A 72,089-nucleotide genomic window follows, 5' to 3' on the forward strand; every position below is an offset into this window, starting at 1 on the left:
TGAATCAGAAGACTGACAATACCTTCCAATGTCCTGCATTTGTTGTAATTTAAAAACTAGCATCTGCTCCTGTGCATCAGCTGGTTGAGCTTGGTTACTGTGAAATCCATTCCCAAAAGAATGATTTCCTCTGCAGACAAAATTAGATGTGCAAGCTTGCAGAGCTGAGGGCAGATTCTAGCCTAAAATTAATATAGCAGGGCTGTGACTGTCATTCTGTGGGGCGTTTTGAACAGCCTGCCAGGCTTCTCCTGGGGTGCACTTATCTATATTAAATATTCCCTACACAATTATACTGATAGAACTGTGGAGACAGAGGCTTAGGCGTTTTGTGCTGGAGCCAGGTTTCCAGTGTAAGTCCTCTAAGTCCTGGTTCTATGCTCTTTTGATAATTCTTAAATTTTTCTACTAAAGTAACTCAAATGGCAGATAAGAGTTAATATGCTAAAGGCATGAAATGAGGAGGAGAATACAGGTTAAAATTGTGGCAATTTTTAAGTGTCTTATTTATATTCAACCTTCTAGTACATCAACAATTTTCACATAAAAATTGCTGGGTTTACACCATCACATTTTTAAGCCAAATTAGGTCTTTAAGAAAATGAACTCTGTTTATGCTTTACATGAGTTTTCCCAAGTCTGTCTTCAGCTGTGCCTTGTCCACAATTTGAGAAACACTGTATTGTTTTCTTCCCAGCCATGTTAAAAGACACTGTGAATGTTTGTGAGAGATTAATGTTTGTGGATGATGTTATCACTCCTAAATAGATTGTAAACCTGTATGCAGAAAGGTATGTGTATATGTATTGGGTCTGACATTTCATTACAAATAACTATTTCTCAATATGTTGAGATTCTCTTTAAGGTTTATAGCCATAAAACTGATAGCTTCCTGAGAAGTGCATGTACAACTTGCCTGTACCCATTTTAGGAAAAAGAAAATCCAAGACTTTAAAGAAGAAAGGGCTTCATAGTTTTCAAGTCAGAGGAATCATAACAAATGATGTTGTATCAAATTTATAAAGATTTACAATTTTATGTTTTCCCACATTTTACTTATCTTACTCCCATGACGGTTTTATAAGAAAGGAAGAATTAGAGTAGTGTAATTTCTTTACAAATGAGTATATCCAGGAATACAATTTCACAAGCGAATCTGGAGCCAGGGCTTCCTGTCTCCCAATTTACTCATGGCCTCCTCACTAGGAAAGATAAAGGAGACCAAAACTACAACCAGTACAGAAATGAATCTGTATTAGTCCGTTTTCACATTGCTATAAGGAACTGCTGGAGACTAGGTAATTTATAAAGAAAAGAAGTTTAATTGACAATTGACTCACAGTTCTGCATGACTGGGGAAGCCTCAGGAAACTTGCAATCACGGCAGAAGGGAAAGCAGGCACATCTTACATGGCAGGAGGTGTGAGACAGAGCAGGAAAAACTACCATTTATAAAATCATCAGATCTTGTGAGAATTCACTCACTATCACAAGAACAGCATGGAGGAAACCGCCCCCATAATCCAGTCACCTCCCTCTCTTGACACTTAGGGATTACAGGTCCCTCTGTCAACACATGGATGTGGACACAGGGCTAAACCATATGAGTCCTTGACATGTAGTGTAGTAAATGGTCATATTTGGCTGATTCTGTGAAGTTAAACATTGCTCCATTTGTTTATTGGCTACTGGACATTCTGTTTTCAGTGTGAATTCCTGCTTATATCCTTTGCCTGGTTTTCTATTAGGCTTCTTGTCCTTCACTTATTAATTTGTGGGGTTTTTTAAAGTATGGATATCAATCCTTTTGTGTTTCAATTATCCTTTTCTGATTTGTAGCTTGCCTTTAGCTTCTGTATGATGCCTTTTATTGTGAAGTTTTTTAATGTGGCTAAATTTATGACTCATTTTCTTTAAAAATTATGCTCACTTGAAGTCATCAAGTCCTCTATATTCTCCTATTTTTATATTATAATCATTTCAGAATAATTACATATAGCAAAATGAACAGGTATTAAGTATATAATTCAATGAGTTTTGATAAATATATTCACTCAAATAACTAGTACACTTATCAAGATAAAGAGTAGCAGTGCAAAATATGGGTTATGGGGCAAATCCAGCCCATAGTTTAGTATTGTTTATGAGCTAATATCACTTTTTACATTTTTAAATGGCTGAAAAAAATTAAAATAAGATTATATAAAATTCAAATTTTAATATTTATAAATAAAATTGTATTGTACAAGGCCACATTCATTCATTACAATATAATTGTTGAGTAGTTGCAATGGAAACCTTATGGTCTGTGGATTCTAAAATATTTGTTATCTGGTTCTTTAGAGAAACATGTCAGTCTCTGATACAGGCCATTTCTATCACCTGAGAAAGTCCTTTTGTGTTTATATCCAGTATGAGTACTTACTTTTTCCAAAGAAACAATCACCATTATGAATTTTATCTTCACAGGTTTGTAGTGCCTATTCTTGCACTTGAAATAAATTGATTCATATTGTGAGTACTCTTGTGTTTGTAGTTTCTCGAACTGGACATATTATTAAATGATATTCATCTGTTTTGTTGCATGCCTCAATAGATTATCCCTTTTTATTACTAAGTGGTGTTCCATTATACATACATTCCATAATTTGCTTCTCTGTTTATCAGATGATGGACATTTCTTGATTTTTCTGCTATTATCAATAAAGATTTAATAGACATTCTAGTATATTTTTGTTTCTGCACTGTTTTGACATTTTACACTACAACGTGTAATATCTGAGAGATGCCATTTCTCTGAATCCTCTCCAATACTTAGTATTTTAATCTTTTAAATTTTAATCCCTCTAGTGGTGTGTAATGGTATCTCTTTGTGGTTTTAATTTGAATTCTCCTGATGACTATTAATATTGAAATTGCTTAATGTATTTGTAAGCCTTAGTATACAGTTTATGTAAAGTTTCTTTTACTCATTTTTTAATAATTGGTTGTAGGAATTATTTATAAAAGTTGGATATAAGTCATCTGTTGGACACATTTGTTTTGTGTTTATGTATGTGTGTGTACATTATTTTTTTCCAGGCTGTGTGTGCACTTTCTTTTTTTTCTAAAACAATGTCTTTTAATAATAAAAAATTAAAATTTTGATGGAGTCTCATTTATCATTTTTCTTGGTATTCTATGTAAGAAATGTTTGACTACCTCCCAGTCACAAAGATAGGTCTTATGTTCCCTTCTGTAACCAATTTCTAGTTAGTGCGTGTGTATGGTATGAGGAATTGAATCAGGTTCAGCTTTTGGAAACAGATATCTAGTCAATCAGAACAATCTCTTGAACAGATTTGCTTTTCCTTGTTGATTTCCATCAGTGCATATGCATGAAAATAATAAAGATAAACAAATAGAATATAGGGTACAAAATAGGTCCCTAAATAGATGGTCAACTGATCTCAACAAAGGAAAATGTCAAGGAAAGTTGGTAGTGCTATGATGCATGCAAATCATGGTGAATCTAAAAATAATTATGCTGAATTAAAGACATCAAGCAAGAGTACATAATGTATGGCCTTATAAACACAAAATTCTTGGAAACGCTAGCTAATGTACAGTGACAAAAGTGGATTCATGATTGCCTAGGGAACGGTGGAAAAAACTTGAGGGAAGGATTACAAAGGAGTATGAGAGAAGTTTGTATAAAGTTCAAAAAAAAAAAAAAGAAAATGACCAATTGTACAAGTCAATATAGTAGGTACTTCTTGAAGATGGGTATTGACTTGGGAAGTGCATAAGGGGGCCTCCGGGAGTGATGCTAGCATTCTATATCTTTACCTGGAGAGTCACTAAACAGATATAAACATCATTAGCAATTAAAAGAACTATACTCTTGGTGCATTTTCTGTGTATACATATATAAAATTCATTGAAATGCAGTGGAGGAATGTCTTTAAAATGCTTGGAGTAGAAGATGAAGCCCTTTGAACCCCTGTATTCAACACAGACACACAAAAATAATGTTAAAACACCCCTAAAACATTATCCTCATTTATTTGTATGCTACATACTTGTTTCAATGTGAAAGGAAAAGAAAGAATGTCTGTTAAAGCACTACGGATTTTTTATTCAAGTGTGTCATACGTATCGTATCATTTGTCATGCCTGTCTTCTTAATATATAATTTGCATATTGTCCCTACCAGTACTATTTCACAAAATTATTTTAATGGCTGTTCTTTAGTCTACTGTATATCTATACCATATTTATTCTACTGGACATCTGAATCTTACTCAAACGTGTAACTTTGAAGAACATTTAACTCAATTCATTATTTTGTTATTGTCAATATATTTATAGCTCTGCCTTTGACAACGTTACTTTTATTTCTTAAGTATACATGCCTAGATGTTGAATAACTTGGTAAAAGGTTGTATGGAATTATTTGGCATATATTATTTAATATATATTATCAAACTGTCTTACAGAAATTAATACAGGTATTTATATATATTATCATTCTTGTTTACCTCACCTTTAAGATTAAAATATTATTTACCATTTCACAGGTAAATAAGCATATGACTTATTATTTTATTTGAATTTTTTAATGTGGTTGACCAAGTTTAATAGCTACTATATATATATATATAAAATGAACATTGCATATATAATATTCACAGTGAATGACTTCTGCATACTTTTCTATGGGATATGAATATTTTTTGTATCAACTTGTAATCACCATTTATGTATTTTTATTTTGGTCAGCTAAAATTCTTTTTCTCTTCTCCATTGATTCTTCTTTTCCCTTCTGTAGTAAGACCAAAACATCCTAATAAGTGTGCTGATGAGGGGTTTTTCCAGCACAAAAAGGATTTTGTGTCACTTTTCTTAAGACTTACTTCGAATTTCCCAATTATAATTTTGAATCTTCTGTATTTCTTGATTCTACTTTTCTCTAAAATAGCCTCGCCTTTTTTTTCCTCTTAACTGATTGTTATTTGTTTTTCTAAATCCCAGGGTATATGTAGGAAGAATGTGGGAGTTATATCTTCCCTGTGAGGAAGGTTTTACAACATTAGGCAACTCCATTGCAATAGATAGTGAAAACACATGGTCAGAGGTCCCTTAGTGTAGAACTGTGGTGTTAAAGTAGATAAATAAATACAAAAAACAAACAAACAAAAAAAACTCAGGTCCATAAGGAACAACAAAGAAATGGAAATAAAGAGATTTTTAATATACTGAGTAGAAAAAAATAGTAAAAGCGTTTTGAGTAAGACCTGCTGACTAGAATTGCTATTCTTGTTCTTAACTTTTTCTTTTCTTTTCTTTTCCCTTGTGTATTTGTCTAATTCCCTGAAGAATTAATAGATATCCGGGATCAGGCTAACATTCCTCTTAGCATTCACATCAGTGGACAACTCAGTGCCTCCCACATAGCAAGTATTCAACAAGCAAACATGAGATATTAGGAAGAGAGGACTAACACTGGAGAAAATCCGAATTTTCATGTCTTCTCTATCACAATTGGTAAGAAAAATTAAAACTACCTAGACCTCGGTTTTCCTATCAAAAGATAAGAATGTCAATACCTGCTTTACAAATTATTTTATTTCATTTAGAAGGCTGAATCAATCATAGATGGGAAAGTAATTTTAAAATCTAGATATTATGTATGTTACAACAGAATAACATGAAAAATAGAAAAAAAAGAATGCATGTTCACTGGAACTATTCATTTTTCCCATCTATAAATCCCCCAAATCAGGACTCATTTTCCTACTAAGACCTTCCTCAATGCTTTCTTCACATCCTTGTTCCTCAGACTGTATATTAAAGGGTTCAGCATGGGGATCACTGTGGTGTAGAATACAGAGGACACCTTCTCCTGGTCCAGGGAGTTACTTGAAGGGGGCTTGAAATACATGAAGGTAATGGACCCAAAGAAGATCCCCACAGCCATGAGATGAGAGCTGCATGTTCCAAAAGCTTTGGACCGGCCCTCTGAGGAGCGGATGTGAAGGATGCTGTAGAATATGAAGGCATAGGAGATAGCAACAGCTAGGGTGGGCACCAAGGTGTTAAACCCCGCAATGATAAAAAGCAGAAGCTCATTGAGGTATGTGTTGGAGCAGGAGAGATTGAGGAGGGGAAGAACATCACAGAAGTAATGGTTGATAATGTGGGATTTGCAAAAGGACAGTTTCATCATGGCACTTGTATGAGCCAAGGCAGAGAGAAAGCCCAGGAAGAAGGCAGCCAGCACTAGCGGTGAGCAGACCCATGAGGACATGATCACGTTATAAAGCAGTGGGCTACAGATGGCAACGTAGCGATCATACGCCATGGCAGTCAGGAGGTAACCCTCAGCCACCACAAAGACCACAAAGAAAAAGAGCTGGACCATGCACTCAGAGTAAAGGATTGTGTTCTTTCCTAGGAAGTTCACCAGCATTTTGGGAGTAATGACAGAGGAATAGCAGAAATCAACGAAGGACAAGCTACTGAGGAAATAGTACATGGGGGTGTGAAGCAGAGGGCTGACGGCAATCAGGAGAACCATGCCCAGGTTGCCCACTACTGTGACCAAATAGATACCCAAGAACAGGAGGAAGAGGGGCAGCTGGATCTCTGCTTGCTGTGTTAAACCAGCTAAGACAAACTGAGTTGCTGTAGAATAATTTTCCACAGTCATTCTTCTTTAGGCATTTCTGTGAAAACAGAAAGCGTGAATTACATTAACATGGGCCCTCACTGTTCTTCCAAACAAAACCAAACTGCATAAGCGAGGTTGACAGCAGCTAACAGACTGAGTCATCGTTTTCATTGTTTCTAACCTTGATACCTCTGCCTTGTCTCCCTAAAGTTCCCTGGGCCTCCTCCAAGTTGGTCCAGAATTTAAGTTACAAAAAAGTACTTCCTGACTGACTCAGTAACCTTTGCCTCCTGAATTTGGTAGGAAAAAAAGCAAATGTTTACTTTATGGGGAGAATTTCTGATAGCCAGTTTGTGACAGTTAAACAGGAGAAGAGATTGAAGCGAGATTCAATCACTTTTTCAATTTCCCCAGTTTTCTCCTACTCGAAGACCTGCACATATTTCTCACAGTATCTGAAAACAAGGAGAGGATGAAGCCTCAGCCTCAGAGAATTGAAAATGTCTATTACTTCCAACTGGAGTGAGGGTGGGCATGGGGTTGGGTGTAAGGCATCTACTCATTGTGCTGAATAAAAATATCTCCAGGGTAATAATACTGCAGAAGTAGGAGTCTCCACATAACACCTCTGGCCCTCTGCTAAGCTGGAGAAGGGTGGGGGAGGCAAAAGCTTCATCATTGGAATCACTGATGAAGGACAATCTCTTGTAACCCAGGTGTTCATCTATAAAGTTCACAAAGAGAGTCTTATTGGACCTCAACTATTGCCAAAAGAGTAGGCTGGCTGGAATCTTAGCAGTGAACTACTTCCCCCTTAGTTATGAGATCCGCACCCCCCACAGAATGCCCTTACCGTGGCAGGAAAAGGTGCTTCTGAAGATGTCTGAGAAGAATGTTGCTACAAGTATAAATCTTGAACTTTCCAAAGCTTGGTACCCTTGGTGGTTTGAGCCCTGCATATAAAGAAATAAAAGAGAATGCTGTACTTTTCCCAGAAGAAATACTAGAATCTAGTTGGTCCACCCTTTTCAATATGAACTGGCTCCCTGGTGGAGCCATTTCAAAGAAGTTTGTGTGTTGTCAGGTGCCAGTTATTCATTTAAGGCTCTAAACAATCCAGCTAGAAAGAAACCAGCTCAATTTTGTGAGTTCAGCACTTCCAATATCTATTTGATAACAAAAATATTGAATGAGCTGACTGAGGTGAACTTATAGTCTACTCAGCAATGAATGGAAAGGTTTGGGTATCAAAGTAGGTGTATTTCAAGGTTTGACTTTACCGCAGACCAGTCTGTAACACTGGACAAGTCATTTCATGTAAACTTCATTGTTTCAATCTTTGAAGTGGGATACCTGTTTCAAAGGTAAAATGATCAATGTAAAGATTCATTATCTAAAAACACTTGTCAACATTTCATGTGGCACATATTTTTAAATGCAGTTGAACAGAGAAAAGTACATAACATCAGGAGATGAAAAGACACTACCTTTGTATGAAGAAAAGAGAGACACAGGTGTTTGTTTGTCCTAGGTCCTTCACTTTGGTAAGAATAATAAAAATGTTTTAAACATTTGGTGCTGGTTAGGTTTTAAAACGTTTGTTTTCAGATTTGGAAATTTTGAGAGGGATTTAAAGTGTTGGGCCTTTTTTGAAGGAGTTGGGGGCATTGAAGTGTTTTCATCCCCAAGAGACAAGCGCTTACGAGGCCAGGAAGAAACACAGCAGAGCTATGCAAGCTGAACGGACTCTTGATCCATCTCCTGGTGACCTGAGAACATTTCTTTCCCTTTCTTTTCTTTTCTTTTCTTTTTTTTTTTTGGAGACAGTTTTGCTCTGTTGCCAAGGTTGGAGAGCAATCGTGCGATCTCGGCTCATTGCAACCTCTGCCTCCCAGGTTCAAGCAATTCTTCTGCCTCAACCTCCTGAGTAGCTGGGATTAAAGACATGCACCATCAAGCCCAGCTGATTTTTGTGTAAAGACGGGATTTCACCATGGAGGTGAAATCAGGAGGTGAGACCAGGAGGCTGGTCTCAAACTCCTGACCTCAGGTCACCTCAGCCTCCCAAAGTGCTGGGAGAACATTTCTTTAAGATGGATAAGAAGGTAGGAATTTATGTTTAATACTCTGTCCAGAATGAATACTCTACCTGGGATTGTATCTTTATCTCTTAGAAATTGGAGCCAGGCGCGGTGGCTCATGCCTGTAATCCCAGCACTTTGGGAGGCTGAGGTGAGCAGATCACCTGAAATCAGGAGTTCAAGACTAGCCTTGCCAACATGGTGAAACCCTGTCTCTACTAAAAACACAAAAATTAGCTGGGTGTGGTGGTAAGCATCTGCAATCCTAGCTACTCGGGAGGCTGAGGCAGCAGAATCACTTGAACTCGGGAGGCAGAGGCTGCAGTGAGCCGAGATCGCACCACTACACTCCCGCTTGGGCAACACAGCGAGACTCCATCTCGAAAATAAAAAAAAAAGAAAGAAAGAAAGAAAGAAAAAGAAAGAGAGAGAGAAAGAGAGAAAGAAAGAAAGAAAGAAAAAGAAAAAGAAAGAAAGAGAGAGAGAAGGAAGGAAGGAAGGAAGGAGGGAAGGGATGAAGGGAGAGAGAGAGAGAGAAAGAAAGAAAGAAAGAAAGAAAGAAAGAAAGAAAGAAAGAAAGAAAGAAAGAAAGAAAGAAAGAAAAAGAAAGAGAGAGAGAGAAAGAAAGGAAGGAAGGAAGGAAGGAAGGAAGAAAGAAAGAAAGAAAGAAAGAGAAAGAAAAAAGAAAGAAAGAAAGAAAGAAAGAAAGAAAGAAAGAAAGAAAGAAAGAAAAAGAAAGAGAGAGAGAGAAAGAAAGGAAGGAAGGAAGGAAGGAAGGAAGGAAGAAAGAAAGAAAGAAAGAAAGAGAAAGAAAAAAGAAAGAAAGAAAGAAAGAAAGAAAGAAAGAAAGAAAGAAAGAAAGAAAGAAAGAAAGAAAGGTGTATGTGTAGGCTGGTGTGCAAGAAGACAAGTAACACTAATAAATACATAAACCAGAAAAATTTCAGGTAAGCAAACACTTCACAGTCGTATGGAAATTCCAGCAAGGCTCTCTGCCAGAACTGGTTGAACTTAGATTAGGAATCGTTCCTGCAGATTGTGTGACCCAGATTATAAAGAGGTGATAAGGCAAGATTAATAGAAGAGGAGAAGTGAGGACATAACCTAGAGGAGAGAATGGTGGGGCAGATGCTCCTCGGTAAACAGAAAATGTTGCACAAACGTCAGCATGGTTGCTAATCGCCAACTGTCCTTGCATTAGATATGATATAATTGTCACAAAGGACATGGGACACTTACCTTGGTCCTGCACAGAGACAGAATTTCTTAGGAATTGTTCACTTTGCTGAAGTCACAGATCCCTGTAATAGCCAACAAGGAACAAAGTCTCTCCTACTACCTTATACACACATTTATATGCCAAGGGCTGAATTATTTGGTTGGCTAAAAGTAAAACATCAAAATGTATTAGATTGTACAAACAACTCTTGGACCCTGAAGCAGACCATGATATCCAGCTTCCTCAATCTTAAAAGCAAGAGGGCAGCATGATATGCAGCTTTCATCTGAGGTTTAGTGAGCTTAGGGATATCATTATGAATACAAAACACACCCAAACACACACAAATCCCCCAAGACCTATTGAGCCCAGAGATTACTGGTGTGCTCAGCATTTAATAACCCTCTGCAGAAATGATCACATCATGTCCTGGGCCCCCCATTGCCATTTATCCCAAGAGTGTTGGAGGTCCTAAAAGAAGTTTATTTTATTTTTAGTGTTACCAATAAGGATTCTGTAACACAGAGGAATTAGATCAATGATTCCCAAAATTGATTCCGAAGTCAGTTGCTGGTTCTTGACTAAAAGTTCATCAATGAGTAAAAGTTGTTTTAAACTGAAGAAAAACAAAGACAACATAGAATTTTTTTTCTAAAACTAAACTTATTCAATGTAAAGGCCGTCCTTTTCTGAGGTTGTCTATTTTACCTCTTTAAATGTTTTGGGATTTGAAATTTTCTTTCATTTTATTATGTGGTTCTGACAGTAGATAATAGTTATGTCCTTTGGTTGCTTGCTTGTTTATTTTTACATTGTGTTTGAATGCCTTTACTTGGAAAACCAAATTTTTGGCAACCCTATTGTGGTCTCTCATTGCAATTATATTGTCTTGGGGCTGGGTGCGGTGGCTCATGCCTGTAATCCCAGCACTTTGCGAGGCTGAGGCAGGTGGACCACTTGAGGTCAGGAGTTCGAGACTAGCCTGGCCAACATGGTGAAAACCCGTCTCTACTGAAAATACAAAAATTAGCCTGGCGTGTTTGCGCATGCCTGTAATCTCAGCTACTCCAGAGGCAGGAGAATCACTTGATCCTGGGAGGCGGAGGTTGCAGTGAGTGAGATTGTGCCACTGCACTCCAGCCTGGGTGAAAGAGCAAGACTCCACCTCAAAAAAAATAAAAGAAATTGTACTGTCTTGGGAAAGCCAAATTCTGACAACTATAAAGTTGGTTATCATAGATAATCAACGTAGAATGACCTGCTTCTCCTTCCTGTGAAAGAGTTCAGATCAGAAATCTAAGATCCTGAGAAATACTTTCCATGGAATCTTTTCAACTGAACCAATTTTTAATTACCAGAATTTAGTAATTATTCAGCCTCTGTTCCTGTACTATTTCCTGTGACTGCAGTTTATGTCACTCAATGGCTTAAGCAGCTTTAACGTATTCCACCCTGTCCAGGGTACCTCCCATTCCAGATCACATGAGTTCCATGCTATCCTGATGTAGAGCCACTGTCAAAGGGGATGTAGCTCTTAAGAGCCACCTCAACTTTTTGCATTGGTCCTGCCAGAAATATACAGGATTTCCCCAGTGACTCACTTCTTTAGGGAAATCAGCTATAAAGCATCCAAAGATCTCTAGTGATGTTTACACATAAAAATTACGTTAATACAGTTGATTCAGAACTGAATTTACTCAGTAGCTTGTTTTAGTTTCAAATCTGCCCCAATTCTATTATCATAAATTATAACAACTACTCCTTTTTATAGTATCATAATTAGTAATACTGCTTATAGATGCTCACTGTGTGGCAGACATTGAACTAGACACTTCATATATTTATTATGCTCATTTAATTAAAATAAATATATATCTCTAAGGAAGTCATTGAGATTCTAAGACTTAGATTCCTGATCAATAATCAGAACTAAGTAAATCATTTTTCAAATTTCTTAGTGCCAGAACTTTTATGATGAGAAAATCTTATACCAGAAGCAGAAGGGTATTTTCTGTAGTTCAACTATTCTTTGATTCAGAATTCATGGTAAACATTTTTTAAATTTCATACCAATAACTGTTTATGATGAAAAGATAGAAATAATCCTGGGTTGGCATTTAGGAGACTCAGACTTTTATCTTGGTTTTATACTTACTATCTGTGGAAAAGGCAATTTAAACTTACTAAACTTTAGTTTTCTCATCTGTAAAATATTCCTCATTTGCCTCACAGGGAAGTCATAAAGTAATATATATTACAAAATGCAATTTGAAATTGGGCGTGGTGGCTCACACCTGTAATCCCAGCACTTTGGGAGGCCAAGGTAGGCGGATCTCCTAAGGTCAGGAGTTTGAGACCAGCCTGACTAATACGGTAAAACCCCATCTCTACTAAAAATACAAAGACTAGCCAGGCATGTCTAATTCATTTTTGTGTCTCTGCCAATCACAGTCCCCATTACTATATCTACTCGAAAAGGCCTAATTAAATTTCCTCTCTTTTTTAATCAACATTTAGCATTGTTTGACATAATCAGTATTAATGTATACCAAAAAGTAAATGAATGTACTAATGAACAATGTTTTGTGTAAGTTCTTTTATGTATCTTTCAAAGTCCTCCTATATATTCTTCATTGAATCTCACACTACCCCTCACCTATTTCTTTCTCCCAAAAACAATCTCATCTTGCAACCACTCTGTGTTCATTCCCACAACGTGATCTAATAAATGTTCTTTCCCCTCATCTAAAATAAACGTCTCTCTTCAGTCTGCTTAGCTCAAGTTTCCCTGCCTCCAATACTCAGCTCTGTCTTAACATGTTCATGAACTCCCTACTTCCTTCAGTGCATACTGAACAGATTTATGTAAATTAGAATTCAACTCTCAATTTTACAGTGTATGTTGTCAATTATTGTTTATTCTTTTGTAAAATGTTCTGACTACAGAGTTCTTGAAGGCATGAACCAAACCAAACTATAGTGACAGAGAAGAAGGTCAGTTGTTACTTTGGGATAGGGCTAGAGGAAGGGATGGATTACCAAAAGGCACAGGAACATTGGGAGTAAGGGAAATGTTTATTATACTGAATGTGGTGGTAATTCACAGGTGCATACATATATCAACCTGACTAAATTGGAAATTTTAAATATGTATGGTTTTTTACTTAAATTATACCTCCAAAAAGTTGTTTTAAAAAAGCTGTTGGGGCCAGATGCGGTGGCTCACGCCTGTAATCCCAGCACTTTGGGAGGCCGAGGCGGGCGGATCACGAGGTCAGGAGATCAAGACCATCCTGGCTAACACGGTGAAACCCCCTCTCTACTAAAAATACAAAAAATTAGCCGGGCGTGGTGGCGGGCGCCTGTAGTCCCAGCTACTCGGGAGGCTGAGGCCGGAGAATGGCATGAACTCAGGAGGCGGAGCTTGCAGTGAGTCGAGATGGCGCCACTGCACTCCAGCCTGGGCGACAGAGACAGGCTCCGTCTAAAAAAACAAAAACAAAAACAAAAAGCCGTTGGAAGGCAAAATTTGAGAAGGCTACATGGCATAGAATCTTTGTAAGTTGAAGAATAGCCTTTGGAAACATCAGTGTTTATCTACTGACTACAAGGTAATCAGTAGGCAGTTGCTGAATGATGTTACTATATCTCATCAAGTGTGCTACTGAAGGAGATGAATGATCTATTTCGTAACCACCTTTGGTGCTTTAATTGTTCTACAGAGTCCACATTACTAACCATTACTTCTGTGACTGTTTTTCCCTATTGGAATTCTTCTGTTCCAGTACTTACGTTAATAAATTACTGATCCCATGTTTCACTGCACTTGAAGTTCTTATCCTAACACTAAACTAGTCCTTAATCATTATAATTGCTGGTATATCTCCTCATGAAATCCACTGATGAAAAATTTAAAGACTTCGGCATCCATAATTCTGAGATGAGGTTAATATCAATGCACCTAGGAAAATGCACAAATAAAAAAAAATACTGTCAATTATCAGCTTATAGCAAAGAGGGTAAAATATTATGAGAAAAATATATTTATTGCTACCAAGTAGCATATGACTATATAAATATTTTTGGCTCAATCAGTCAATATTGCCAACAATACTATGAATCAATACCTATTCTTGAAATTTACTTTCAAAATATATGAAGAGATATCATATCATATATTTCTATGGGTATAGAATATTAGAAAATTTTAATATTGATTGAAGGGTTTTGAGACTTTGAATTTTACATTCCAGAAAAGCTCCCCATCTAGAAGTGGAATATGAAAGAAAATAGAAAGATATATAGTCAGAAAGATTGAAAAGAAGAGAGGGAACTCTGGAAAACCTTTTCATTGATTTAAGATTTAGTAATTTTTTAACTTCAGTAAATTAGAGGACAAATGTACTTCGCTCTATCAAAAATTAAATTCATTTCTTCTTTGAAGGTATATTATGTTTTAAGTTTTGAATAAAAAGCATTTAGTACACGTCTACCCCTTCATTGAGAATCCCAGGGAAGTATCAAGGGAAGAGTTTTTGTCCATAATGTACAAGGTGAAAGAAACTGTAAAGAAAATTTCTTTGCATTTAAATTACTCTAGTATTTCATGAACAGATCCCTTTTAGTTAAACTCTGTAATTCTCTCTTTCCAAGGCAAAGGTAGCAGGTTTGTAGCCTAACAAATAAGCAGGGTGATGTGATGGGAAAGATGGAAATTAGAATCAAGCTGACCTAGACTTAAATTCAAGTTCTGCCACTTAAAAACTACTCAGCCTTGACCATTCCACTTAAACTCTCTGATGACAAAGTTTTTATTGGTAAACTTAGGATAATGATACCACCTTCTAGGTAACTGTTGTAAAGATTATATGCAAATATATACAAACAACTGCACAAGATATAGCAGGTAAAAAGTGCTCAACAAGGAGAAGTTGATATGGTTAGAATATTCCAGCATGTGGAGTGAGTTACAGTTTGTCCTGAGGAAATGTGGGCCACCAAAATTGTTCTGAGAAACAAGGATACAAGAGGAAAATATGACAATGATTTGTTTAAATTAAATTATGTAGGCAGGGAAAGTGTAGTGAAAATTGTATTTTTTACCTTGACAATCAAGGTTTTTGGTTATGATAATAAAATAAATGGTAACAATGCCAGAATGTATGTATGCCTACCTTAAGATGTATAATTGTAGGCATCATTTCCTGCTGTTTGTGACTTTAAATAAAGATTACACAGTGGTTTCTTTTTTTTCTTAAGACGGAGTCTCGCTCTGTCGCCCAGGCTGGAGTGCAGTGGTGCGATCTCGGCTCACTGCAAGCTCCGCCTCCCGGATTCACGCCATTCTCCAGCCTCAGCCTCCCGAGTAGAGCAGCGGGGACTACAGGCGCCCGCCGCCTCGCCGGGCTAACTTTTCGTATTTTTAGTAGAGACGGGGTTTCACCGTGTTAGCCAGGATGGTCTCTATCTCCGGACCTCGTGATCTGCCCGCTTCGGCCTCCCAAAGTGCTGGGATTACAGGCCTGAGCCAGGGTGCCCGCTTTTAACTAAGGCCTTAATAACACTTACATTAGACAAAATCTCATTTTAAAAAAGTATTGACTGCCAGCTAAAAACCATGAGGGTGAAAGTGATTAAACAATTAGTTTTCTTTTGTGTTTTTAATTTTTAATTTTCAGGGATACATAGTAGGTGTACATATTTATGGGGTACATGAGATATTTTGATACAGGAATATGATGCATAGTAATTACATCACAGTAAATGGGGTATCCATCCTCTTATGTGTTTATTCTTTGTATTACAAATAATCCTATTATATTATTTTAGTTATTTTTAGTGTACAATAAGCTATTTTTGACTGTAGTCACCCTGTTGTGCTATCAAATACTAGATCTTATTCATTCTGTCTGTAATACTTAACCATCTCCACTTCCTTCTTTCCCCAACCTTCCAGTCCCACCCCCTCACTGCAATCCCTGCACCCCTGCCCTCCCCCGCCCCTCCCCGCAACACACACACACTTCTCAATACCCTTCTCAGCCTCTGGTAACCATCCTTCTATTCTTCATCTCCATGAGTTCAAGTGTTTTAATTTTTAGCACCCACAAATAAGTGAGAACATGTGAAGCTTGTCCTTCTGTGCCTGGCTTATTTTACTTAACATAATGACCTCCAGTTCCATCTATGTTGTTGCAAATGACAAGATCTATTTTTTTATGGATGAATAGTACTCCATTTTACTCACTCGTCTATTGATGGACACTTGGCTTGCTTTCAAATCTTGGCTATTGTGAATAAAGCTGCAATAAACATGGGAGTGCAGATATCTTCAATATGCTGATTTTCTTTCTTTTGGGTATACATCTTAGCAGTGGGATTGCTGGATCATATGGTAGCTCTATTTGTAGTTTTCTGAGGAACCTCCAAACTATTCTCCATAACATAGTGGTTGTACTAATTTATATTCTCAGAGTACCAGTAGTGTACCAGGTTTCTCTTTTCTCCACATCCTCGCCAGCATTTGTTATTGCCTGTCTTTTGGTTAAAAGCCATTTTAACTGGGGCGAGAGAGCTGGAACAGACGAAGGATGTCACAGAAGCAGTGGTTGATGGTGTTTGCCTCACAGAAGGTCAGTTTCAGCATGCACCTGGTATAGACCACGGCCCCAGAAAAGGGCCAGAAGTAAGAATCAAGCATATGGCTGGAACACATTTTAGGGGGCATAGCAATGTTATACAGAAGTGGGTTACAGATGGCCATGGCCACTAGTGATCAGAGACCACTGACATCAGAACATAGCATTCAGAAATAATAAATAAATAAATAAATAACAGGGGAAAAAAGCTGAGACATGCACCCTGCGTAGGAAATAATATTCTTCTCTGTTACGAAGTTCATCAGCATTTTTGGAATAAACACAGAAGAATAACAGTGGTCTATAAAAGCTAAACTAAAAAGAAAAAAGTACATGGGTGCATGAAAGTATGAACTGAACACAATTAGAGTTACCAAGCCCAAATTCCCCTACCCAGTGACCACACCCATTACTAGAAACAGGAAGAACAGGGGCAGTTGGAAATCTGTCTGGTCTCAACCCCACCATAATTAATTCAGCCACAATAGAACTATTTCCAGGAGCCATTCTTCTCTATGGAAATCTGTGAACAGTGGAGAAAAGTGTTGTATTAGAGGACAACCCAGCTCTTCCCACAGTATTTTCTCCCATAACATAGGATATTGCTGGGATGGGTTGAAACTAGCTCAACCTAGATCCACAAAATCTGCCTTTACCACTATCATGATACTTGGGTGACACTGATTTAGCCTTTTTAGAGCTTTACTAAACTAAATAGAGCAAATAGCAGTGCCACTTTAGCCTACAGCCAGTGCTGCCATATGCAAACATGATTGCTGAAACACCAAGGGATAAGGGAGAAGAGTGGACCAGGACAGAGTTCACATTCTCTCATCTCATCATTTTTTCATTCACTTGCGTTCTCCCTTCTCTCATCAATAAAATTAGAGGCAGAGGCCATAGGACATATTCATTGTCATCTCTCCCTACATCTAAGATTGGCCATGTGACATAGCCACATGATTAAAGGGAGAAGGGAAGCCATCTACTAGCTTCTGGAAAGGATTCACTTCATGATAGATATAAAGAGAGGTATGTAAGGAGAACTCTATTTCTTGTTGCCTTGTTTCCATCTTTGGATACAGTTGTGTTTAGATGTCATTCATGGAGCTATGAAAGCCATTTTGTGATTGTGAAGTGATAAGCCTGAGGTCTAAGACTAGCAGACTGAAGACAGTGGCATGAAAAGCCCTGGTTGTTGATGAGAATGCTTAGTTGCTGAACCAATCCTAGGACACTCTCCCTCCAGATTTACTGTTACATGAGGAAAAAATAGTTCCTAATTAAAATAGGTTTTTATTTGAACATTCTATAACTTGCTGCTAGAAACTTTCCAACTGATATCAACTGAAGGCTACGTTCTTCAGATTTTTTTTAAAAAATGCATTATTTTAAGAAATGAACACCTTAGAGATTATTTTCCTTTCAATAAATATTGAAGAGTAAAACTAATTTAGTATGATGAGTAGAAGAGTTGTACAGTTTTAGATATTAACTTTAAATACAATCTTTGGTTCTTCTATTAGTGTTCCTTATTATACCTTTGGGATCCTTTTTTAGCTTTTATTTTAGGTTCAGGGCTGCATGTAAATGTTGGTTATATAGATAAACTCATGTCATGGGGGTTTTGTTGTGCAGATTATTTCATCATGCAGCTGTTAAGCCTAGTACCCAATAGTTATATTTTCTGCTCCTCTCCCTCCTCAAAATCATGCAATTACATGGAAATTAAACAACATGCTCCCTGATGACTTTTGGGTAAATAATGAAATTAAGACGGAAACCACTGTGGTCTTAAAATGTAAACGTTTTCCAACTTTTCCTGTATTTTTAATTGTGAGAGGACTAAGAGTTTTAAAAAATACTAAAAGTGCTAAAAACACTTAAACCAATTAGAATAGTCCATTCATGACGTCTTATCAGCTACATGTTGAGCATCTCAGATCTGAAAATTCAACTTTTCAAAAGCTTCAAAATCTAAAACTTGTTTTACTTTCTTTAAACTTTTTTGTATTTTTCCATAAATTATTGGGGTACAGGTGGTTTTTGGTCACATGAATAAGTTCTTTAGTGGCAATTTGTGAGATTTTGATTCACCCATCACCTGAGAAGTATACACTGCATCCTATTTGTAATCTTTTATCCCTCACCCCTCTCCCATCCATCCCCCCAAGTCCCCAAAGTCCATTGTGACAGAGCAGGAGCACCATCAACTCAGACAGTCACTTTAAGTTCTAGCTCCCTTTCTAGCCTCATTGATTTCAAAGAAATCACTTCTCTTCTAACTATAAGAAGCCAGAAAGAGCAGACAGTTAAACACAGATAAGATAGCTTGGGCACAGAGGGAGGTGGGAGGAAAGTCTTTTGGGTAACTGCCAAACTTCAATAGGCCCCAGTAAAACAGTGGGCCTTAATAAGCACATTCCTTTCCCTTCAGGTGCACTAAGATAGGAAAGCTAAAAGCAGACTCATGGGGTATGCCTGCAGCTGCAGAAAGATGTATAGGGACGGTCACACAACTCTCCCTTGCAGATTAGCACAACAAAGAAACACAGAAGCAGTCCAAGCCTCTGGTAAACTCTCCCACCCTGAATCCTTAAAAGCTCTTTGTTAGAGAGTGTGGCTCTGACCTAACTCAGCCAGAAGCCCCTCTCAGGTTTGTTTTCTAAAATAAAACTGTCGTTGTTGACTGTTGAGCCACACTTTGTATTTCTTTCCTCTTTCTTTAATTCTTACACATTGCATCATTCTTTACCTTTGCATCCTCAAAGCTTAGCTCCCACATATCAATGAGAATATACAATGTTTGGTTTTCCATTCCCGAGTTACTTCACTTAGAATAATAGTCTCCAATCTCATCCAGGTTGCTGCAAATGCCATTAATTCATTCCATTTTATGGCTGAGTAGTATTCTATTGTATAAATATACCACAGTTTCTTTATCCACTCAGAGATTGATGGGCATATGAGTTGGTTCCACAATTTTGCAATTGTGAATTGTGCTGTTGTAAACATGCATGTGCAAGTATCTTTTTTGTATAATGATTTTTTTCATCTGGGTAGACACCCAGTAGTGGGATTGCTGGATCAAATAGTGGTTCTACTTTTAGTTCTTTAAGGAATCTCCACATTGTTTCCCATAGTGATTGTACTAGTTTACATTTCCACCAGCAATGTAGAAGTGTTCCCTGTTCACTGCATGGAACTTCCTCCAAGACAGAGCATATGATAGGTCATAAAACAAGCATCAATAAGTTTAAGAAAATTGAAATTATATCAAGCATTCTCTCAGACCACAGCAGAATAAAACTGGAAATCAACTCCAAAAGGAAGCTTCAAAACAAAGCAAATACATAGAAATTAAATAACGTGCTCCTGAGTGAGCATTGAGTCAAAAACAAAATCAACATAGAAATTAAAGAATTCTTCAAACATTGAATAACACTAATGACACAACCTATCAAAACCTCTGGGATACAACAAAAGTGGTGCTAAGAGGAAAGTTCATATCCCTAAATGCCTACATCAAAAAGACTCAAAAAGCACAAACTAACATTCTAAGGTCACACCTCAAGGAACTACAGAAACAAGAACAAACCAAACCCTAACCTAACAGAAGAAGGGAAGTAACCAAGATCAGAGCAGAACTAAATGAAATTGAAACAACAACAACAAAAAAGATAAATGAAACAAAATACTGGTTCTCTGAAACTTTTTGAGCACCAACACAATGCTCAGAGAAAATTTTCACTGGAGCATTTGGATTTTAAATTTTCAGACGTGGCATGCTCTACCCCTAAGTATGTAAAGCAAATATTCCAAAATCTGAAAAGATAAGAAATCCACAACATTTTGGGTTCCAACCATTTTAGATAAGGGATATTTAACCTGTATAACCAGGACAGAATCGTCATTCCCTCCTCTCATCATTGCTCCATTCACTTGCGTTTTCACTTCACCAGGAAAATTAGAGGCAGAGGCTTCAGCAACCTGGGTGCTGGCTTCTAATACAGATTAGACCCAGGTGGGATGGGAGAAAAGACCACTGTTTCTAATCCACAAAGGACCAGCATCTAGGAAATGTTAAATTAGTGCACATGTCATAGAATAAAAGACCTACATCTAGCACGAGGAGAGTTCTGTTTATGGAGAGAAATAGTGGTAACTGAGGTACCACTCTCCCAAAGGCCCCTAATGTCTATGAATCTTCTCTGATCCTCCACCATTTTTATTTGAGTGTCAGAAATGCACAAAATTGGAAAGAAAATGGTGTATCTAAGTCTTAGATTACCACTTAAAATGAGGAGGACCTATGCTAAGAGAAATACACAAGACACACAGAGAGAAGCACTGCATGATCTCACCTATACATGGAATCTAAAATAGTCAAATTAATAGGAGCAGAGAGTAGGGTATTTATGAGTTTCCAGGGGCTGGTGGGAGGGGAAATTTTGCTAGATCTTAAAATTCGCTACATATTTCAGAATATAATCCATGGCAAAACAGAGGGAACACTGGATCTTCAGGAGAAAGCCCTACAAATTTCAATTGCCGTAAAGAGTAAGAATTTTCTTCTGTACCAAAATGAATACAGTGTGAAAAATTAAGCTAATGCTCCCTATGAATTGAGGCATGTAGTTATGTGGCTGAAGTAGGTCCATATCACAGCGTGGACATTTTCTCGTGGAAATTAATGTTAGAGTAGTAACATAGGTAAATAGCACCCTCTGATGGGAACTGTTGACTTAGACAAGATTTGTACTAAATAAAAGAAAAAAGATGTTCTAAGGAATAATCCAAATGAAGACTCTTAAGTAGGGTAGAGCATTGAATTTTGACTCAAAACTCAATTAAGATTCTTGGAATATAGGTCTAATTTTAACAACTGAAGAAAATATTATAAAATGCAATCTGGTGGAAGAAAAGTTTGATAACTATTTTGTACTCTCCTTTCACTTCCCCTTCTGTCACCATGAAAAGTATTTGAGCTCATGAGTTTTAGAAGCTAAGGCAGTTCTTTCAGTGTTTCAAGAAAAGAAAGCACTGAAAAACTCTTTCTCTTTCCTCCCCACCTTCACTCTTCCTGTTCTGGATGATAACAAATGATGAATATAGTCATCTGAAAGCATTTTACCACCACCTCTACCTTTATTTTTTTCTGTTAACCAACGGGAATAATAGCCCTTAAAGAAGAGATGCCAAATTAGCTGAGCATGGTGGCAAGTGCCTGTAATCTCAGCTACTCAGGAGTCTGAGGCAGGAGAATTGCATGAACCCAAGAGGCAGAGGTTGCAGTGAGCTGAGATCACACCATTGCACTCCAGCCTGGATGACAGGGCAAGACTCCATCTAAAAAAAAAAACAACAACAACAACAAAAAAAGATGCCAGTGTAGTAAGAAGCTCATGTAAATAACAATGGAAAGAAATTAAAGAATTAGAGAATAGACACAAATTCACTGTACTTACTAGATTACATATGCATGCACGCAAGCACACATACACATAATTTATGGTCCTTTATTTTTGACAGGGATGCCTAGACAATTAAATGGAGAGAGAGCAGTCTTTTCAACAAATGGTGCTGAAATAACTGGATTTCATATTCAAAATAATAAATTGGACACCTACACTATAAAAATTAACTGAAAGTATAATCATGCATCTAAATTGAAGAAGCAATATTATAAAACACGTTGTGCACATGTGCCCTAGAACATAAAGTATAATAAAAAATAAATAAATAAAACCATCAGAAGAAAACATCAGAAAAGACATCATCAAGAGAGTTAAGAGACAATCCACAGAAATGTTTTCAAATCATATATCTGATAGGATCTAGTATCCTGAACACACTGAGTATTGTAACAGCATAAACATATTAAAAGACAACCCAATTTTAAAATAAGGACAGGATTTGATAAAACATTTGTTCAAAAATATATTTAAAAAAACAAATAAACACAGAAAAAGATGCTCAATATCATTGGTAATGAGAGAAATGTGAATCGAAACCACAATAAAATATTACCACACACAAACACTAGGATAATTATAATTATTTAAAAAAAGATAAGCATTGGTGAGATGAGGTTGTAAAAGAAGTTGTCACTGGTGGGAATATCAAATAACGCAGCCACTTTGAAAACCAGTCTAGCAGTACCACAAACCTTAAAAATAGAATTACCATAAAACCCAGTGCTTTCTCTCCTAAGTATGTGCCTAAGAGAAATGAAAACCTATGTCCACATGAAAACTTGTACATGAATGTTCATTAGCACCATTACTCATAATAGCCGAGAACTAGAAAAATCCAAATATCCATTAACTGATGAATGGGTAAACAAAATGTGGCATATTCATACAATGAAATATTATATGATAAAATAAAGGAATGAAGCACATTTATAAGTGACAACATGGATGAGCCATGAAAACGTTATGCCAAGTGAGGAAAGCCAGTCACGAAAAACACATGCTATGTTACTCCATGGATATAAAATGTCCATAGCTGCAAATCCACAGACAAAACATCCCTAGAAAGTAAATGGGTAGTTGTCTAGGGTCGGGAGTGGAAGATAGGAGGACAGTGGCTAAACGGCTTGGGGTTTCCTCTGGAGGTGACATGAAGGCTCTTAAATTGATTATGGTTATGGTTGCACAGTTCTGTGAGTAAAGCCAAAACCATTGCATTGCACACTTTAAATGTGTGAATTACATGGTATGTTAGTTTTATCTAAATAAAGCTGTTTCCAGAAAAAAAGAGTAAACTTTACATACATGAAAACATGAAATAAAACAGCAATCAGATAATATTTTTAAGTGAATGAAAATGTAAATACAACATATGAAAATACATGAAACATAGTTAAATACAATGCTTACATGGCAATTTATGGCACCCAACTGCATATGTTGGAAAAGAAGAGAGGTTTCAAGTTAGACATAAACTTCTATCTCATAAAATGTCAAGAAAAAAACATTTTAAATTCAAAATAAGCAGAAAATAAAAGAGTAAAGATAATGGTTGAAAAAGTGGGAAACAGAAGAAGAATATATAAATAAGCTCATTTGAAAGCCATGTTTTTTACATGAATAAAAGTGATATTCCTCTAACTAGACAGTTTGGGCAGAAAAGGAAAAGATAAAAATTAGCAATATCAGATACATCAGAGAATGTGGCTACAGAGCCTACACACATTAAAGGAAAATAAGAGAATATTATGAACCAATTTACAGTTATTTAATTTGCAAACCAATGAAATAGACCAATTATTGAAAGATATAAATTGCCATCATTGGGCAAATGAACTTATATAATATGAAAAAATATGTATGCCCTCATTCTGATACCCTTAAGCTAAGCACAATGATATATGATATACTACAAATGTATATAATGGGATTGTATATTGACTTTTATCCTCCTGTAGACACTGGAGGAAATCCCTCATCTCGTACTTACTACATGAGAATACTCTCTGCCCTGGTTTGCACTGGATTCTTCTGTATGTCTTATACTACTTCTGCCGTTCCTCTTCTGTATAAACCATTCCGTATTAACAAGCTGTTCCCATAATTCGAGCCTTTATTCTCAATCTCTGTTTATGGATTAGTTAATTGCTCCCTTTAAGCAGAGCTTGGGCTTTATAAACTTATTGTATTATGAAATATAGCATAAATATATATATATAGATGATATAGATGTAAAAGTGTACAAAGTACATACTTCAACCAATTTTTAGAAAATGAGCAGCTTTTAACCATCATACAGATCTATAAATAAAAAATCGCCAGCACCCCAGGGCCCTCCATGTGCCCCTTCTTGATGGTAGCTCCATCCATTTTTAACCTTCCCCATCCTGACTGTGTGGCAGTCACTCTATGGCTTTGCTTTATAACTTTATAACTAACTAGAGCATCTTTGTCATCTGTATCCTGCTGAGAGAAGGACAAAGAGAAGGTGGAAATGGCACACATTGGCCTTGAAACAGTGTGCATCACGTCTGGAACTCAGTTGCATGCAAGAGCACACTGCAAGAAAGACTGGGAAATGTATGTTTTGCAGGAAGAGTGAACAGCAGTAATCTCTGCCACACTGGTATATAATCATATAACTATCCTTATATCAGTGTCTGCCAATTATCATTAATGTGAGATTAAATAAGACATTAAGTGTAAAAACTTACTGCTCACCCTGGAACTTAGTAAGCACTAATAAGAATCATGATTTATCTAGGTCATTCTTATTTTTTTATTTATTGTATAGGCCAGAAGAAAATAAGAACACACTCACATATTCTAAATTGAATCACAGAACTATGAAATATGAAATATGAAGAATACTCATAAGACTTTTTTGCTTATTTGAGTATTTTGCTTTTATTTGTATTTCAAGACTACTAAAAATAATATCCATAATTAACTGATGTTTAAAGTAGAAAAATTTTGTATAACTAAAAAGAAAATAAAACCCTGATCAATTTAGAATCCAACACCCAAGTCCTGATCCCAGCTCTACCACCTGTATGTTGTGATTTGTAACAAGCCACGAACATCTCTATGCACCAGACCCATCATCCATGGCACTGGATCTAGGATTCCCTCCCTCATTTACCTCCCACTTCTCCCTGAGGAGCACAGAGACTGACAGATGGGACAGTGTAGAGGAAACTGTGTACAACTCTCCTCCAAAGAGAAACTACAACACCTGGACATGTCTCGATACTGATGTTTGCAGTGGGTTAATTCAACTCTACGGCAGAAGGATTTTAAACAGTGCAAGTGATTCCACCAGCCTCGCCCTCACTGAGGAAGATTAAGTCTCTGCCCTCAGATGTAACATTTCATGACAATGAGTGACAACTTAATGTTTAAAGGTATTTCTTGGCAGGGCGTGGGGGCTCACGCCTGTAATCCCAGCACTTTGACTGGCAGATCATGAGGTCAGGAGTTTGAGACCAGCCTGGACAACATGGTGAAACCCCGTTTCTACTAAAAATACAAAAATTAGCCAGGCGTGGTGGCACACGCCTGTAATCCCAGCTACTTGGGAGGCTGAGGCAGGAGAATCACTTGAACCTGGGAGGAAGAGGTTGCAGTGAGCCAAGATCACCACTGCACCCCAACCTGGGTGACAGAGCAAGACTCCGTCTCAGAAAAAAAAAAGAAGAAAGTATTTCTTTTGCACAACAAAGCCCTGCAGATAAACTACATACTTGATCTGGTGCAAAGCTTAATTAACATTGAGTGACATGTCCCAACGCTACAGAGAAAAACCGACTGTGCCAGATTTATGGGATTTCTCAGTTTTAGATTAGAACATATTTTTAAGTTTATCTTTTCTGAAAATAGAACTGATTTCATCTGCATTTTGAGGATCTTCACATGAAAGATCAGTGACCCAGTTTAATCCACCTCTTTGGCCACTTTAAACAGTGATAAAATACATAAAGTATGGACACACCTCTGAAATGTCCACAGAATACCAAATAGCACAGATACTATTTACTTATTTAAATACTTTTTTTAACTAAGGAAAATAATTTTATCAAAAGGGACAGCAAATAAAAAAAATGATGAAAGGAAACCTCCAAGCAACTTCAACTATTTTATAAGAGTAGAATTTGTTAAGGGTTAAATCAGGCATGTTGATACTAGGGTCAGCAATCAGGAATGAGTGGCCATCTCAAACCATAAGTCAAAAATTCAGCAATGCTGAACATCAAAAACCAACAACAAGCCGATGAACAAGTTAAGCTAAATTTTTTAGTACCAAAATATTGAATGGAGATTAGAAAAATGGAAAAATAGTAAATATGATTATAGTTATGTTAGAAAATAGTTGTTGATTTCCATATCAGACTGATGATTTTTGAGTAGTCATATTTTTGTCTGATTGCCCAAAGGAAAAATAATCTACCCTCCTATTTCAGAAAAGACTGATATGATTTGTTAAATTTGGTAAATCAGCTTTTTTTCAAATTATCGTCTCTCTCTCAGCTACAGTTTGAGGTTTTCATAGCTTAAAATCCATATGGAAGGAACACATGAAAACCAAGAAAAGCAAGTGTGATTTGGCTGTTCCTAGGACTCCCAGACCTCTGGGATTAATATCAAGCAATTTCAGCTTTTACCGCACTAAGATAAATCTTATGATCTCCACAATTCGCTAGAGCCTCCAAGGAGAGGAGAATTCTAAGTAAGGGATTTCACTTTCCATCATTTTACTTTCTAAATTCTGTCTTCCTAAGTAGAATTTCAAACACCACTCACTATTTTTTTTAATCAAGAAGTTACTGTTCCTTCTCTACCTGATTCTCCACAAATGTGGCAACAGCTTTTCCACTTGCATTCCCCAAATAATAATACCATGTGCATATTATAATAGTTATTGACGCTTAATTGAGAGTACAAGATACAGTGCTCCACAGAGCACAGAGAATATAAATTCAGATCACTCACAAAAATTAGAAATAGTAAAAAAATTACACAACATTAAATGAAAGTGGTATCTGCAGTCTTGCTGACCATTCTCTACACAGCGACTTCATTTATCAGCCGTGGGTCTCTTGGGGTCCTTTTCACTCCCATGCCTAGATCTCTGAAATAAATCATCCTCATAACATTTCAAAGTCATTTTTTTTATTTGCTGAAAAGCTCACCTCTCTGTTTGACTTTATACTAGCTTAAAAGATGTCCTCTTTCCCAACAATAAGAACCATCAAACTGTTTTCCTAAACAAACATCAAAGAAGCGATACCCATTCTGTTAGAAATTTATGTAAAATTCTGGAACAAAGCACAGTCAATTTCCAAATTAGAAATGTTTTCTTATATTCCATGTTAACTGAAAAAAAATAGTAAAACAGAAACAAAATACACTAAGAAGAGCAGTGGACTTGAAATCAGAAGGCAAAATGTTTAGTCTAGACTTTTTCATTAAGAAGTTGTGTGACTTTAAGTAAATCATTACCGTGAAGATCTTCACTTTCCCACCCATGTAATAAATAAATGTTCTTCTTTTATGTGCTGGTTTGTGTGTAGAAATAAATAAGAAAACTATTTGACCAAAAAAAAAAAAAAAAAAAAACACGCTTAATCTATGCTGTTTAAAGCTGCAAAGTAGGTTATACTTACTAGTCCTTAAGAAACTTTCCATCTCTAGCTTTTAAAGGAGACATATGTTTGCCCAGAAGAGGGTGGAAAGATGGTAGCAGAAACAGACTGTCTGATTTCCACCTCCAGTGGCAAACGGTGAATAACAATTTCCACCCCTCTGACAACACAGTGATTCGAAAGTGTTAATTTGCTTGATCATTTGCAGACCATTTATCTTTTCCTAGAGGAAAGAGTAATGTTAAAAATGACAATATAAAAATATAGATTTCTTCCCTAATGCTACTACTATACAAGAAAAAATGTGAGGAGAAAAGAATTATACAAATAACGAGGAAAGGAGAAAAACATGCTCTATGAAAAGGGGAAACAAATTATTGAGAGAAGACTCCAATTTTCTTCACTGTAGTAAGAAATAATTAAGGTAAGAAGAGTACTATTAAAAGATCCTAAATAACAACAGAAGCTCCCTGTCCTAAAACTACATGCACAGAAAGATACTGTTTCTAGTCAAAACTTTTTCCTACTAGGGTTTTTTCTCAGGGAAAGTTGAACATTTTATTCATCAAACTGTAGATTAAGGGGTTCATCAAAGGAGTTGTATTGGTGTAAAAGACAGAAGAAATCTTTCCCTCATCCATGGACCCAACAGAAGATAAAAGTTTGAGACACACAAATGCACACGATCCAAACTACGGAGAAACAGCAATTAGGTAGGAACTGAAGGGTTCAAAGCTTTGGACCTGCCCTTCTTGGAGCTGATGTGGAGGATGATAGAGAGGCTGCAACCACAAGAGATAAATGTGGCCGGACGCGGTGGCTCACGCCTGTAATCCCAGCACTTTGGGAGGCCAAGGTGGGTGGATCACGAGGTCAGGAGATCGAGACCATCCTGGCTCACACGGTGAAACCCCGTCTCTACTAAAAAAATACAAAAAAACTAGCCGGGCGAGGTGGCGGGCGCCTGTAGTCCCAGCTACTCGGGAGGCTGAGGCAGGAGAATGGCGTCAACCCGGGAGGCGGAGCTTGCAGTGAGCCGAGATCACGCCACTGCACTCCAGAGCCTGGGCGACAGAACGAGACTCCATCTCGAAAAATCAAAAAAATTTTAAAAATAAAATAAAAAAAGAGATAAATGTGGTGACAATGGAAAATGATGGCTACTGCAATGGAAGCCACCAGCTCTTTGATGTAGGTGCCAGTGCGGGAGAGCTGGAGCAGAGGGAGGATGTCACACAAATAGGGATGGATGGTGTTTGCATCACAGAAGGTCAGTCTCAGCATGCATCCAGTGTGGGCCATGGCACTAGAAAAGGCCAGCAAGTAGAAACCAAGCATAAGGTGATAGTACACTTTAGGGGACTTGGCAATACTATACAAAAGTGGGTTATAGATGGCTACATGGTGATCACGGTGACATAGTGATCATAGGTGAGCATAGGTGATCACATAGTGATCATAGGTGAGCACATAGCATTCAGAAATATCAAAAAGAAAAAATAAGAAAAGCTGGGACATGCACCCCATGTAGGAGATAATATCCTTCTCTGTTATGAAGTCCATCAGCATTCTGGGTGTAAACGCAGAAGAATAACAGAGGTCTATGAAGGACAAGTTAAAGAGGAAAAAGTACTTGGGGGTGTGAAGGTATGAATTGAGCACAATGAGAGTTACCAAGCCCAAATTTCCCAACACAGTGACCATACACATTACTAGAAACCGGAAGAACAGAGGGAGTTGGAGATCTGGCTGCTCTGTTAACCCCAGCAAAATGATTTGAGTCATGAAAGAGTCATTTCCAGGAACGATTCTTCTCTAAGGGTATCTGCGGACACAGGATAAAAAAGCTTCCATTCAAGAGTAACACAGTTCTTCCCACAATTTCTCCTCCCATAAGAGTAGAGTATATGCTGGGATTATTTGAGACTAGCCTAATATGGACTCACATAATCTGCCTTTACCGCTGTCATGATACTGAATGACACTGACTTCTCCTTTATCAAGTTGTAGGTAGCCAAATACAGCAGAGAGTAGCATCACTTTAGCCTAATAGCATGAAGGCCAGTGCTACCACATGCAAACATGACTGCTGAAAGACAAAGGGATAAGGGAGAAGGGTGGACCAGGGCAGAATGATTTATCCCTCATTTCTTCATTTCTTCATTCACTTGAGTCCTCTCATCACCAATAAGCTTAAAGGCGGAGGCCATGGCAACCTAGTGCTGGCCTCTAATGTAGATTCGACTCAGGTGGTGCATAGAAACAAAGAACATTGCTTCTAATCCAAAAGCAAGGGACCAAAGTCTAGGAGAGGCCATGTGACTGCCCCACGTCACAGAATCAACATCCTACATCTAGAACAAGGAGAGTTCTGTCTATGGAGAGGGAACTTACTGGTTAGACACTTCGACCACTGGGTTCACTGGTGTCTCTGAACGTTATCTGCTCCTTTGAACAGATTTTTCCACTGGTTTCACCTGATTATCAGGACAGCATTGAATGGGAATGTAAATACCATATCTTCGAGCCCTGAACTTCCATCTCAAAACAAGGAAGACACGAATGTACATGGAATTCAGAAACACCCTCCTTAGGCCAGAAATCCTTAGTGTTTTCTTATCCGTATTTGCCACCGTCGTCCTGGAAGGGCAATTTCAAGCTCTGAGGCTTTAGTTTCTTTAATTCTAAGATACAGACCAGAATTAAATTTCATTGTGTCCTAAAATTATTCTGAATTATACATTATTATTTTTAGTATAAATTTGATTCCTCTCTAGCAGCAGACAAAAAAAAGTCTTTGTTATTATCCTTTCTGTCACGTGGTAGGACATAATAGATTTAATGTCAATTTAATGATATAATGTACCTTGGTATATATAGTGTTGAAGCGTCCTCAGCCACTTCCCTAGGGAATATGGTTCAGGTTTAAGCAAGATGAAGGCTTTGTATTTATACCCTGGACTATGATTTATCTTTTGTTCCTTAGAGACTCAATATTTTACTCAAGTTTTCCTTCTCCCAAAGGACTGTACATCCCCTAAGGCAGAGTGAAAATAAACTCCCATCTCCCCATAACCTTCACATCTGATGGGAATTCTATTTCATTAGTTCGTTCTTTTTTTTTGCCCATCCTGAATGGAAAGTTTTCACAGGATCTGCCTGCAACCTTCCTTATTTCTTTCTCTTTTTTTTTTTTTTCAGACAGGAGTGTCACTGTATCCCCAAGACTGGAGTGCAGTGACACCATCACCGCTCACTGCAGCATCGACCTCCCAGATGCCAGTGATCCTCCCACCTTAGCCTCTCGAGTAGTTAGGACTCCAGGGACGTGCCACTATGCCCGGTTAATTTGGTTATTTTTTGTAGAGATGGAGGAGGTCTCCCTATGTTGTTCAGGTTGGTCTTGAACTCCCGGCCTCAAGCAATACTCCCACCAGGGCCTCCCAAAGTGCTGGGATTATAGGCCTGAGTCACCACATTCAGTCTTCCTTATTTCTTTATCAGAAATTTTTCTAGGTGGCTTAGTCTGATCAGGCCGCTATGACAAAACATCATCAACTTGGTGGCTTAGGAAAAACAGAAATTTATTTCTCACAGCTCTGTAGGCTGAAGGCCAAGATCAAGGCCCCAGTGTTCAGTGTGAGGTGAGGCCCTGCTTCTAGGTAGACAGCTGCCTTCCTACTCTAACTACACATGGCAGAAAGGGCAAAGGCTACCTCTGGACATCTTTCACAAGGATGCTAATTCTGTTCAAGAGGGCTCTGTCTCCATGATCATCTACAAAAGACCTCACCTCCTAATACTGTTGCTTTGAGGGTGAGATATTTAATGCATGAATTTAGGGGAGACCTACATTCAAACTACAGCACAAAGATGGCAGTAACTCACTTCAGTTGTCTTGGATGGGATATCTTTTAAAAAAATTAATATCTTAATTCCCTTTTAAAGTTTTTACATCTAAACACCTACTAGAAATTTCTACACGAGTGTCCTGCTGAGTCCTAAATGTAACATTTCGTTAATGAGGTCATCAATATATTCTCACCATAGCAGTTCAGAGTTTGGGCTATGTAGTTACAGGAAATGTGTGGGAAACCCATTCCCAGGCTTACTAACTCAGGCTATTTATTTAGTCTTCCTGTACCTTTGGTTTACATTTGTAAAATAAGAATGTTAAAAAATAACACTATTCATAGGATTTTTATGATGATTAAATGAAAAAAAGTAAACAAAGTGGTTAGAACAGTGGTAAATAGGCAATAAATATCAGCTGTCACTATTTCTGTTCTCATAGCTTCTGGTACATCCTTTATCATTAGACTCATCAGATGTGTGTGTGTGTGTGTGTGTGTGTATGGGTGTGTGTGTGCATACGTGTGTGTGTGCACCAAGGCATTGCTTTTCTCCCAGGCTAGAGCGCAGTGACAGGATCACAGCTCGCTGCAGCCTTAACCTCCTGAGCTCAAGCAATCCACCTCAGCTTCCCAAGTAGCTGGAGCTACAGGTGCACGCCACCATGCCTAACTAACTTTTGTATTCTTTTGTAGAGACAGGGTTTCACCATGTTGACTAGGTGGCCTCAAACTCCTGGGCTCAAGGGATCTGCCCTCCTAGGCCTCCCAAAGTGCTGGGATCACAGACGGAGACATTTTTGTTCCCTTTAATTTCTGTGCTACCCCTATATACTATAAGTTCTATAAGGATAAATATCATTTCTATCTTCTTTAATATTTCATACTTTGTTCCAGGTGCTAAGTATGGTTCATAGCACACAGTGTGTACTAAGTAAATATTTGTTGAAAGTACATTGTTCTCTGGCCAAAACCATTCAGAATATTTTCTACACCTCTCACATGCTAAAGAGCAGACTTTACAACCCCAACAACCTCCAGTCTTTTCCCTCAGCTACTACACAATTGCAGGCACATTTTAGTTTCTAACTGAACTGTGCTACTGAATTACAGTGGCTCCTAACTAACAAAATATCATAGACTAGAGAATAATTCTAATCTCTTCTCATGTACTTACTCTGTTCAGCCATCTACATTGCTACTGGAGTAAACTCTGAAGGCGCAGATCTCTCTCTCTCTGTAGCTGAAGAACTTACAATGGTTCTCCATTACCCACTGGGCAATCGAATCTATGTAATAAAAATATGTTTTAAAATGATGATTCAACCTTGTTTAAAATTGAAGCAGAAATTGAGTCAGGGTTAGCGTTCATGAGAAGCCATGAAAGAACTATTATGATTGGTCGAAGTATTTTGAACACATTAAATATTGTGCAAACTAAGCCTTCGTAACAAATATAAGACACAAAATGTTAGAAATATTTACATTTTAGAGAACATGGAAATTTTTTAAAAAGGAAAAAAAAAATAAATAACCAAATGGTATAGTGAACAAAGAATACCACACAGGTGACCAAAGATTATACTTAAAATTAAAGTTTAAACCTAAGCAAACTTTCCTTCTCATCATAATAAATTACTGTTTCTCTCTTTAATGTTTACTGAAAAAGAGGCAGGAATCACCTTAAGATGTTCATCTGCTGAAACTATATATACATACATACATGCACACACATATATATTATATATAATATATATAAAAATATAATTATATATATACACACACATATATATGCAGTCATGCATCACATAATGACTGGATATGTTCTGAGAGATGCATCGATAGGCAATCTTGTCATGCACACATCATAGTGTGTACTTACACAAACCTAGATGAAATAGCCTACTACAAACCTAAGCTATGTGGCATTGCCTATTGCTCCTAGGGTACAAATCTGCACATCAGGTTACTATACTGAATACTGCAGATAATTGAAACACAATGGCAAGTATTTATGTATCTAAACATAGAAGAAGTAAAGTAAAAATAAATGATACAAAAAATTTAAAATGGTATACCTGTATAGAGCACCTACCATGAATAAAATTTGCAGAAATGTAAATTGTCTAAGTGAGTCAGTGAGTGAGGGGTGAGTGAATGTGAAGATCTAGGACATTACTGTACACTACTGTGGACTTTATATAAACACTGTTCACTTGGTCCACACTAAATGTATAGAATCTTTTTCTTTCTTCAATAATAAATTAACCTTAGTTTACTATAACTTTTTTATTTTATAAGCTGATTAAACTTTTTAACTTTTTAATTGTCTTAAAGTAACATTTAGCTTATAACACAAAGACACCGTGCAGCTGAACAAAAATATTTTCTCTTTCATATCCTTATTCTATCAGCATTTTTACTTTACAAATTTTTATTATCTTTACACTTTTTAAACATTTTTGTTAAAATCTAAGACAGAAGCACACACACATTACCCTAGGCCTACACAAAGTCAGGGTCACCAATATCACTGCCTCCCATCTCAACATCTTGTCCCCACTGGAAGGTCTTTAGAGGCAATAATACACACGGAGCTGTCATCTCCTATGATAACAATGCCTTATTCTAGAATATCTCCTAAAAAAAATCCTACTGGTGGCTATTTTACAGTTAACATCATCTTTTATAATTAGAAGGAGTGCCCTCTACAATAATGATAAACAGAACAGTATACTAAATACATAAAACAGTAACATAATTGCTTAAAATGCTATGCATTATACTGGCAGCACAGTAAGCTTGTTTACATCAGCATCATTACAAATTTGTGAGTAATGCATTGAGCTGGGCTTTCAGTGGATACAATGTCACTAGGTGATAGAAATTTTCCAGTTCCATTGTAATATTATGTATATGTGGTCCTCTCTTTGACCAAATTTTCCTTATACCATGAATGACACAAGTATATTTCATTGTATTGTGCTTCACTTTATTTTGCTTTCCAGCTACTGCGTTTTTTACAAATTGAAGGTTTGTGGCAACCCTCCATCCAGCAAGTCTATCAACATCATTTTTTTCAACAGCACGTGCTCACTTTATGTCTCTGTATCACATTTTGGTAATTTTTGCAATATTTCAAATTTTTCATTATTACTATATCATTATGGTAATCTGTGATCAGTAATCTTTGATGTTACTATTGTGATTGTTTCAGGGCACCACAAACCACACCCATATAAGATGGAAAACTTAACTGATAAGTGTTATGTGTGTTCTGACTGCTCCACTGGCCAGCAGTACCCCATCTTTCTCCCTCTCCTCAGGCCTCCCTGTTGCCTGAGACACAGCAACATTGAAATTAGGCCAATTAATAAGCTTGACCATGACCTCTAAGTTTTTAAGTGAAGGAAAGAGTCATATCTTTCACTTTAAATCAAAAGCCACAAATAATTAAGCTTAGTAAAGAAGACATGTCAAAAGCAGAGATAGGCTGAATGGTAGGCCTCTTGTACCTGTTAGCCAAGTTGAATGCAAAAGAACAGATATTGTAGGAAATTAAAACTCCTATTCCAGTGAACACATGAATGATAAGAAAATTAAACAGACTTATTGCTGATATGGAGAAAATTTCTGTCATCTAGGTAGAAGATAAAACCAACCACAACACTCACTTAAGCAAAAACTTAATCCAAAGCAAGGCCCTAACTGTCTTCAATTTTATAAAGGCTGAGAGAGGTGAGGAAGCTGCAGAAGAAAAGTCGAAAACTTGCAGAGGTTGCTTCATGAAGTTTAAGGAAAGAAACCTCCTTCATAACCTAAAATGCAAGGTGAAGCTGCAGGTACGGACATAGAAGCTGCAGCAAGTTATCCAGAAGATCTAGCTAAGATCATTGATGAAGGTAGCTACGCTAAACAACAGATTTCAATGTAGATAAAACAGCTTTCTATTAGAAAAAGAGGCCAGGCTTGGTGGCTTATGCTTGTAATCCCAGTACTTTGGGAGGCCGATGTTGGCAGATCACCTGAGGTCAGGAGTTTGAGACCAGCCTGGTCAATATGGTAAATCCCTGTCTCTATTAAAAATACAAAAATTAGCTAAGTGTGGTGGTGCATGCCTGTAGTTCCAGCTACTAGGGTGGCTGAGGCACGAGAATCACTTGAACCTAGGAGGCGGAGGTTGCAGTGAGCCGAGATTACATCGTTGCACTCCAGCCTGGGTGACAGAGTAAGACTCTGTCAAAAAAAAGAAGAAGAAGAAGGAGAAGGAGGAGAAGGAGAAGGAGAAGAAGAAGAAGAAGAAGAAGGAGAAGGAGAAGGAGAAGGAGAAGGAGAAGGAGAAGGAGAAGGAGAAGGAGAAGGAGAAGGAGAAGGAGAAGGAGAAGGAGAAGAAGAAGAAGAAGAAGAAGAAGAAGAAGAAGAAGAAGAAGGAGGAGGAGGAGGAGGAGGAGGAGGAGGAGGAGGAGGAGGAGGAAGAAGAACAAGAACAAGAACAAGAACAAGAAAATAGATGTTATCTAGGACTTCCATAGCTAGAGAGGAGATGTTAATGCCTGGTGTCAAAGCTTCAACAGACTGACTGACTTTATTATTAGGAGCTAATGCAGCTGGTGACTTTATGTTGAAACCAACACTCGTTTGTCATTCTGAAAATCCTAGGGGCCTTAAGAGTTATGCTACATCTACTCTGCCCGTGCTCTACAAATGGAACAACAAAGCCTGAATGACAGAAGATTTGTTTACAGCATGATTTAGTGAATATTTTAAGTCAACTGTTGAGACCTACTGCTCAGAAAAAAATATACATTTGTTTCAAAATATAACTGCTTATTGACAATGAACCTAGTCACCCAATAATTCTGATGGAGATGTACAAAAAGATTAATGTTGTTTGCATTCCTGCTAGCAAAACATCCATTCTGAAGCCAATGGGTGGGGGAGGAGTTTAGATTTTCAAGTCTTGTTACGTAAGAAGTACATTTTATGAGGCTATACCTGCCAAAGATAGTAATTTCTCTGATGGAACTAGGCAAAGGAAAACATTCCAGAAATAATTTACAATTCTAGATACCATTAAGAACATTTGTGATTCATGGAAGGAAACTGAAATGTCAACATTAACAGGAGTTTGGGAGAAGCTGATTCCAACCTCCATGGATGATTTCAGTGGAGGAAGTAACTACAGATGTGTTAAAAACAGCAAGAGAACTAAAATTACGTAAGTGGAGCCTGAAGAGGTGACTAATTGCTAGGATCTAATAATAAAACTTTAACAGAAGAGGAGTTTCTTCTTATGGATAAGAAAAGAAAGTGCTTTTTAAAAATGAATCTACTTCTGATGAAGATGCTGTGAATATTGTTGAAATGGCAAGAAAGGATTTAGAATATTACATAAACTTAGCTAATAAAGAAGTGGCTGGATTTGAGAGGACCAACTCCAATTATGACAGGAGTTCTACTAGGTATAAAATGTTATCAAATAGCTTCACATGCTACAGAGAATTATTTCATGAAAGGAAGAGTCCATTCATGAGGCAAACTTTATTGTTGTCTTATTTAAAAACTTGCCACTGCCACTACATGCTGCCTACAAGAAACTCACTTCCCCTGCAAAGTCAAACATAGTGGAAAAAGAAGACATAGAAAAAATATTTCACACAAATGGAAAATATAAGCATGCAGGAGTAGCTCTACTTATATCAACAAAATACACTTTAAGTCATAAAAAACATTAAAAAAAGACAAAGAAGGCATGGTAAAGCAATCAATTCAGCCAGAGGATATAACAATTATAAGTACACATGCACTCAACACAGAGCACCCAGATATATAAAGCAAATTTCGATCTAAAGAGATAGACCCCACTAAAATACTAGGTGAGGACTTCACTACCCCACTTTCAGCATTGGACACATCATCTAGAGAGATAATCAACAAAGAAATATTAGACTTAATCTAAGCTATAGATCAAATAGACCTAACAGACATTTATAGAACATTTTATCCAACAGCTGAAGAATACACATTCTTCTCATCAACACACACACAAAATTCTCCAGAATAGACCATGTGTTGGGCCACACACAAAAAAAACTCAACAAATACTTAAAAATCAAAACTATATTAATTATATTTTCAGAAAACAATGGAATAAAACTTGAAATCAGTAACAAAAGGAACTCTGGAAACTATACAAGGCATGATAATTAAATACCTTGCTCCCAAAAAACCACTGGTCAATGAAAAAATTGATTTCTTAAAAAAAATACAAATTGAGTCAAGTTATATCAAAACCTATGAGATACCATGAAAACAGTACTACATCAAAAAAGTAGAATAATTTTTAATGACCTAAGTATGCACCTCAAGGAACTAGAAAACCAAGGAAAAAAACTAAAATTACTAGAAGAAAAGAAATAATACAGACGAAGCAAAACTGAACAAAATAGAGACTGAAAAATAATACAAAAGATCAAATAAATGAAAAGTTTATTTTAAAAAGGAGAAACAATATTGACACACCATTAGCTAGCCTGAGAAAAAAACAGAGAAGACCCAAATAAATAAAATCAGAAATGACCAAAAACATATTACAACTGATACCACATAAATTCAAAGGATGATTAGAGTCTATTATAAACAACTATATGCAAAAAAACTAGAAAGCCTAAAAGAAATGGATAAATTTTTGAACCCATATAAGCTATAGAGATTGAAAAAAGAAGAAATGGAAAACATGAACAGACCAATAATGAGTAATGAGATTGAATAGGTAATAAAAAATCTGTAAACGAGGAAAAGCCCAGAACCAGATAACTTTACTGCTGAATTTTACCAAACACATAAATAAGAGCTAACACCAGTTCTCAAATTTTTCCAGAAAATTCAATAGGAATAAATTTTTCCTGACTCCTTCTATGAATCCAACATTACCTTGACACCAAAATTAGACAAGGACACACACACACACACACACACACATAGGCCAACATTGGTGATGAACACAGATGCAAAACTCCTCAGCAAAATACTAGAAAACAGAATCCGACAATCCATCAAAAAGATAACACATTATGATCAAGTGGAGTTTATCCCAGGAATGCACATTGTCTTCAACATATGCAAATCATAAATGTGATACATCAACAGAATGAAGGACAAAACTCATAATTTTTTCAAGATGCAGAAAAAGCATTTGATAAAAATCAACATTTATTCATGAGAAAAGTTCTCAACAAATTAGATATAAAAGGAACATTCCTCAACATAATAAAGGACATATATTTTAAAACCACAGTTAACATCATACTAAATGGAAAGTAGCTGAAAGTGTTTCCTCTAAGAAATAGAACAAGACAAGGATACTCACTTTCAGCACTGCTATTCAACGTAGTACAGGAAGAGCTAGCCAGAGCAATTAGCCAAGAGAAAAAAAAAGGCATCCAAATTGGAAAAGAGAAAGTCTAATTGTCCCTCTTTGCAGACTACATAATCTTACATATAGAAAAACCTAGACCCCACCAAAAAACTCTTAGAATTGAAAAATGAATTCAGTAAAGTTTCAGGATACAAAATCAACATGCAAAACTCAGTGGTGTTTCTATACACCAATAATGAACTAGATGAAAATAAATCAAGAAAGCAATCCATTTATAATAGCTACAAAAAATAATAAAACACTTAGAAATAAATTTAACCAAACAGGTAAAAATTATTTATAATGAAAACTATAAAACACTGATGGAAGACACTGAAGAGACCACCAAACAATGGAAAGATATCCCATGCTCCTGGGATGCTCTTGTTAATTAATTAATTAACAAGAATTAATATTGTTAAAAATAACCATATTACTCAAAGCGATAAACAGAGTCAATGCAAGCCCTATCAAAATACCAATAACTTTCTTCACAGAAATAAAAAAAAAAATTATAAAATTCACATGGAATCACAAAAGACCCTAAATAGCCAAAGGAATACTGAGCTAAAACAACCTAACTGGAGGTATCACACGACCTGACTTTAAAATACACTAAAAAGCTATAGGAACCAAAACAGCATGATAATGACATAAAAACAGACACATAGCTCAATGGAACAGAATAGAGTCCCTAGAAATAAATCCACATGTTTACAGCCAACTGACTTTTGGCAAAGATGACAAGAATGTACACATTGTGGAAAGGACACTCTCTTCAATAAATAGTTCTGGGAAAACTGAATATCCATAGGCAAAATAATGAATCTAGATTCCTATCTCTCATATACAAAACTCAACTCAAAATGGATTAAAGTCTTATATGTAAAACCCCAAATTATAACACTACTGGAAGAAAACATATAGGGAAACCCTGCAAGACATTGGTCTAGGCAAAAATTTTGTAGGTAAGACTTCAAAAGCACAGGTAATAAAACAAAAACCGATAGAACTGTATGACACAAAAACCTTCAGCACAACAAAGAAAACAATCAACAGCATGAAGAGACAACCTATAGAATGGTAGAAAATATTTGCAAACTATTCATCCAGCAAGGAACTCAAACAACTTGACAGTCAAAAAATATATATATATTTTTAAATGAGCAAAGGATCTGAATAGACATTTCTCAAAAGAAGATACAAAAATGGCCAAGTATACAGAAAAGACTAAAAATCACTAATACTCAACAAAATGCAAATAAAAACTACAATGAGCTATCATATCACTCCAGTTAAATTGGCTATATTCAAAAATTAACAAATGCAACCAAGGATGTGGAGAAAAAGGAACTCTTGCATACTGTTGGTAGGAATGTACATTTGTAGAGCCATTATGAAAAACAGTATTGAAGTTTCTCAAAAACTAAAAGTAGAGCTACCATACAATACAGCAATCCCACCACTGGGTATTTATCCAAAGAAATAGAAATCACTATATAAAGAGATAGCTGCACTCCCATGTTTATTGCAGCTCTATTTCATAGTAGCCAGCATGTAGGATCAACTTAGATGTCCATTGGTGGATGAATGAATGAGAAAACTTTGGTGCATATAAATAGTGGAAGACTGTTAAGTTATAAAAAAGGAAGGAAATCCTGTCATTCATGACACTATGGGTGATCCTGGAGGAAATTATGTGAGGGGAAAAAAGTCAGGTACAGAAAGATAAATACTGTATTTCTTACTCACATGTAGGAGATAAAAACATGTTGAGCTTATGGAAGTAAAGAGAAGTTGAATTCTGGTTATTAGAGGGTGGGAAGAGTAAACAGAAGTGGAGGATAGGGAGAAATTGGTTAACAGAGACAAACCTAAAGCCAGATGGGAGGAACAAGTTCCAGTGTTATGTAGTATCTTAAGCTGAATATGGTTACCAAAATTTAGTGTATATGGTCAAAAAGCTAGAAAAGAGGAGTTTGAATGTTCACAATATAAATAAATGATAAATGTTCAAGGTTATAGATATGCTAATTACTTGATTTGACCATTACACCCTGTATACACATATGAAGATATCATTCTGTATCCCATAAATATTTGTAATTATTATGTCAACTAAAACATAAGGAAAATATATATAATGCAAGCCAAATTATATAAGTTCATATTTTTTAAGAACTTAAGCAAATTTACAAGAAAAAAACTACCCCATCAAAAAGTGGACAAAGGATATGAACAGACACTTCTCAAAAGAAGACATTTATGTAGCCAACAGACATATGAAAAAAAGCTTATCATCACTGGTCACTAGAGAAATGCAAATCAAAACCGTAATGAGATACCATCTCTCACCACTTAGAATGGTGACCATTAAAAAGTCAGGAAACAACAGATGCTGGAGAGGACGTGGAGAAATAGGAATGCTTTTACACTGTTGGTGGGAGAGTAAATTAGTTCAATCATTGTGGAAGACAGTGTGGCAATTCTTCAAGGATCTAGAACTAGAAATACCATCTGACCCAGTGATCCCATTACTGGGTATATACCCAAAGGATTATAAATCATTCTACTATAAAGGCAAATACACACGTATGTTTATTGCAGCACTGTTAACAATAGCAAAGACTTGGAACCAACCCAAATATCCATCAGTGATAGACTGGATAAAGAAAGTGTGGCACATAGACACCATGGAATACTATTCAGCCATAAAAAATGATGAGTTCAAGTCCTTTGCAGGGATATAGATGATGCTGGAAACCATCATTCTCAGCAAACTAACACAAGAACAGAAAACCAAACACCGCATGTTCTCACTCATAAGTGGGAGTTGGACAATGAAAACACATGGACACAGGGAGGGCAACATCACACACCAGGGCCTGTCATGGGGTGAGGGGCTGGGGGAGGGATAGCATTAGGAGAAATACCTAATGTAGATGACGGGTTGATGGGTGAAGCAAACCACCATGGCATATGAATACCTGTGTAACAAACCTGCAAGTTCTGCACATGCACCCCAGAACTTAAAGTGTAATAAAAAAAGATATAGGTAAAATTAATTTTACTAATATATTTTACTTAATTCAGTTATTATCCTTTCAGCATGCAGTCAATATAAAAATTGTTAATACAATATTTACTTCATAAAAAATTAGAAGTCAGTACAAAAATAGATAGAATTATTTTACTAAGTGCAAGCATGTTCTTAATATCATTCTTAATAAAATAACTCATTTAAATTTTGCCTGAAAAAGTTAAATAGAAATGAAATTTGAAGAAACTGCTAAAGTTTAGGTAACAACTTCTGTACCAGAAATAAGGAATTATCATTCATTATTCCTTTACAGTTAAGGGAAGGGTTATGGAATATTTTTAGGCTACAATCTTTTTTGTTTAGCAGTTTGTTTCAAATCAAATTTCAACCTTCACTTTATTGAGTGGACTTCTATAGTGTGAAGAAACAACGTGTTCACATTACTCTTGTCTGTCATTCCAAACCCGGTGGTTTTAACTATGTAAACTATATGTCTATATATTCAAGGCTGTAGCATTCATCTATGCTCTATAATCATAACTCTCAGTTATTTAGTCTTAATTTTGTATTTAAATAATTCAGTGCTTACTCCCAGCGTTCTACTTTCTTGAGTTCTTTTGATTCACTTGTTAAGCATTTTCTTCAAGACTAGCTTAGAAGGACTATATTCTCTGAGGTCTTGCCTGCTTCAGGTTTTGTGTATGACTTTCCATGGCAGTATCTTATTGAAATGTAATTTTAGTACATAGTACGCACAAATCCTAAGTATGCAAATTTGGGGGAGGGAGCTTTTCTCAAACTTCTTTTTTGAGGTATAATTGCTATACAGTAAACTATACATATTTAAAATGTACAATATGGCAAATGTTAACTTGTGTTTACACCATGAAATCATCACCACATCAGGAAAATGCACATACCCATTACCTTCAAAGCCTTCCTTGAATCACAGTACTAAAACTCTATAATCATCTTAAAAAATGAAAAACATTTTCACAAATGTCAGTGTTTATGTATTATTTTTAAAAATTAAACCTAAAAATAAGAGGGAATTCTTAACATGATGAAGGGAATCTGCAAACAAACAAATAAAACTACACCTAACTTCATACTTAAAAGAGTGAATTCTTTACTTATAAGTCTGGTGAAAAGAAAAAAAATTCCACTCTCACTGCTACTATATGATCATGTAGTAGATTAATGGACAGTGCAATAAGGCAAGAAAATATAATAAATGACAGATACATTGCACAGGAAAAAATAAGATTATTTCTGTTTATAAATGACATGGTGCTCTATGCTATGAACAATTGGAAACTGAAGTTTTTAAAAGGCAGTAATGTTACAACAGCACCAAAAATCATGAAACCTTCAAAACAAATCTAATAATGTATGTACAAGGTATGTACACCATAAACTAAAACTAATTAAAGAAATAGAAAACTATGTAAATAGAAAGACATACTGTATTTATATTCCTTTTTGTTGCTGTGTATTGTTCCCTTGTAAAGATCAAGATACCATAATTTATCAATTAACCTGTTAATAGACATCTAGGTTGACTACAGTTTTTGGCTGTTAAAAATAAACCTATTTTTAACATTTGTGTGTATATGTGCATATATATGTGTATAATTTTTGAAATGTTAGCAAATTCAATTCTAAAGTACATAAAATAGATAATTCATTATGACAAGTAAAGATAAATCTTGAATGAAATAAGCCAAACACTGGAAGAATGAATATTTCTAACATGTCCGTCTTTTTAAAGCTGATGTATACAATCCATGAAATTACATTAATTTCAAGTAAGTTTTATTGTGAGAAACTGATTTATATGGATAGACAAAGACACAAAAATAGCCAAAAAAAATAGCCAGAACAATTTTTCAAAGAAGCAGAGTAGGAGGTCTCACACGACTTGATTTCAAGACTCCCTATAGTTCTGCAACAATTAAAACAGTGTGATATTGTCAAAAGGATACACAGATGGATCAATGGAACAGAACGTAGTGTCCAGAAATAGGCCCATATATATTAGGCTAATTGATTTTGACAAATGTGCAAAGGCAACTTATTGAAGAAATTATGGGCTTTTCAAGCAATGACACTGGAATAATTCAATATTCATAACAAAAAGAAAAAAATCTCAAAACCTACTGCTGTGGTTTGAATGTGGTCCCCAAATTTTATGTGTTGGAAACTTAATCCTAAGCTCATATGCTGATTGGAGGTGAGGCCTTTTGAAGTTAACAAGGATTAGATAATGTCATTAAGGTGGACCCCCATGATGAGACTGTTGGCTTCGTAGGAAGAGAAAGGGAGACCTAAGCTGACACACAAGCTCATGCCCTCTGCCTATGATGCCCTCTGCCATGTTATGACTCAGCAAAAAGGCTCTCCAGTTGCTGCCACCTTAATGTTGGACTTCTCAGCCTCCAGAAAGTGTAAGAAATAAATTTCTTTTCTTTATAAGTTACTCAGTCTTGGTAGTCTGTTATAGAAATGCAGAAGAGACTAAGAAACCTAACTCACATCATTAATATAATTATCACAAAATTACTCATAGACATAAAGATAAAATATTAACCTTTAAGATTTTTAGAAGAGAGGAAAAGGGAAAACTTTTTGACATAGAATAAGGCAAAGATTCCTGATAAGCTACCAAAAACAGAGTCCATCAGAGAAAAAAGATAGTTAATTAGACATTATCAAAGTTAAAAACCTTTCCTCTAAGAAAGATAATACTCAAGGAATGAAACAAGCCAAACACTGGAAGATTATATTTTCAAATCATGCATCTATTAAGTAACGTACATCCAGAATCTGTAAAGCACCAGTAAACCTCAAAAATAAGTAAAGAAACAACTGAATAAATAAATGAGCAAAGGTTGTACCTAGACACTTTGCCCAAAAGCAGCATATGGATGGGAAATAAACTCATGAAAGGATCCTCAACATCATTAGTTATTAGGGAAAGTCAAATTAAAATCACAATGAGATACCACTAAAAAGCTATTAGAAAAATGAAAATAAATAAACAAAACGACTAAATCGAATGCTAATGAGTACACAGAGCAGCTGAAATGTTCATTCATCAGTGGTGGGGATGCAACATGGTGCATCTGCTAGAAAACAGTTTGTAGTTTCTCTTAAGATGGTCACAATTTAAGGTGTTTGCCTACAAAAATAAAAACTTCTGTTCACACACAAAAACTGTGCACTTATGGTCATAGTGGTCTAAGGATTATTCTAAAGCTCCTCCTCTTCTTTTTCTGTAGAGATGCTAAGAGCATTTATAAGTCTCAGTCTTTGACGTCAGTCAAATAAAAGTCATGATTTTTAATTATGATTTTGCCCAGAAGTAATCATTTAACCAAAAACAAGGCATCTAAACAGCAAGCTCTGTTTTTGAGGTATTATAATAATTACAGGTAGCATCATGAAAGCTCTTTTATTCTGATATAGTGGCTTCTCCAGGAGCCTGTCTATAATTCAAGTGCTTTAATAAAGCCATAATTATGAAGTCATTTATACACAGACCAAGATGCTTTTGCCCTGCTATCTTTGGAGGCTTAATATTCTATTCAAAATTTTACATCATGAATACCACGTTCCTCCAGGCCTAAAAGATCGGGAATTTTCTTCTCCTCTCCTTTTCTAACAGTGACTGTTTGACTTTTAGGTACAGGTCATTATCACACCATTAGTAACTCCTGAAATGCCTGTCAAAAAATATATTACACTCACGCACATAGTCTTCGTAGTTATATAATTTTAACATTATGACATACATGGCCCTATAATGCATAATGCTCTCTAATCTTTCAGATGAAATCACTTTTTTTCTTTTTACTCAGCACTACCTTCCTCTTAGCTCCCTCCAATTCATTGCCCTTATTTGTTTCACGTTTATAACCTACAACACACCCTCCTGTATGTTATTACGTGTTTATATAATCTCACAACTGCAATATAAGGTTATAATACCTTAAAATGCATATGAAAATAGCTAATGAAAGCCACAAAACCATGAGTGATTTAGTTATCTGCAGGTCCTCCAGCCTTCAGGTTTAACCTTTCTTTAATATCAGATAACTTATGCCTTCGTCCTACTCAGAAAAATTCTGTGATCACCATAGTATTTGTAAGGCCTTCCAATTTTGAGAAAAAGAAGTCATAGGGAGAAGCATTAATTTTCCATGGTTCTACTTTCTAAGTTCCTCTTTCCTAACTTGAGATCCAATTACTACTCATTATTTTTCTGGTTGAAGTTTCCTTTCTTTCCCTTCCTGATTCTCCAAATGTGACCACATTCACTCCACAAAACATTATTTAATGTATAGTCATTGTGGATTAAAATTTTGTCAAAGCTTTATGTTAATAAAAGATAGTAACAGTAATTTACAGAACAGATACAAATTCAGATTGAAAATTTAAATTGATTGAGAGTTTCAGATGGTTTCTAAATCCTCATTGATAATCCCCATAATCCCCACAGAGGGACCTCTTGTATATTGGCTATGTGTCTCTTTGAATTCTTGCCTAAATTACAAATTGGTAGGCTCCTTTCTCTCCTATGCCTCTATTCTCTGAATTAGAAACACCAGAAAATATTTCAATATGTTTTTTGATTTTGTAAAATACATCAGCTCCCTGCTTGAGCCAATCAATTCGCAACTACCCCAGCTTAATAGATCTCCACTTTCACACACTCCAAAAAAAACAATTTCCCAGAACAAAAAACTAAAGCAATAACCATTCTGAGATTATTTGTCATCTAGAAACAAAATGTCCAAAAAAAAAAGTTTTCTCGTATAGTATCTCTTGTTTAATAAGTAAAACAATAAAGTATACCAGAAAAAGTAGTAGACTTGAAATTAGGAGTCTATTAACTTGTTTTAGACTTTTTTAATAAAGAAATTGTGTGACTTTAAGGGAATCATTAGCATCTCTTAGTTCCAGCACCTCACAGATGCAATATTGGTATATTGGTGATCTATTTGGGGTATACAAAGGTAAATGTAAAATTAATGCCAGAAGAAGCTTCATGTGTATATTTAAAGTGGCAAAGTGGGCTGTATTTGTTAGGTCTTGTCAAACCTTGTCTGTCTGGAAAACACCGGCATATAAAGGACACATGATGCTGCCCAGTGGAGGATGGAAAGATAAGAGTAGAGGCAGGTTGTCAGGTTCTTATATGCAGCGGAACATTGTCATCCTAATTTTACTTTACTTGATCATTTGAAAAACCAATCATCTTTTCTAGAAGAAAAAAGGAAGTCCATAATGACAATGGAAAAAAAGAAAAACTTTCTTTATTATTACACAGGAAAAATGACAAAAAGGGGAAAGATGTGCAAAGGGTGAGGGAAAAAAATTTACTATAAAAATTGGAGACAGATTGATAGGATGATACTCAACTAACCATCATCATGATAACAAATAGGAAAAATTATTTCCTCCTAAGTTATTATAATAAAATACAGAGAATCCCCATCCTGTAACTACATGCACAGAGAAATGTTGTTTATGGCAATAACATTCTCCTACTCAGAGCTTTTCCCATGGCAAATTTAGCATCTTTGCTCTTTAAGCTGTAGATTAAGGAGCTCATCATGGGACGCACATTCATATAAAAAACAGAAGAGGATTTTCCCTCATCCATAGACCCAGCAGAAGATGGTTTGACATACATAAATGCACTTAATCCAAAGAACAAAGAAACAGCAATTATGTGGAAACTGCATTCATTGGAACTGATGTGGAGGATCCTGGAGAGGATGTCACCATAAGAGATAAAGATGGTGACAACAGGCACAATGATGTTGATGCCTGCCACAATGAAAACCACCAGCTCACTGATGTAGGTGCTGGTGCAGGAGAGCTGGAACACAGGGAGAATGTCACAGAAGTAGTGATTGATGGTGTTTGCATCACAGAAGGTCAGTCTCAGCATGCATCCAGTGTGGGCCATGACCCCAGAAAAGGACAGGAAGTAGGAACCAAGCATAAGGCTGAAATACACTTTAGGGGACATGGCAATGTGATAAAGAAGTGGGTAACAGATGGTCACACAGCAATCATAGGCCATTGACGTCAGCATATAACATTCAGAAATAAAAAAAGAAAAAGAAGAAGAAAAGCTAGATCATGCAAACCACGTAGGAGATAATATTCTTCTCTGAAATACAGTGCCTCAGCATTTGGAGTGTAAACACAGAAGAATAACAGAAGTCTGTGAAGAACAATTTAGAAAGGAAAAAGTACATGGGAGTGTGAAGATGTGAATTCCGCATAGTTAGAATTACCAAGACAGAGTTTCTTATCACAGTGACAACATACATTACAAGAAACAGGAAGAACAGGGGGAGTTAAAGATCTGGCTGGTCTGTTAACCTCAGCAGAATGAATTCATTCACCAAAGAGCCATTTCCAGGAAACATTCTACTCTAAGGGAATCTATGGACACAGGAGAAAAGAAGACAACCCAGAACTTCCCACGGTATTTTCTCCCACACCCTGGAATATTGCTGAGATTGTCTGAAACTAGACTAATGTGGACCCACAGAATCTGCCTTTACCACTACTAGGTTACTGAGTGGCGTTGACTTACCCATGATAGAATCTTACTAAGCCAAATATAGCACAAACTTAGCCTATGGAGTGAAGGCTAGTTCTGCCATGTGCAAACTTAATTCTTAAGAAGTAATAGAATAAGGGAGAAGAAGGATGAACCGGGACAGAATCATCCTTCCCTCATCTCATTATTTCTTCATTCACTTGAGTCCTCCCTTACCATTAAAATTGGAAGCAGAGACCTTTGCAACCTGGTGCCCATATCCAATGCAGATTAGACTCTGGTGTGGTGGGGACAAAGGATCTTGTTTCTAATACACAAGTAGGGAACCCAAGTCCAAAAAAGGTTACATTACTACCCCAAGTCATAGAAAAAGCCATAAATCTACAAGAGGGAGATTTTCATTCATGGAGAGGGAACTACCGACTAAAATACTGCATCCATCACTTTCTCTGTTTTCTCTGAACATTCCCAGCTCCTACTTTAAATAGATTCTTACATCAGTTGCACTTGAATCTCAAGACTGACAAGGTGTAAAATAAAAGGCAATATCTTATATCCCTGTAATTCCATTTCAAAGCAAGACAGTAATATAAATAGAATTCAGAAATACATCCTCTTATGCCAGACAACCTCGGTGCTTTCTTTTGATTACTTACCCTGTGGTCCTGAAAGGGAAATTTCAGTGTCTGAGGCTTTGGGTTTTTTGCTTCTAAGAAGGTGCAACCCAAACTCTATTTCCAGTATGTTCTGAAATTTTTTCTGAACTACAGATCATCTAATTTATGATTAGTGCTTTGAATCCTCTCAAGCATCAGAAAAAATAGTCTTTATTGTTATTACATATGCCATTTAATGAGACATCAGAAGACTTACTACGAGTTTAATGATAATAATACAAGTGGTTATAAACAGTGTAGAAGCTTGCTCAGTCTCTTCCCCAGAAAACAGATTTTAAGAGTAACAGGAAAACAGGGGAATTGTATTTTCACCCTGGACCATAACCTGCCTTTAGTTCCTTAGAGACTTAATATTTTACTCAAGTTTTCTTTTCACTCTGGTCATTGTGCATCAGTCATGCAGAGCCAGAAATAAGCTTTAATTTCTCAGTCAGCAAGATGGTGCAATGGGAAGCCCTAGATCCTCCTTCCCCCATGAACAAAGTAATTCTACAACAATTCATGGACAGATTCTATTTGTGACACTTCTCAACCTAGTTATAATGTTCCTACATCCCAGTCTAGCATAAAATCAGCCACATGGAATCTGGTAGGAACATTTGCATTATCTCTGTGCCATAATCTCTATTTCTGGCAGAGCATCATGCAGTTGGAATAAAAGCTTCTCCTTGGGAAGGGCATTGGGGTACACCATGCATCCAATGCCCCACATTTTCCACAAGTTATGCCAAGGACTGGCTTCTATCTAGCCTGTCTCATAGCACTGATAGGACATAAGACACAGCATGCTCTGATCACTAAGGGCCAGTGAAAACACAGTAGGCAATTTAGACAAAATAGCTCAGTACAGAGATAGAAGAGAAAGAAAGAAAGAAAAGCAAAGAAAGAGAAGGAAAAAAGAGAGAAAGAAAGAAGAAAGGAAGAAAGGAAGGAAGAAAGAAAGAAAGAGAGAGAGAGAGGGAGGTAGGGAGGGAGGGAGGGAAAGAAAGAGGGAGAGAGGGAGGGAAAGAAAGGAAGAAAGAGAGAAAGGAAGGAAGGAAGGAAGGAAGGAAGGAAGGAAGGAAGGAAGGAAGGAAGGAAGGAAGGAAGGAAGGGAGGGAGGGAGGGAGGGAGGGAGGGAGGGAGGAAAAGAAAGACAGGGAGGGAGAGAAGGAGGGAGGGAAAAAGGAAGGAAGGAAGGGAGGGAGGGAGGGAGGCAGGGAGGGAGGAAGGAAGGAAGGAAGGAAGGTCCTCCTAGCTTCTCCCTGGAGAGGGAAAGAGATACACTGGACTCTTCCAATGCAATCTCTCCCCAAGGCTCATCACAGATGCCACAGTTAATGCAAACTCTAGCTCTCAGCATTTCCCTAAGGAGGAAAAGAGGTATATCAGAAGTCCAGTGATCCAACTATTTGAGGGCTACCTGAGCAAATGGCTTCTGCCTTACTTGTTTCAGGGTGCTAACTAGATCTTGCTCTCTCTGGACAACTGGCAGTTACTAAGAACAAAGATATCTGGTGTATTCTATCAAACATTTAAAGAATTAATGCCAATTCTTCTCAAACTCTCAATAAATTGAAGACAAGGGAACACTTTCAAATTTAATTTATGAGACCAGCATTACCTTGATACCAAAACCAGAAGAAAAATCACAAGAAAAGTCTTCTTTTTTTATTGGTTAATATAACTAAAGATTTCCAATTTTGTTTTTGTCACAAAACAAACTCTTATTTTTGTTGATTTTTTATTGTGTTTCTATTATCTATTTGATTTATTTCTAGTCAAATCTTTATTACTTCCTTCTTTCTTCTAATTTGGGGTTTAACACATCAACACATTGGGTTTTTTCCCTAGTTCATTAAGGTTTAAGGTTATATGAGATATTTTCAATTTTTTAACATAGATGTTTATAGCTTTAAACTTCCTTCTTAGCACTGCTTTTGCTGCAACTTGTAAGTTTTGTTATGTTGTATTTTTGTTTTTGTGTGTCTAGATGTATTTTTTAAAATTTCTTTTGATTTCCTCTCTGACTCAATGTTTTTTCAGTGTGGAAATGTTTAGTTTCCATGAATTCCTGAATTATCCCATGTTCCTACTATTATTGATCTCTAGTTTCATTCCTTTGTGGTCATAAAAGATATTTGAAATGATTTTAATCTTCTTAAATTTGTCCAGATTCATTCATGACTTGAAATGTGATCTATCCTGGAGAATTTTTTACTTGCCCTTGAGAAGAATATGTATTCTGTTGCTGAGTGAAAATTTCTGAATATGTATGTATATATATTTGTTAACTCCATTTGGTCTATAACATTGTTACGTTCTGCTGTGTTCTTATTAACTTTCAGCCTGGGTGACCTACTCATTATAGAGAGTGAGGAATTGAAATTTTCTGCTATTATCATATTCCTGTCTATTTCTCTATTCATATCCATCATTGTGTGCTTTCTCTACTTAGGTGCTTTGATGTTGGGTGCATACATCTTTATACCTGTTACATCTTCTTGTTGAATAAAGTCTTTTATCATTATGTAATGACCTTATTGACTCTTGTGACAGGTTTTACTAAAGTCTATTTTGTCTGATATGTTCTTTTTTGGTCATCACTGAATAAACTATTTTCCTACACTGCTTTATTTTCAGGCTTCATGTGTTCTTAAATCTAAAGTGAGTCTCTTGTAGATAGCATATAATTTGGTCTAATTTGGTCCTTTTTAAAATCCACATAGCCACTACATATCTTTTGACTTAGAAGTTTAGTCCATTTACATACACGTAAACTAATAACTCATAGGTAAGGACTTATTCTTGCCATTTTAAAATGGATTCTAACCAGTCTCAGCTGGTCTGGTTACAAAGGAAACTTTTTCTCACAAGCGTCCTGTTTCTTAAAGATAGGCAGAGCTAGGACAGGGTAGAAATTCTACTACGGCACATAGGCATTATACCATGGAACAAACCTCCCCTTTCTCTGTATTCACTCTTCATTCTTGAGGAGTGCTGTGAGGTGAATGAATGTCTGTCTTCTATGACTCCTTAAGCTCAATTCATATGTTAATATGGGGCCCATTACTGCAGTGAAATTTTTCCCTAGCTTGTCTTAGGTAGGTCTGGTTATTTCCTGGGTATAAATCTAGCTGTCCCTATCTCTATATGACTTCAATTCACTGAGGCACAAAAGAGATCGGACAGTTTAAGATACAAGGCCCAAAGATCAAAAGAAGCTGGATGGCAGCTGAAGGATCCAGGAAGAATAAGAACTGGGTGAAATTAGGGAAGGCCTGTTTAACAATTTCCCATATACCTTGAGGGTTCATACCCCTTTGGTTAAATTGGTACAACCACTTGGCCTGATTGTAAATGACTTCAATGTCTTTTTTTTGTTCTTTCAGATGGAATCTTGCTCTGTCACCCAGGCTGGAGTGCACTGGCACTATCTCGGCTCACTGCAACCCCTACCTTCTGGGTTCCAGTGATTCTCCTGCCTCGGCCTCCTGAGTAGCTGGAATTACAGGCGCATGCCACCATGCCTGGCTAATTTTTGTACTTTTAGTAGAGACGGGGTTTCACCATGTTGGTCAGGCTGGTCTCGAACTCCTGACCTCATGATCAGCCTGCCTCGGCCTCCCAAAGTGCGGGGATTACAAGTATGAGCCACGTGCCCAGCCCAATGTCTTTTTTTTTTTTTTTTTTTTTTTTTTTTATCAATCTTGAATTATTTACCCAAGCACAACAGCAAGAGTGGGTGACTACACACACCAGACCTTGTTCTGCCAAGAGGTAATCAAGAGCCAGACAGTTATCAAGTACAATATTAACTTTGAGGTGGGTAAGGGCATCATCAGTCTTATAGGCTACAGTTTATATAACTGTTGTGAGGATGTGGCAGGTAACCTCATGGTAGTAGGGGTCCACCAGGTATGTTGATATCAGCCAGATTAAGCCTAATCATTCTTTTATTCCTTGGATGAGAAAAGATTAGAAAACAATGAAAGATTTTGACTTCTCTGGGAATTAGGTGCCCTAGGGTACACTCTCTTTGATGCCGCGTGTTTTCCAAAGACGGGTAAGCTCTAAACTCTGAAAGCAAAAATAAGACTACCTATAAGCAAGGCAAGTAGACCAAGTCCTGGCAGAAAGAACATGTCCGCCCAAGGTTACCTATCGGGTTGAGGTTCTTGTCTGTCCTTTTGAACAGGAATCTTAAATCTGAGAGTGGTTCAGCTTGGTAAGCGGGACTTTCTTCCTTAGGTTCTGTGACTGCCTTTATCTGAGTGTGGTGGTGTCAATCCTTGTTACTTGTAAGAATCAACACATATGGGCCCATTCATTTAGGTTTTAAATTACCTTGTAGTTCCTCTCTCTCCAGTTTCTTAAGTAAACCTAATCCACAGGTTGGAAAGGATTGGGGGTCAGTAATTCTCAACTGGGAGTTAGGTAATTTGGGGTGAAGGTAATTATTAGTTTCCATAGGCCCAAAGGGCTTTTATTACTTTTTAAATTTGAGTGGTATATCTTTTTTTCCCCGTATTTCCGAGCACCGTCTGGTTACCTGACCAGGCCCGGACCCATCAGTCATACATTAACTCATAAAGTCAGTTTAATTTCTCCTTTTGCAGCTATTTTTATGTTTCACAGGGCCATGGGGAACATTAAACACTCTAATCAAGGGTCAGGTTCTTCCTTTCCACTGTCCTCAGTCAGTTGGCCTTAGTCCTCAGGCTTATCACCTCATGGTCATAAATAGCTGCTATGGCTCAAAAGAAAACAAACAAACAAACAAACAAACAAAAAAGTCACATACAAACACAGCTATATCCAAAGAAGAAAGCCAGACAAGAAGGCTAGAGGACTCCCCTCACTTACCTCCCTATGGAAAGTGAAGTAAATCTTCTCTTGAAGGCAGCAGATAGCTTCCATTGATATCTCTTCAGTTAAGGGCTATGTAATATGGCCAATTTAACTTCAAGGAAAGCTAGCAAAATGAATCTCTCCCATTTTCACCCTCTCTCACGAAAGGAAGTTTCTAGCATTAGGAAAGCAGAGAAGGCCAGGCGGGGTGGCTCAGGCCTGTAATCCCAGCACTTTGCGAGGCCGAGACGGGCGGATCACGAGGTCAGGATATCGAGACCATCCTGGCTAACATGGTGAAATCCCGTCTCTACTAAAAATACAAAAAATTAGTCGGGCGCGGTGGCGGGCGCCTGTAGTCCCAGCTACTCCGGAGGCTGAGGCAGGAGAACGGCGTGAACTCGGAAGACGGAGCTTGCAGTGAGCTGAGTTCGCCCCACTGCACTCCAACCCGGATGACAGAGTGAGGCTCCGAAAGAGAGAGAGAGAGAGAGAGAGAGAAAGAGAGAAAGAGAGAGGAAGGAAGGAAGAAAGAGCTGTATCTATTAGATAGGGCAGCAGCACTGTCTCTCACAAACAAAAAGTTTGTGAAAAATGTTTGTAACAGAAACTTGTGTTTGTTTAATTTACCTAAAGAATATACTTATTTTTGGGTGAATATGTTTGTTATTTTAAAAGTTAAAAAGTTTTATTTTTAACAATTCTTAAAATATATACTTACTATTTATTTAATCCTTTAAGCTTTAAATCAATTCATATGTCTTGGGATATTCAACCCATTATATAAATAAGTATGTATATGTATACATATATAATGAAAATAATTCCACACAAAAAATGTTTTGTGCTTGAATAAAATAAATATGTATTTATTTTTATATATTTATAATATATATTTATATATTTATATATATTTATAATACATATTTAAATAAATTTATACTATATATTTATATATTTTATGTATATTTAAATATATTATATATATAATATATTTATATAATATATATTTAATATATATTAATAATATTATATTATATTTAATATATATATTAATTATATATTAATAATATTATATAAATATATATTATATATAGTATATATTTTATATATATTTATAATATATATTTATAATATATATTTTATATATTTATTATATATTGATATATTTATAATATATATTTTATATATATATTTACAAGCATCCTACTTATTTGTGTTGGAGTAGAGAGAAAAGGCATCATTCTGTACTTATTTGGTGAGGGTTCCTTTATTAATCAAACAGCAAAAAAGGAGGATTCCTTTATTAATCAAAAAACTCTCTAAATGTCTTTAAAATACTCAAAATAAGTAGTGCCTCCAAACACAAAATAACAACTTGCACTACCACAATTATGGGACTTTTTGGTTTTGATACGGTATCTCTTAAGCAAGAGAGATGGAACAGACCAAAAAGGTACTGAATTTTCAATGCATTAAAATTAAGATTCTTTCCGTTAACATTGAGATTTGCATTTCAGTTTGAAGCTTCCTCTTTGCTATCTTTGCTTAGATTCTTCCCAGTACATCACGTCTGATTTTAAAATTGCTAGAGTCATAAATTAGGTAAGCAAAGGGAAATTCATGATGTAGTGTTATGAAAGAAAAGAAAGAGATAATTATTAATTATATGGATTGAAGTTAGGAATGCCCCTAGAAAATGCCACAACTGCTTGTCATTTAAAAAAGAGACACTGGGCTCTCTCCAGGAGCATCCTTGCACCAACCCTGCTTTCCCAGCTTGAAAAGAGTATGCCTACGGACTATAAAGACTCAAACAGCAGTTGTGAAGTATTAACAGATGCATAATCTGGATCTATTTCTCTCTTAGTCTCTGCGTAAAGATAGAGAAGTAAAAACAGAACCTGTCAATTCATGTTTTATGTGACCAGTGCATTCAATGTCCATCCCTGTCCCAAACCAAGTGGCCATGTTTGAGGCTTCTTTTTATTTCCTAAAAACTTGCACATTTTGAAGTTTCTGAAGAGATCGAAGTGTGAAAATTCTGTGTATAAAGGAAATGAACCTTTTATGGATATTACAACTCAGAACATATCCTAGCAAATCCTACAACGTGGCAGTGTGTGTATTATTAGAAGAGCAGTGCAGTGCCTGGGGTTTACCCTATTGTGGTACCAATAACCTACTTATATTACAAACGTGTTGCTTCTGAGAATTTGCTGGATCATAAATTCTCTACACATTTTAGAACATAACTCATGGCAAAGCACCTAAGAAACACTGGATCTTCAGAGGAAAGCCTTCTTACAAATTTCCATCGCCATAAAAATAAGAATTATATTTTGTCACAAAACTACTAGTGTGAAAAAATGCCGATCTGGTGACTTTCCATAAAACTCAGGACTAAATCCAGCTGGCCTCATAAATAACAAAGTGGAAATCTGTCCAGAGAAAGCTAAGGCAACAAGACTTGTACATTCTGACACGTGTTAATTTTTGTTTGTTTATTTTACTTTAAGTTCTGAGATACATGTGCAGAATGTGCATGTTTGTTACATAAGTATGCGTGTGCTATGGTGGTTTGCTGCACCTATCCACCGTCATCTAGGTTTTAAGCCCTGCATGCATTAGGTATTTGTCCTAATGCTCTCTCTCCCCTTGCCCGCAACCCCCCGACAGGCCCTAGTGTATGATGTTCCCCTCCCTGTGTCCATGTGTTCTCGTGGATGAAACTCTTATTTTTTTTTTTTTGAGACGGAGTCTCGCTCTGCCGCCCAGACTGGAGTGCAGTGGCGCGATCTCGGCTCACTGCAAGCTCCGCCTCCTGGATTCGCGCCATTCTCCTGCCTCAGCCTCCTGAGTAGCTGGGACTACAGGCGCCCGCCACCTCGCCAGGCTAGTTTTTTGTATTTTTAATAGAGACGGGGTTTCATCGTGTTTGCCAGGATGGTCTCAATCTCCTGACCTCGTGACCTGCCCGCCTCAGCTTCCCAAAGTGCTGGGATTACAGGCGTGAGCCACCGCGCCCGGCCATGTTTGTTTTTAGCACACAGTTGGAATGTGTTTTCCACACATAACTTCCATTTATGTCTCTTCAGTTAAAGGCTATGCAATATGGCCAATATTGGAGTTTGTTTTCCACACTCCACCTATGTGTTAAATAGACGTGAAAAAAAAGCTTTGGATAAAATTCAACACCCATCATGAGAAGATCCTCAAAAACCTAGGCATCAAAGGAACCTATTTCAAAATAATAGATGCCATCTATTGATGTAAGTAAAGTGGTATATCTCATTGTGATCTTAATTAGCATTTCTCTGTTGACTGGTGATATTGAGCACTTTTTCATGTTGCTTGGCCATTTGTATGTCTTCTTTTTTTTTCTTGTTCACAAAAATGTATAACAAAATATAGACATTCTAACCAGTAACATATGACAAATATAGACACCATGACCAAGTGGTATTTATGCAGGAATGCACATTAGTGCTTAAATGTGAAACTTTGAAATTCACCATGTTAATTAAATCAGGGAGACATAGCAGAGTCAGTTCAATAGATTCTGAAAAACTAATTCACAAAATTCATTACCCATTCATTATTTCTAAGAAAACTCTCAGCAAATTTGAAATAGAAGAGAATTTTCTCTGTGTGATAAGGTGTATCTATTAAGAACATTGAACCGACGTTATTAGTGAAACATGGAAAACTTTTATTTTTAACTTTTAAGTTCAAGCCTAAATGTGCAGGTTTGTCATATACGTAAACTTATGTCATGGGGGTTTGTTGTGCAGATTATTTCATCACCCATGTACTCAGCCTAGTACCCATTAATTATTTTTCCTGATCCTTCTCCTCCTTTCCCCCTCCACCCTCCAATAGGCCCCAGTGTGTGTTGTTCCCCCCATGTGTCCATGCGTTCTCGTTATTTAGCTCCCACAGAACTTGTGATTTTGGTTTCCTGTCCCTGTGTCAGTTTGCTAAAGACAATGACCTCCAGTTCCATCCATGTTCTTGCAAAAGAGATGATCTCATTCTTTTCTATGGCTGCATAGTACTCCATGGTTTATCTGTACCACATTTTCTTTTTCCAATCAGTCATTGGTGGGCATTTAGGTTGATTCTGTCTTTTCTATTGTGAGTAATGCTGCAATGAAAGTATGCATGCACATGTCTTTATAATAGAATGTTTTTTATTCCTTGAGGCGAATACCCAGTAATTGGAATGCTGCATCAAGTGGTAGTTCTGTTTTTTAGCTCTTTGAGGAATTGCCACACTGTCTTCCACAGTGGTTGAACTAATTTACACTTCCACCAACAGAGTATAAGCATTCCTTTTTCTCCACAACCTCACCAGCAACTGTTATTTTTTTACTTTTTAGTAATAGCCATTGTGACTGGCGAGAGATGGTATCTCATTGTGGTTTTGATCTGCATTTTTCTGAAAAGTGTCTGCTCATGTCTTATACCTACTGTGATTGTTTTCTTGCTTGTTGAATTGTTTAAGTTCCTTATAGATTCTGGATGTTAGATCTTTGTCAGATACGTAGTTTGCAAATATTTTATCCCATTCTGTAGATTGTCTGCTTATGTGTTGACAGTTTCTTTTGCTTTGCATAAGGTCTTTAGTTTAATTAGGTGCCACTTGATAATTTTTGTTTTTGTTGCAATTACTTTTGAGGGCTTAATCATAAATTCTTTCCCACGATCAATGTCTAAAATGGCATTTTCTAGTTTTCTTCTAGGGTCCTTATAGTTTGAGGTTTTACATCTAAATCTTTAATCCATTTTGAGTTAATTTTTGTATATGGTGAAAGATAGAGGTCTAATTTTATTCTGCTGCATAAGGCTACTTAGTTAACCCAGCACCATAGATTAAACAGGGAGTCCATTCCCCATTTCTTAATTTCTTCAATTTTATCAAAATTCAGATGGCTATAGTTATGGGGCTTTATTTTGACATTCTCTATTCTGTTCCACTGGCAGCACCCCAGGCTGGAGTGGAGTGGCACGATCTCTGCTCACTGCAGACTCTGCCTCTTGGGGTTCAAGCGATTCTCCTGCCTAAGCCTCCCAACTAGCTGGGATTAAAGGTGCCCACCACCACGCCCAGCTAACTTTTGCATTTTAGTAGAGACAGAGTTTCACCATGTTGGCCAGGCTGGTCTCAAATTCCTGACTTCAAGCGCATAATGCAACATGTATTATGAAACCTACCTTTATAATACTCTATTACCACGCCTCATTTGTTTGTGACATATAGCAAAATGCCATAAGTTCACAAGTTTATATTCACTTAGCTATGAACAATGTACAAGATGTTTGTGCGTTGTACAGTGTAATGTATAAAATGTTTGGTGTGTGTGTGTCGCATCTCCATAAACAAGGAATGATTGAAGGAACAACTGTTCACTCTTACTGGATTCAGGAAGAATTTCCTGCTCAGCCCTGCCTCTCTGGAGTTGGAATCAGGAATTATCTACCTAAATGTGGCTGTAAAATTTTAATATGAGATTCCATGTGATGCAGGGGTCTCATAAAATAGAAAACTTGAAAGAACTGTGTGTGTGTGTGTGTGTGGCCAGGGGACGTGCAGAGAAGTGGATAATGGTGCTCAATAGAGATTGAGGTTAAAGAAGTAAAGAGATGTAGAACTCAAACTCCCTTTTTACTTCTGGCTTTCATCATCCCTTCATCAGATTACATCCTAATCACACTCATTCAAAACCAAATCCTGATCAGCAATAGCAGCAAATTTAGAGAAAGTTCACTTTAAGCAAATTCAGGATATAACAAACTTTCTGGTCCTTAACTGGGAAAAATAATTTTCTGTTAATGCCCAGAAGGCCCAAACTTCCTCCCCGACTTAGAAACATCCCCTTCAAGTACACAGACACATATTAATCTCATGGCTTACTTCTTTCCCACTCTGCTGTCACAACTTAAATAGAACTATACTTTCTTTTACAATTTCTTTGGCATCATTCACATTTTAAAAAATCAAAAGCTATGGCAGATAATTCTATGCTAAGCACGTAAGATACCATTTTGGCTCCATTTGAATGAACTCCAAATACACTGCTTAAGTTGCTAAGAAAAAATCTTTCAGCTAAATTGCCTTGTTTATACTTGATCATCCTTGGGTTTTACAAACTGTATTTAAATACCTAAATTAATGTTTTCAAAATAATCTGAACAACAGACCTTAATTTTAAAGTAAGTTGATTTTTTTCAAAAATGCTATTGATTTTATTTGTATTTTAAAGTTTGTCAAATGAAAGATTAGTGACAAGATTTTTCTTACTTTTAGGGTCACCTCAAATGTTCGTAAAATATCTAACAGATGTGGCTCTTCCATGTCTACAAAGGGTCTCAAATAGCAGAGATAGTGTTTAATAATCAGATACATTTTTGCCTCAATAAGGAAAATAATTTTTTATTAAAATGAACAGTCAATGAAAAACAAAACAAAAGTTAATCAACATCAACTATTCTGTAGAAATTGTTAAGTGAAAATCGAGCATGTTGATATTGGGGTAAGGGGTTGTAGAATGAGGAGTTCTTAAAGTCGTTTAATAACTTGGCAATGCCAAACATCTGAACATCCGGAAAAAAGCAAACAGGCTACAAACCAGCTATGCTAAACTTCAAATACCTAAATACTGAGCAGAGTTTAGAAAAATTGTAAAATAATAAGTATATATAACATTATCTTTGAAAATGTTTAAACTGTCACTTGATACATGATTAAGAATTTTTAGAATAGTAATTTTTTGCCTGTTTCTCAAAAGAAAAATACACCAACATATTATTCCAGAAATTCCAGAAGAGGTATTGTCCCAATTTGGTTTATTCAAAGAATGTTTCGTTCAAATATAAAAATTTATCTTTGAGCCAGTAGTCCCCCAACTACACTGGCCCCAAACGCCTCCTGTTTCTTAACAAAAAGGAATCATCAAACTGTTTTCCCAAACAAACAACAGCCAAAGGGAATACCTGTACTGAAAAAAATTCATGTACTATCCTGAAACTAAGTACAGTCAACTTGCAAAATAGAAATCTGCTCTTATATTCCATGTATATTGAAATAAAAATAAAAGAGAATAAAGTAGAAGAGAGTATACTAGAAATGCTGGGAGACGTGAAATCAGAAGTCTATATTAAGTCTGGACTTTAAGAGGCTGTATAACTTGAAGTAAATAGTTAACTACCATTTGCTCCACTTTCCCATGCATGCAAAGAATATATATGGATGATATGCTGCTTCACTTTTAAAATTAAATAAGAAAAATGTTTCTCAAAAAAGGCTTAATGGCTAGTGTTTGCAAATACAAAGTGGGTAGTATAGTCTTCATGGAATCTTCCCTCTTGGGCATTTAAAGGAGATGTATTCTTGCCCAGTGGAACATGAAACTGTGGGAATAGGAACACATTGACTGATACATGCTTCCAATGGCAAGTGGCAGATAAGTTTTCCCTACAAGGACACAATGTAACCACAGTGTTACCTGATTCAATCATTAGCACACCATTCATCTTTTTCCAGAGGAAAAAAAAAATGGTGAAAACAAACGATTACAAAATAACCAAAGACAAATTCTTCCCTAATGTTATTACCATACAGTAAAGAAAGGTGAATAAAAATGTTGAGAAAAGGAAGAAAGTGTACTCTATCAAAAGTGGGAATGAATTATTGAGAGAACATTCAAATTTCCTTACCATAGTAGTAAAGAAATAGGATAAGAAGACTGCTACTAAAACTACTGTAATCTCCCTGTCCTACAACTATATAAATGGAAAGGTACTGTTTCTGATCAAAACTTTCTCCTACTAAGGGTTTTTCTCAAAGCAAGTTGAACGTCTTTGTTCCTTAAGCTATAAATTAAGGGGTTCATTAAAGCAACTGTATTGGTATAAAAGACCGAAGAGATTTTTCCCTCATCCATTGACCCAGCAGAAGATGGTTTGAAATACACGAATGCACCTGATCCAAAGAACAGAGAAACAGCAATTATGTGGGAACTGCAAGTGCTGAAGGCTTTAGACTTGCCCTCAGTGGAGGTGATTTGAAGGATGCTGGAAAAAATAAAGCCATAAGAGATAAAGATGGTGACAGTGGGCACAATGATGTTGATGCCCACCACAATGAAAACCACCAGCTCATTAATGGAGGTGCTGGTGCAGGAGAGCTGGAGCAGAGGGAGGATATCACAGAAGTAGTGACTGATAATGTTTGCCTCACAGAAGGTCAGTCTCAGCATGCATCCAGTGTGAGCCGTAGCCCCAGAAAAGGACAGGAAATAGGAACCAAACATAAGGCTGGAGCACACTGTAGGAGACATGGCAATGTTATATAGAAGTGGGTTACAGATGGCCACATAGCGATCGTAGGCCATTGATGTCAGCACATAACATTCAGAAATGGCAAAGAAACAGAAAAAGAAAAGTTGGGTCATGCACCCCTTGTAGGAGATAACATTCTTCTCTGACATGAAGTTCATTAGCATTTTGGGTGTAAACACAGAAGAATAACAAAGATCTATGAAGGACAAGTTAAAGAGAAAAAAGTACATGGGGGTGTGAAGGTGTGAATTCAGCCCAATTAGAGTTACCAAGCCCAAATTTCCTATCAGAGTGATCACATACATTATTAGAAATAGTAAAAACAGGGAAATTTGGAGATCTGGCTGGTCTGTTAAGCCCACCAAAATGAATTCAGTCACCAAAGAGCCATTTCCAGGATTCATTCTTCTCCAAGAGAATCTGTGGACACAGGAGAAAAGGGTTGCATTAGAGGACAACACAGTTCTTCTCACAATATTTTCTCCCACAACATGGGATATTGCTGGAATTGTTTGAAACTAGCCCAACCTGGACCTAAAGAATCTGGCTTCACCACTGTCATGAGACTGAATGGCACTGACCTTCTCTTGTCAGAGTCTTACTAAGATAAATATAGCAAAGACCCACCTGAAGTAACCCTACAGAAAGAGGGCCAGTGCTGCCATATGCACACGAGACTGCTGGAAATAATAAGGGGAAGAGAGAAGGGTGGATCCCGACAAAATTCTCCTTCCCTCATTTCTTCATTTCTTTATTCAATTGAGTTCTTCCCTCACCAGTAAAATTAGAGGCAGGGGCCTCAGCAACCTGGTGCCATTCTCTAATATGACTCAGGTCAGGGGGTGAACAAAGAACATTGTTTCTACTCCAAAAGAAAAGCAACAGAACCTAGAAATAAGTTACTGCCCCAAGTCACAGAAAAAAGTCATGAATCTAAAAAAGGGAGAATCCAATTCATAGAAACTATTGACCGAAACTTGTCATTCTCTGAGTTCCTTATGTCCCTGAACATTCTCAACTCCCATCTTGAACAGATACTTCTGACAGTTGCATTTGAGTCTCAAGGTGGAAAATAAAGTAGAATGTCTCAGATCCCTGGTATTCCACCTCAAAGCAAGTAAGACATTAATATAAAGGAAAATAAGAAACTCACCCTTCTTATGCCTTATAAATGTTGTGTTGTCTTATTGTTTCCTTACCCTTGTGGTTCTGGAAGGGCAATTTCAAGCTCTAAGGCTTTGTTTTCTCTAAGATGAAACCCAGACATTATTTCCAATAGTTCCTGAAAATATTCCTGATATATACATCATAATTTATTATTTTAATTTTGGTTTCTCTCAAGCAGCAGGCAAAAAAAAATCTTTAATAAAGATATGTGTTAATAATATTATCACAGTTGCCACACCAGATTTATTGTGAGTTTAATGACACAATGTACTTGGTTATAAGCAGGATGGAAGCTTGCTCAGTCTCCTCCCCAGGGAACAGATTGTAAGAGTAACAGGGAAATAACGGGATTGTATTTTCACTCTGGACCATAATCTATCTTTAATTCTTTAGGGACTCAGTATTTTGCTCAAGTTTTTCCTTCACTCTAGGGATTTTACATCCACCAAGGCAGAGCCAGAAATAAACTCTCATTTCTCAGTCAGCAAGATGGTATGACGGGAAGGTCTCAATTCTCCTTCCTCCATGAACAAAGTAATTCTGCACAATTCATGGACAGATTCCATTTGTGAAACTTCTAAACCTAGTTACAATGTCCCTACACCTCACTATAGCATAAAACCAGCCAAACTGATTTGATGGAACATTTTCATTATTCTTGGGCCATAATCCCTGTTCCTGGCAGTACACCATGCAACCAGGCAAAAGCTTTTCCTTGGGGAGGGCATTGAGATACACTGAGCATCCAGTACCAACCTTTCTGCAAGTTATCCAGAGAACTGGCTTCTATTTAGCCTGCCCCACAGCAGTGACAAGACACAGGACATGGCCTGCTCTGACCAGCAGAGATCAGTGAGAACAGAAGGCAATTTAGACTAACATACACCGTAGCTACCCCCTCAGCTCAGAATAGAGATAAGACTTAGAAAAGAAAACTCTCCCAACTTCTTTCAGGTGAGGTGAAGCAATGGACTGCACTTGGAAAAGCCCCTCCTTTTCTGGGACTATCTGGACGACAGGCTACTGTCCAGGAAATCTCAAACTGCTTACAGGACATGGGACACAACATACTATAGCATCCTGGGTCCAGTGAGAACAGATTTGGTGGTTTTGTCTAATAATCTCCACGGCCCCTTCCCAAGGATCAACACAGACACTAGCAGTTTAAAAACTCCAGCTCCCAGCATTTTCTTAAGAAAGAGGTGAATCTGAAGTCCAATGATCCAACTTATCTGGAGGCTACCTGATCAATTGGCTTCTGCCTCCCTTCTTTCACAGCACTGGCTGGACCTGTGACACTCTGGACACCTGGCAGCTACTATGAACAAAGATGACTTGTTGATTCTACCAAACATTCAAAGAATTCATGCCAATCCTTCTCAAGTTCTTCCCAAAAAACTGAAGAGGAAGAAACACTTCCAAATTTAGTTTATGAGTCCAGCATTACCCTCATATCAAAGGCAGACAAAAACATCACGAGAAGTCATCTCTCTTTTTTTTTCTTGGCTACTCTAACTTAGTGTTTTTCAATATTGTTTACTTTTCCTTTTCAAACCACAAAACTTATTTTGTCAATTAGTTATTGTTTTTTTAGTATCTATTTGACTTGTTTTTAGTCAAATATTTATTATTTTCTTCCTTCTTCTAATTTGGGATTTAACAATCTTATTTTCTCCTTTATTTTTTCTTAGTTCCCTGCAGTACAAGATTAGATTGCTAATTTGATATCTTTTTAATTTTTTAGTGTAGGTATTTTTTTTTCCTATAAACTTCTCTCTAAGTACTGCTTTTGCTGCATCCCTTAAGTTTTGGTGTTGGCCGGGCACGGTGGCTCACGCCTGTAATCCCAGCACTTTGGGAGTCCAAGGCAGGTGGATCACGAGGTCAGGAGATCAAGACCATCCTGGCTACACAGGTGAAACCCCGTCTCTACTAAAAATATAAAACATTAGCCGGGTGTGGTGGCGGGCACCTGTAGTCCCAGCTACTCAGGAGGCTGAGGTAGGAGAATGGCATGAACCCGGGAGGCAGAGCTTGCAGTGAGCCGAGATCACGCCACTGCACTCCAGCCTGGGTGACAGAACAAGACTCCGTCTAAAAAAAAAAGAAAAAAAAGTTTTGGTGTTTTCATTTTTGTGTCTCTAGGTATTTTTTAAATTCCTTTTTGATTTCCTCTTTGACTCAATGTTTAAGAGTATATTGTTCTATTATATATATTCCTGAATTTTCACATTTTCTTATTGTAATCCATTCTTATTTTGATTCCTTTGTGGTCATAAAAGATATTTGGAATGATTTTGATCTTCTTACATTTCTCTAGACTTGATCTATGACCTAACACGTGATTTATCCTGGGGAGTGTTCTTTGGGTCCTTGAGAAGAACGTGTATTCTCTGCTGCTGGGTGGAAATTCTTTCTATATCTATTAGGTCCATTTGGTCTACAGCGCTATTCAGTTCTGTTATTTTCTTATTAACTTTCTGTCTGGATTATCGATCCATTACAGAGAGTAAGGAATTGAAATTTTCTACTATTATCATATTGCTGTCTATTCCTCCCTTCAGATGTGTCAGTGTTTGCTTTACATATTTAGATGCTTTCATGTTGGATCCATATATACTTATAGGTGGTACATCTTCTTATTGAGTATACCTTTTTGTCATATACAATGACTTCTTTGACTTTTGTGACACTTTTTGACTAAAGTCTAATTTGTCAGATAGAAGTACAGCCACCCCTGCTCTCTGGTTACTATTTAAATAAAATATCTTTCTCCACCCCTAAATTTTCAGCCTTTGTGTCCTAAAATGTAAAGTGAGTCTCTTATAGATAGCATGTAATTAAGTCTTGCTTTTGTAAATCCATCTAGCCACTCTGTATCTTTTGATTTGGGAATTTAGTTCATTTACATTAATTATTGATAGATTAGGACATACTCTTGCCTTTCTTTATTGTTTTCTGTCCAATTTGTGTTTCTCTTATTTCTCTCTTCTCCTGTTGTGTTTCTTTGAGATTTGATTTTTTTGTAGTGATGTGCTTTGATTATTTTAATTTTTTATGAATCCACTGTATATTTTACAGGGTTCTCATCAAATATTTTATACTTACTGCAGTCTGTTTTAAGCTAATAAAACTTAAATTGTATGTGCACTCTATACTTTGCCATCCCCCACACACAAACACTATGTTATTGCCATCTGATTTTATTTCTTTCCATATTGTGTTTACATGAAGAACTGTATGTTGTTATAGCTTTTCTTACTACTTGAGTCTTCTATTTTATATAGCAGTGTTAAGGGTGATTTACATGCCACCATTAAAGTTTTACAATCCTTTTTCTTTCTTTATATTTGTATTTAGCAGTTAGATTTTTACTTTGTTTATCATCATTTTCTTTCAACTTGAAGAATACTTAGCACTCTTTGGCAGGTGTAGTGGTGACAAACTCCCTCAATTTTTGTTTGTCTAGAAGTTATTTCCCATTCATCATTAAAGGACAACTTCCCTGAGTAAGTCTTGGTTAATTCTTGGTTAATATTTTCAGTATATAACCAAGTAATTCTTGGTTAATATTTTCTTTGACTATATCTTAACCTGCAAAGTTTGTATTAAGAAAATCGCCAATAGTCTTGTGGAGTCCTCCTTGAATGTGACAAATGACTTTCTCTTGCTTTTCTCAAAATTCTTTGCATTTGATTTTTTAAATTTTATTTTATCTTAAGTTCAGGGATACATGTGCCAGATTGTCAAGTTTGTTACGTAGGTAAATGTGTGCCATGGGATTTGCTGCACCTATCACCCATCACCTAGCTATTAAGCCCTGCATGCATTAGCTATTTATCCAGATGTTTTACCTCCCCCTACCCCGCTCACAGGCCCCAGTCAGGCCCCAGTTCGTGTTTTTCCCCTCCCTGTGTCCATGTGTTCTCATTGCTCAGCTCCCACTTATAGGTGAGAACATGTGGTGCTTGGTTTTCTGTTCCTGTGTTAGTTTGCTGAGAATACTGGCTTCCAGCTCCAACCATGTCCCTGCAAAGGACATTGTCTCATTCCTTTTTAGGGCTGCATAGTATTCCATGGTGTATACTGGTGATGGGAATGTAAATTAGTTCAACCATTGTGGAAGACAATGTGGCGATTTTTCAAGGATCTATTAATAGAAAGAGAAATACTATTTAACCCAGCAATCCCATCACTGGGTATGTGCCTAAGGGAATATAAATCATTCTGCTATAATGATACATGCATGTGTACGTTTATTGCAGCACTATTCACAGTAGCAAAGACCTAGAGTCAACCCAAATGCCCATCAATGATAGCCTTTAATTTTTATAATTTAATTTAAATGTGTCTTGGCATATGGTTCCTTTGGTTCAACCTATTTGGTAATGTTTGGTCTTAATGAATGAAAGTGTCTATTGCCCTCAATAGATTTGGAAAGTTTTCAGCTATTATTTCTTGAAATATGCATTTAATCCCTTTCTCTCTTCTCTATCTGGTACTCCCAGAGGGTATATATTGGTTTGAGGGTGCCTCTTAAGTCACATATACTTTCAGTATTCTTTTTCATTCTTTTTGAATTTTTGTTCCTCTAACTGGATAATTTCAAATGACCTATCTTTAAGTTTACTGATTCTCGCTTGAACCCAGGTGGCAGAAGTTACAGTGAAACAAGATTGTGCCAATGCACTCCAGCCTGGGTGACAGAGCAAGACTCCATCTCAAAAAAAAAGGTTTGCTGCTTCCTTCTTCTGCATGATATAATCTGCTGTTGATACTTTTGCTTAAATTTATCATTTCAGTAATTCTACTATTCAGGTCCAGGATTTGGGGGTTTTTTAATGATTTCTATTCTTTATTAAACTTCCTCTTTTATTTGTGTATTGTTTTCCTATATTGTTTTGCTGTTTATGTGTCATCTTGTAATTCATGGAGTCCCTATAAGATGATGATTTGAATATTTTTTCATCAAGTAGCCCATAAACCTCCATTTATTTAATGTTAGATAGTGGAGCTTTACTAGTCCCCTTTGATGGTGTTAAGTTTGCTTAATTTTTGTGATCTGTGTGGCCTTGTGTTGGTGTCTGTGCATTTAAAGAGGCAAATACTTCAAGTTTTTACATACAGACTTGTTTTGGCAGGTTAAAAACTGTCCCAACTGTGTCCCCAGATTCATAAAACTACCTCTGGAATCACAGTCCAGCAGGTCTAGAGTCAGGTCATGTGACTTATGGTGCATTTGTCTTATGAATGCGTTATAAATAGATGTGGTTTTCAGAGGATCCCTGGCTGGGTGCCTGGGCAGGCATCCCCTCGACTGTGTAGAATGGGTCTGGAGGTGGGAAATGAGGCCGCTTCAGAGTCTGCGGTCAGGTCTGAGCTTGGCAGACCTATTACTAGGACACAAGAAAGCATATCTTCTGCTGTGATTATGGGAGGGCAGGGCTGCCTCAGGATCATGATAGAGCAGGGATAGAGCAAAGCCACAGGACTACTTCAGATTCCACAATCAGGACCAAGATAGCAAGGATTGCCACCAGGGGCAGAGATGGGGATGTCTTTGACCGGGTCTTTGCAAGGTATGAATGTCCTTACATTGTGACAGAGAAAGGATTGAGCCAGGTTCTAGTGCTGCTTCATGGACTGCAGTTAGTCCAAGTTCGCCCAGCCTGTTACTGAAAGCATACATGGGCATAACTCCTCCAGAGTCTCTTGGAAGATGGACTGGGTAGCAGGACCATGACAAAGCGGAGCTGGAGCTAAGTTCGCAAGGCTAAACGAATGTTTCCAGTCTATATCCAGGAATATGGTTAATGAGTCTGCCACCAGGGCATGAACCTGCTTTCTCAAAGCAACATCTTTGGTCTTGGGCTCCACCATGTCTTCAAAACCCGATAAATGAAGATTGGATACAAATCTCTCACAAAAGCACATTTGTTCATCGATGGATGCCGAATCATTGTTTCTGTGGATATCTGTGTGCTAGGCACCTTCTTATTTCACCATCACAAAATCTACGAAGGATTGTGTGTGCGTGTACACACAGGGGGCAGTATAAGAGGAGTGGATGATAGGACTCAATAAATTTGGGATTGAGGAAGTAAAGGGATGTGCAACACAAAGCCTCTTCTACTTCTGGTTTTCACCACCCCTTAACCAGACTTTACCCTGATCACACTCACTGCAAACATAACCCTGAGTAGCATTAGCAGCTTGCTTAGAGAAAGTTCACATTAAACAAATTCAGCAAGTTATCAGCAAACATTCTTTCTGGTCTTTAACCAAGAAAAACATTTTGTGTAATCACACAAAAAGTCTAAGCTTTCTCACTGAATTAGAAACACCTTGTTCTTAGTACACAGACATAGGAGAATAATACTACTTACCTGTTTAACTCAGCTGTGACAACTCCAATAATACTATACTATGCTAGTATACTATGCTATACTAGTACTGTACTATGCTTGCTCTCATAACTCCTTTTATCACCTGTTCCATAATGAGAATCAAAAACTACAAAGGATTGCTCCATGCTCTGCATTTAACACACCTGACTTGGTTCCTCTGACTTATTCCTTTCTTTTGAAAGAAGTCCAAATAGATACGTAGTGCTTAAATGTTCTAACTAAAAATATATCAGCTAAATGGTCTCTATTAAAACCTTGCCACCCACCCTTAACTTTTACAACTTTTTTTCCAAAATAATATGAATGTTATTTTTAATGAAAGTTGTTTTCTTATTGAAGCACATTTTATTGGTATTTTGAGGCTCATCAAATGAAAGACTAGTAGCCAGGCTAAACCTGAAATAGTAATAAAATATATTCTAAAAGGATGCACCTCTGCAATCTCTACAAAGGGTCTCAAGTAGCACAGACTTATTTACTTATTTAAAAACACTCTTTTTTCAATAAAGAAAACTATTTTTTAAAGCTAACACAAAACAAATGGATAAAAAGCAGAAAGAAATCTCCAAGCAGGATAAAATATTTTATATAAATAGGACTTGTTAAGCAAAAAATCAAGCATGTTGATATTGGGGTCAGGGGATGAGATATGAGTGCTGTTTTAAAATCAAAAGTCAAGGATTTAGCAATGCCTAACATCTAAAAAAAAAAAAAAAAAACCAAGTCAACAAACCACATATGATACGTTTCCCAATTACTAAATATTGAGTGGGGACTTTTAAAATAGTAAAATAATAAATGCGATCATAATTATTTTTCAAAATGTTTACATTGTTATTTGATAAATCAGATTAAGAATTTTGAGATGCTCATCGTTAGACCTATTTTCTCAAAGTAAAAATAATCCAACATCCTATTATTTTAAAAACATCATCACCTAATGTTTCCTTCAAATTGTTATTAATCTCCCAGCAGTAATTTGAGGGTTTTGTATCTTAAAATTCATATGGGAGTAATATTTGAAAGCCCATAAAAATGGGTATGATCATTTTGTTCCTGGGCCCTCAAGACCTGTGGTTTTAACCTTTCTTTAAAGTCAAATAACTTAAGCTTTCATCCTATCTAGAGAAATTTTTATCTCGTTAATTTTTCTAGAGCCTTCCAGAAAAGAGAGGAGAGTCATAGGAAGGGGATTTCATTCATCTATTATTTTTCCTTCTAGATTCCTTCTTTCTAACTTGAGTTTCAATTACCCCTCACTATAATAGCTCCTAAAGTTATGCTCCTCTCTCTATACAGTTTACCACAAATGTACCATAACTCTTCTAACATTTGCCAGAACACTTTTAATGTACCATCTTTGTGCATGGTAAATTTTATCAAAGATTTAATGAGCAGTATACAACAATTACAGCGCTTTACAGCACAGACACGAATTCATACTGCAATGTGGTATCTAAAGCATCATTGATAGTTCTTTACAAAGGGAAATCTTGTTGAATTGCCATTTGTGTCTTTGGGTCTTGGCCTAAATGTCATGTTTTGCTGGGCTCCTTTCTCTCCCTGATCCTGTTCTCTGAATTACAAGACCTTGAAAACATCTCAATTTTTTTTTGATGTTGTAGAAAAATTCAGCTCCCTAGTTGAAGCAATCATCTTCCAACTATGCTAGCCTCAAAGGCCGGATCTGTCCCAACAACAAGAATCATCCAATTGTTTTTCTAAACAAAAAACAAGGCAGCAACCACTTGGAGGAAGATTTATGTATCATTCAGAGAGAAAGCACATTCAAATTTTAAAATAGAAATATTTTTCATACTTATATTTACTGAAATAAAAATAATAAAATGAAGTAGACCAAAAGCATACTAGAGACAGTAGTGGACTTGAAATTAGGAATAAATAGTATATTCTAGGCTTTTTTATTAAGAAACTCTGTAAATTTAAGTAAATTATTGACTTCTCTGAGAATCAGTATTCTTTCCATACATACATATTAACAACTGAGTTTGTGCTGTTTGGGTATACAAAGGTAAATCAGAAATATCTACCAAAAGAAGGTAAATGC

General features: G+C 36.7%; 2 protein-coding genes and 2 pseudogenes across 2 annotated transcripts; all 4 read right to left on the reverse strand.

Annotated features, from left to right (window-relative positions):
* Nucleotides 1-5,767: 5,767 nt before the first annotated feature.
* Nucleotides 5,768-6,691, reverse strand: OR8D1 (olfactory receptor family 8 subfamily D member 1). Its single transcript, XM_028832933.2, has one exon. The coding sequence runs from the start codon at nucleotides 6,689-6,691 to the stop codon at nucleotides 5,768-5,770; it is 924 nt and encodes a 307-aa protein (XP_028688766.2).
* Nucleotides 6,692-24,365: 17,674 nt separating this feature from the next.
* LOC100425162 (olfactory receptor 8B3-like) lies at nucleotides 24,366-29,491 on the reverse strand (annotated as a pseudogene).
* Nucleotides 29,492-47,544: 18,053 nt separating this feature from the next.
* Nucleotides 47,545-48,460, reverse strand: LOC715439 (olfactory receptor 8B3-like; annotated as a pseudogene).
* A 13,458-nt stretch (nucleotides 48,461-61,918) lies between these two features.
* On the reverse strand, nucleotides 61,919-62,851 carry LOC100425368 (olfactory receptor 8B3-like). Its single transcript, XM_015116161.2, has one exon. It carries the CDS (start codon nucleotides 62,849-62,851, stop codon nucleotides 61,919-61,921), a length of 933 nt encoding a protein of 310 aa, XP_014971647.2.
* Between the last annotated feature and the right edge of the window lie 9,238 nt (nucleotides 62,852-72,089).

Source organism: Macaca mulatta, chromosome 14 (genome assembly GCF_049350105.2).
Source record: "Macaca mulatta isolate MMU2019108-1 chromosome 14, T2T-MMU8v2.0, whole genome shotgun sequence".
Classification (NCBI taxonomy): domain Eukaryota; kingdom Metazoa; phylum Chordata; class Mammalia; order Primates; family Cercopithecidae; genus Macaca; species Macaca mulatta.

Coding starts and splice junctions, on each gene's coding strand:
- OR8D1 (XM_028832933.2), bottom strand. CDS start 6,691: ATGACTGTGGAAAATTATTCTACAGCAACTCAGTTTGTCTTAGCTGGT.
- LOC100425368 (XM_015116161.2), bottom strand. CDS start 62,851: ATGAATCCTGGAAATGGCTCTTTGGTGACTGAATTCATTTTGGTGGGC.